Source organism: Puccinia triticina, chromosome 9A (assembly GCF_026914185.1).
Source record: "Puccinia triticina chromosome 9A, complete sequence".
Lineage (NCBI taxonomy): Eukaryota > Fungi > Basidiomycota > Pucciniomycetes > Pucciniales > Pucciniaceae > Puccinia > Puccinia triticina.
The window spans coordinates 3162376-3233322 of NC_070566.1; the positions used below are offsets into that span (position 1 = coordinate 3162376).

At 48.3% G+C, this 70947-nt stretch overlaps 7 protein-coding genes across 7 annotated transcripts; all 7 read right to left on the reverse strand.

Moving 5' to 3' along the window:
- Nucleotides 1-391: 391 nt before the first annotated feature.
- Nucleotides 392-1254, reverse strand: PtA15_9A319 (uncharacterized protein; the record flags this gene model as incomplete). The annotated part of the gene is made up of 2 exons (XM_053172515.1): nucleotides 392-708; nucleotides 792-1254. 2 exons carry the CDS (start codon nucleotides 1252-1254, stop codon nucleotides 392-394), a joined length of 780 nt encoding a protein of 259 aa, XP_053023748.1.
- Nucleotides 1255-7896: 6642 nt separating this feature from the next.
- Nucleotides 7897-8509, reverse strand: PtA15_9A320 (uncharacterized protein; the record flags this gene model as incomplete). Its single annotated transcript, XM_053172517.1, has 3 exons — nucleotides 7897-7942; nucleotides 8009-8189; nucleotides 8272-8509. The coding sequence occupies 3 exons, from the start codon at nucleotides 8507-8509 to the stop codon at nucleotides 7897-7899; spliced, it is 465 nt and encodes a 154-aa protein (XP_053023749.1).
- Nucleotides 8510-9794: 1285 nt separating this feature from the next.
- PtA15_9A321 (uncharacterized protein) lies at nucleotides 9795-10324 on the reverse strand (the record flags this gene model as incomplete). The annotated part of the gene is made up of 3 exons (XM_053172518.1): nucleotides 9795-9877; nucleotides 10029-10154; nucleotides 10210-10324. The coding sequence occupies 3 exons, from the start codon at nucleotides 10322-10324 to the stop codon at nucleotides 9795-9797; spliced, it is 324 nt and encodes a 107-aa protein (XP_053023750.1).
- A 7709-nt stretch (nucleotides 10325-18033) lies between these two features.
- Nucleotides 18034-21542, reverse strand: PtA15_9A322 (uncharacterized protein; the record flags this gene model as incomplete). The annotated part of the gene is made up of 9 exons (XM_053172519.1): nucleotides 18034-18228; nucleotides 18331-18591; nucleotides 18685-18924; nucleotides 18993-19667; nucleotides 19729-19828; nucleotides 19904-20316; nucleotides 20392-20527; nucleotides 20595-20708; nucleotides 20776-21542. 9 exons carry the CDS (start codon nucleotides 21540-21542, stop codon nucleotides 18034-18036), a joined length of 2901 nt encoding a protein of 966 aa, XP_053023751.1.
- Nucleotides 21543-22077: 535 nt separating this feature from the next.
- Nucleotides 22078-24341, reverse strand: PtA15_9A323 (uncharacterized protein; the record flags this gene model as incomplete). Its single annotated transcript, XM_053172520.1, has 3 exons — nucleotides 22078-22961; nucleotides 23024-23230; nucleotides 23348-24341. 3 exons carry the CDS (start codon nucleotides 24339-24341, stop codon nucleotides 22078-22080), a joined length of 2085 nt encoding a protein of 694 aa, XP_053023752.1.
- Nucleotides 24342-24757: 416 nt separating this feature from the next.
- On the reverse strand, nucleotides 24758-25359 carry PtA15_9A324 (uncharacterized protein; the record flags this gene model as incomplete). Its single annotated transcript, XM_053172521.1, has 3 exons — nucleotides 24758-25085; nucleotides 25161-25206; nucleotides 25314-25359. The coding sequence occupies 3 exons, from the start codon at nucleotides 25357-25359 to the stop codon at nucleotides 24758-24760; spliced, it is 420 nt and encodes a 139-aa protein (XP_053023753.1).
- Nucleotides 25360-32885: 7526 nt separating this feature from the next.
- On the reverse strand, nucleotides 32886-33787 carry PtA15_9A325 (uncharacterized protein; the record flags this gene model as incomplete). The annotated part of the gene is made up of 4 exons (XM_053172522.1): nucleotides 32886-33044; nucleotides 33113-33202; nucleotides 33278-33634; nucleotides 33701-33787. 4 exons carry the CDS (start codon nucleotides 33785-33787, stop codon nucleotides 32886-32888), a joined length of 693 nt encoding a protein of 230 aa, XP_053023754.1.
- Between the last annotated feature and the right edge of the window lie 37160 nt (nucleotides 33788-70947).

Sequence of the window (70947 nt, forward strand, 5' to 3'; positions counted from 1 at the left end):
AGCATACCATGTAAAAGTGTACGCTTGGGAACACAACCGTAAAAATTACAAGCTAATGCTTTACGTTGTAAAGCCATGTAAAATTAAGCAATGTAAAAGTTGAAAATCGAGACCAATCAATTAAAATTACAAGCTTCGGCCTTACAAGGCACCCCCACCGTAAAGAAGATACCGTGCAAAATTAACAAAAATGGTCTCCACATGCAATTTCACATGATAACCGCTTGACATTGTGGGAAGGGAAAGATAGCAATTGTCAAGAAATAGAGACAAAAATACCAACAGTTAACCACGCCTCGACTCTTGACTCGACTCGAGAGACAACAAAAAAGCAGGCAGGCAGGAAAGGAGCGCAGGCAAGGAAAACGAATGGCTATGGCTAGATTAAGAATCAAGCCTTCCCACGATTCTTCCTACCCGCCCGCTTTGCTTTGACATTGGCAGCAGGAGCCTGACTGTTCTTCCAATAGGCAACGACCTTGCTTGCTACTGTGGAGCCCAAGAGCAGCTTGCTTGCTGCTGTGGAGCCCAAGAGCAGCTCCTCGTGGGCTGCCGAGTCCTGGTTTGCAGAGTCCTGGTTTGCAGTCGATGGCTCGGTTGGCCGTCTCTTGATCGGCCGGAAACACTTGTCTTGAAGAGTAGGTGCAGGTGGAGGAGGAGCGGCCGGCCGAGTCGGATTTGGCGTCAAACCAGGCCCACCGCCTTTGTCTTGCAAGTGAAACAAAGAGAAAAAGACAGAAAAATCAGTAAAGCAAGCCCCGCCGATTGCTTCTCAACAAAATTCCCTTTACCTGTACAATGGTCTTTCCAGTAGGCCTGAGACCGTGCTTGGGTACGCTCCCAATCAGCACTGTTCAAAGGTTCCGGACGAAAAGTGTATGAGGTGTTCACTTGTGCGGCCTTCTTGGGACGGCCAACCTTTCGTTTCGCTGGGAGAATACCAACAAGCGAAGCCTGGGCAACAGGTTGGGATGCGGCCTCAACCTTATTGGGACGGATGCGCTTGGCTGGGGGATTATCAAATGTCGCAGCAGGGGCATCCGATGAGGATATAGCCTCACTGGGACGGGCACGCTTCGCTGGGGCGAACTGCACCGCCGGAGCCAGGGACGAAGCGGATATGTCCAATGACGCAGCGGGGACCTTGCGAGGGGGACGGCCACGCTTTTCTGGGGCGAACCGCACCGCCGGAGCCGGGTTGGAAGCAGAAAACTCATCTGGGGCTGGAGCCAATGTTAATTGAACTCCCTTCATCGGTGAAATCTCAGCCGCTGGAGCCGTGGTAGCAGGCCGTCGAATCCTAATCTTCAATGATTGGACAGGGCCCTGCGCATCGGGACCACCCGGATCGTTCCTAGCCAACTCATCTAATGTTCCGGGGAGTAAGCAAGCGGTGCAAGAGTTCAGCCTGGGGCAATTGGGGGGAGGGGGGGGAATTTGAGCAACTTGAACACTTACCTCAAGGGGCGGCCCCAGCTGATGGGTTATGAGCCAGCTCGCCATTATAGGCAACCGTCAAAATCGAGTGCATCCTTGTAAAAGGGATGTTGTTAGGGAACTGTGGGTTGTCCTTCAAGATTTGACCGGTACCCTTGTTGACAAAGGCAGCCTCCTCCGGGGTCCAGCAACGCGAGTAGATGAGCCAGCTGGTGTCGTCTTGAGCTCCACTGATACTCCCAGGAATGGGGTCAAGCATATATGCCCTTCCCGCGTTCAGTTGGTCATCATGCCTCCAAACCCCCATTAGACCGTTAGCGTAACGTAGAACCTTGCCCCAATAATGTGAATAGCCGAAAAATCCGCGAGATATTAAGGTATATTCCTCGCCAAAGACTGTGATCTTGAAAGGCCAGTTCATCTCGCTCATGAACTTCTTCTGGTCTTCTTCTTCAAGCAATGTAGCTGTCTCGATGTGGAAATGTAGATGCGCGGGTGGTTTAGCGTCCTCCGGAGTTCGAATGACTGACAATTGTTCCAAAGTCTGAGGTTCTACTAAGGATTCGGGTTCAATCTTCTTTGTTTTCCGAGTTCTTTTCTTCTTTGGTTCAGCAAGGCAATCTCGACAGTGTAGGCCACTCTGCCCGGTGAGACCATTGGTTGACCAAAGTGTAATGAGTTCCGCGGGGTTGGTACGACTGATTGAATTCGAGTCAAACATCAAATTTGTTATTCTCAGAACAGTCAACAATTGGTTACCTCTGGAGTGATCGACTTGGCTATGGTGGAGAGCACAGGTAAATACACGATGCTCATTGACCGAGAAGAGGGTTCGCAGGACTCTGCATTTATTCTTGCTCGGATCCAGCACACTTTCAATGAATAGATCGCAAGAGGCGAACCTTCCGGGTTTGAACGAATTTGGACGAAGCTCCTCGATGGCGTCAAATAAACTCTTCGATCCAGCAGTAAGTACCTTACCCAATGATGTGCTTTCTTTCATCTCGTGAGTGGACCGCGTCGAAAAGTGATTGACAACCAAGTTGAATATATCGGTTGGTTTTCCCCCCGATTCTGCCAGCCACAGCGGACTGAAGACGGCGTACAGAGACTCAAGGGCGGCTGACAGCCAACACCGGTTGGATAGCTGTTTTACCTTGGAGGCAGCATAGGATGCGTATGTGGTGTGACGGTTTCAATCGATGTTGACGGAGTTTGGTGGTCGCCCGGTATTGGATTTTTTGGCCCTGCCCTGAGATTCGCCGAGGAGCAAATCGGTGGTGTCTGGCGGCCGACCATCGTTCTTAGCTTGGTTTTCTTTGGTAGCGGCTCGTTGTCGCTTGGTAGGTTTGGTCCAGCCGAGAGATTGGGAGACATCGACCTGTTTCTTGAGCTGCGAACCATACCGGATGGGAATCCCCCGCATCGTCAATGCATAGTCACGTTCCAAGGCCTTGAGGAAAGCATACAGCTGTACCATGCCCTTCAGCATGGTTTTCTTCCCCGGGCTGTAGAAATAAGATGTTCATTTATGTCAGACTAATCAAAACAGAAGAGAAATTTTAAAAAATAGGCCTCACCTGAACATGTAGTATACGCGATGTAAGCTTTCTTGGGCATTTGTCGAGCTGGGAAGGCCGTCGTCTCCATCCGGATGATCTTCCAACATTGCTCGGCGGCTCGGGAAAAGCAGGGCCTCGACATCGGCCATTGTCCACCAGTCCAACCATCGTCTAGTCTTGGGAAACCGGCGTCGCAGTTCATCAATTTTGTCCTCGTGGGTTGGGCCGGGGGGGATTGTTGGCTCCAGGAGACCAATGCAGAGAGATTGAAATGCTCCCTTTCACGAGAAAAATACGCCGAATATTAATCAAAATGAAAATTTGAAAAAAGGAAACGGTGACACACCTCTTCATCAACCCTTATTATTGCACGATTGCGCTTAACCCGTGTGACCGATTGTCGGAAGTGTTCTCGGCAACCCTTGAGCTTCTTCATCGCCTCATTTGCATCAGTTTTTCCAAAGACGTTCATGTAAGCTGCAACAAACCCTTTCTGCTGGGCCTTGGAGAAATCTACAATACTTGTGGCCAGCTTTTCGCGTTCTTCGGGCAAGATGGAATGGAGGAGAAACTGTTGGAAAAGAACAGTGAAATGGATTGTGTAATAATCTTCTGATAATCCTCGAATCCAGCTTAATTGTACGGGAATCCATCGCTGGATAGCATCACAGTACATTGAGGTGGTCAGCAGGTAGCCGGATTCGAAGAATCAATAAGTGACATCAGATATTAGACCACCCGAGTAGAGTTTGTTGCCGTCCTCGGACCGGTCCAACAGCCGCTCTGACATCCATGGCGATTGGAAGGTAAAATGTTCCCGCCCTCGCCGAAAACTACACGAGATGACCTCTAGGCCCTTCCTGTATATTGTAGAAAGACAGCTCATGTCAGTAGATGAGTCGAAATCTCACCGGGGAAAGAATTTGTCTTGACTTAACTGATCCCATTGGAACATGTCATTCAGAAACTTATCCCCACCACCACCTTTCTTGTCCTCAACCTCGTCAATTTCTTTGAGGATTTCTCGCCTGTAGTAACGTGCTCGATCGGAGTTGCCCAGTGATTCGTGAATGTCTGTGATTGTATCTAATTGCTTATCTGGCCCCGTTGCTTGACCAATCTGCAAAGTGAAACGATGTAAGACGTGCATTAATTGCTATTGACTAACTGGGGGTGTTTAATCATAAGGTGTTGACCTTACCTTGAGCTGGAGGGCAGTGGCCTGGGGATTCTTCTTGATTGCATCGGCCAAATCCGCTAGGGCCAAGGGATCCGGCTTTTTTGGATGAGGCCAGGGATGATTGTGGAACCCTTCGTGTCGGAGAAGGCCCCAGCCGGTCTTGTGAATATCCAAGCGGCACCTAGTACCCTCGCATTCCTGCCAGTAAACCTTCCCCGGACATTGATTGGCGAGGCCTGGGCATACTGGGTTCCTGTGGTTGGGTAGGGCAAGAGGTACGGCAAGAGCTGATCAATTTCCGTATGATCCAACGGTGCGCAAGGCCCCAACGATGAAGATCATAACATGACTACTTACGTGCTGAGGAGTTCTGCAATTTTGCTGGGTTCAGTGGGAGGTGGGCCAGCATATTCGCAATCGTCCCGGTCGCAAAGTAAGACACCGAGGCATTTGACAGTTATTACTTTCCATAGATCGTGGGAACGTTTGTCAACGTTGACGGTCTGGGAGTACCCAATTTTGGGGAAGTTGATAAAGCTGGAGTCGGCCGGTATTACGAATTTAGTCGCTCTGTTAGGGTAGAGGGGATAACCCTGTCAGTCGAGTTTACAGCCGTGATCAATGAACGTTGTGAACCCGCGATCCATGGCGACTGGCAAATGCCACTTCTTGGGTTTTGTAGAGCCTGAGGGTGGTGGTGTTGCGGCTTGATATGGCGTCCGGTTGGTTGGAGCTGGAGGTTTACGGGTACGGGGCATTGTGGATTTCGGGCAAGGTGGTTGTAGTGTGTAGTGGGTGTGAGTACCGGGTGGTGGAATGGGAGTTAAAGGAATGGAATGATTAGGTTCAAGGAAGGTGGTGAGTGTTGAGTTGCGGATTGAAGGAATGGGATTGGAAAGGAAGGAAGGGAGTGGGTGAAATGGAGGATGGATCATGCGGAGGTCTTGAGGAACGTACATACCTTCGTTTGGGTGGAGGGAAGGTGGAGACCATCGACGGAGGCGGTTATCCACGGGCGGTAGGATGAACGCTGCGGCGGTTTTAGGTGTTCTTGAGAGATATCCATTGGGTGGATGTTCCGAAATGGGGTATGTGTATGCGACCTGATCTCTGAAAATCTACAAGAACGTAAGAAATACTATGTAAATTTAGTTTCTGCCGCAGTGATCAGCGAATTTGCATGCCCTGTAAAGGGCGATGCAAACTCTCAGGGTGTGAAAGTGGCCCTGCGGCGCCGCCGAATACGCTTTTACGGTGTGTGCGTTACATGGCACCAGTTTACATTGGGTGGTTTTGCACGCACCCAAGGTAAATTTAGTTTAGCACGCAGCCCGCTGCAATTTTACATCTTTGCGTTTTACATTGCCAAACGCATGTAAAATGCAAGATGTAAAATTACTCCACCCCATTTCGAATCACAGCTCTCGAGCTGGAGCAGTTCGAATGCCTGTGCGGAAGGTATCAGCAACTCCTAGACAACGAGAAATGTCCTTTTACCTGCCACAACTGAAGATCAACGAGATGAACGGACTAGAGCCTCAGCTCAACGACGTTCAAGCGCGAGTTCTACCCGCATTTCGACATTTCAACAGCAACTCTGCGACCAGACGTATCTGATTCAAAAAAAAAAAAAAGAATCAAAGCCTAACCTTCTCAATACCCTCGAGATCTTCCCAAGAATTGATCCGACATTTGATGCAATCGATCCCTTCGTCCACACCATCGCTTGGATGGCTCCGGAGACACTCCCTATCAAAAAACCCGGAAACAATTTAGGTCGAAGCTTCTTCCAAATAGACAAGCTGCTAGAAGACCATGCTTTGGCTTTTTTTTCCCAACGCTACATAGTACGTTTTTGATCCTATCCGAGCCCAATCGATTCAGCTTGGAGAATCAAGTGGAGCTAGCTTACGGCAAGGAGACAATGCTTGAGACGTTGGCACAGTCCGTCGAGCTCATTAATCCCACCATCCTTGCATCCAAGGGATCTGACTGCCATTTTCTTCAACGCTATTCTCAAGAGTGTCTTGCTACTCTCACAGGCCGGATTGACATTCTCTATTTGGCTCATATCGAGAGCTCATCTTAACCCATCAAACTACGACCACTCACCGTAGAGCTTGTCAAGTTGGTGTTGTCACTCTTCAAATTAATCGGGCTCTTTCTCAGCAAATTTACCAGGAACACCGCTAACAAGCCACCATTCACAATCAAACATATAATGATTTCAGTGAGTTTGACGAATTTGCATTCAACATCAATTTCGTGTATCAATGCAGCACCTCCCGTGGGGTTTTGTGCAGCCACCGTAACATTAGTGGAGTTCTTCCGCGCGATTTCGCAAACCTCAGGTAGTCAATCCAGCTGCTTTTCCGGGACGTTTTTATTGTTGAGCATTTTGCAATCTCCATCACTCCTCTGCCTGATGATTTTTCCTCCGAAAGTCCCATCAAATCATGGTTTTCTGTATTGATCAATCTTGTCGATCTGGCGGTTCCCAAGTTCACAGATGCCGTTACCGGGGTTGAAAGAGCTATTGAAGAGTTGTCAAACTAATCTTTAAAGTTTTTCTTCTCATCATACCCATACGTAATCCATACACTGTTCAATGGCTCGCAACATGAGCTTCCAAAAAGACACCATATCACTGCCTGCCTGATAAGATACACATTTGGATGTATCCGAGGTACCTGCGTGGGGATTCCGGCCTAACACCACGGATGGATCACGTCCCTCAAACTTGACCCAACATAGTAATCTGTTCTGGTCTTTGTGAATCACATTCTTCCATTCAGCCGGGGTTTATCCCAAAATGTTTGGATGAATTTACTTTGTCACTCCAACAGGGGAAACACAGCAGACAACAAGCCACCCTTGAGCGAGGCTACACATGTCATCATTGAGTTACTGTCCCAGGCAGACTGAGATATGAAGTCTTTCCTGCTGGTAGTAGAAATGTTGAGGAGAATGGCGCAATGGATTGCATGCTTGTAGGAATTGGCCAGACTGTTGGCTGCATTGCAGGATTTACAAGTCTTTTTGTGCGCCTGAAAAACCAATGCGGGTTGAGATGTCTCGCCATCAGGAGGTAGGGCTGGAGTGTTCTCGGTAGGCTTAGCTTAATTGGTTGTCCGGGGATGGCACCCTGTTGCTTCTGGGCAGGCGCTGCGAAGTACCCGCTGGAAGTTTGGCATTCGATTTTTGTTGTCTAGTTCTCGGAAGTTGAAGCCCAAGCCCTGTCCTCAAATGTGGCTTGGGCAGCGCCGGTCCCGCCAGCCGGACTCGCCGAGTTTGATGCCGATGGATCTAGGCGGCTGCGCGACTGCGCGGGGCGCGAACTTCAACACTCCAAACAATTATCTCCGTAACGTTATGCGTACATGATCTAATGGCAGGTATTTTGAAGGAGAGACGGCTGACTGCATAAGGCTGTCTTCCGTCTCGACAGAGGCTCAGCCTCACTTTGTATACATACACTCATCTTCTCTATTGGATGTCTGGAGCCCAGGAAGCGGAGAGGGAAAGAAGGGCCTTGCGCTCTTGCGCGTTTGAGTTGCAAAGTGATTGAAATTCCTTGCTACTAATGATCAATGGAGATACAAATTGAGAACGATTGTACATTAAAAGTTGATACAAGGAAAAGATACAAGAAAAGAATGCCAGCAGCTCTGATTCAACCGGAGAGTCCCGAGTCCGATGGAAGCGTTCATAGTTGGACTACAACGCGACAAAAGGGGCATGTTGATTCCCGCTCCATCCAGACCTACACCAAAAAAGAATTCGAGTGAGTCATTGATTACGAAGATCAAGAGGAAAAAGATGTGCTTACTTGGATGCAGTCTTGGTGGAAAAGGTGGGAAGGATGGCATGGGAGCTCGACGACAGTTCGGCCAACTTGAAAGAGTTCATCTTGACAGATTGTGCAGCTCTCAGCTTCGCCATCTTGGCTCGGTGTCGCAGTGGCGGCGGTCGGGTGGGGAAGAGCGTCCAGTCCCCGCTGAACATGCCTCCTTCGCTGTTCCAAGGCAGCTTGCTCGGGAGGTAAAATCAGAATCAGCCGTGAAAACAACACAGGATTTAAGCGTGGCCTACCTGATCCACTTAGACGGTTCATGACCTCCTCGGCTACCTCCGGAGAGATCTCACCTGATTCCACTAGGCGGTCCATGGCCTCCGCGATTTGCTCCATAGAAAAGGCGCTGAAATCGAAGTTGTCCAGGAGAGCGGGCGTAGCCCATTCGTAGTGGTCGTCTGCCAACACCTGAGCCGGGCCTTCGGCCGCGAACTCCAACCATTCCTCTTCGTCCAAAGCAAACATGTCTTGGTCCATAATAAGTATTTATTAAAGACTAAGAGTTTCTGGAGTAGCTGCTAGGGTCTGGGAGGGGAGGGGATGGGATGGAGGTGGCGAAATTGATTGTGAGTTGGGGGAGATGACTGGTAGGAGTACGGCTGGGACCGTACGCCTACTTATACCTTACATCAATGCTGAGCCCAAATTCAGCAGCACGTAGGGGAGACCTCACAATTGAATTGGATGACTGAGAACTGGTGCTGCTTGAATAGAGCGCGAGGCTCAGCTTGCTCAACAAAGGCACCTATGTGAAGCCTGGTTTCTAGACCATCTACGAGTTGCTCTGCCTTTCTCCGCTTTCAAGCCGCCTGCTTTGAACAAGAATTCCAGTTTCCCTTTGTGCTCAGCAGACTGAGTGAAATTGTATTTCTGATAAATCCCCAAAGCTATAGATCTTAAGGCTTTGATTTCTCTTATCCGTTACGGGCGGGCGGTAGCTGCAAAACTGCCTCATTTTCTACAAATGTAATTGAGACTTTATATTTCCTGGAATCGTCTGCAGAGTCTGGCCAATCCTTTCCTCGGATGGCAAGGCCGGCGCTGAAGGCAAAGTCACCGGAGGAGGCACTCATTTACCTGACTTCCGATGAGGGACATGTGTGCCAAGTTAAAAAGAATAAGTCTTCATTCTGGCATGAGCGGGCAGAACTTTGCACGCATCCTTCTGAGCATGATACGGACTTCGGTGTTCCGCCGCGCCCATGAAGCTTTTTCATGTTGCTTGAAAAGATGTCTGTTCCCAGTTCTTGGCCATGATATGTGTACAGATCATTCTTAGACGCCGCTATCCACACTCCGTGAATTTGGTGTGAGACGATTTTGGGTTGGAAAGACTGTTTACCCAAGCGCAGTTGGTATTCAACTCTGATTCCGCAAGAGCAATCTAATAAATTGGGAGGGAATGCTGTTGAGGGTATATTTCAACATTTATTCACGTTTGAATATGTGCAACGTGATCTAATGACAAAAAGATTTCAGGAGAGAGATCTCGTCTTCAACACACAAGGCCTCTTCCCTCTCGACAAAGGCACAGCCTAATTTCATAATCATCTTCTCCATGTTGGCATTGGATATGCCTAGACCGCAGGAAGCGGATCAAGTCAAATGAGTGCCTTGCGCTGTTGATTGATTTCAGCCCAAGGCAATATGCATTCCTTGCTACTATTGTAAGAATCTATTTAAACACAAATAAGAAAGTATTGTACACTAAAATTCCGTACTAGAAAGAGATACAAAAGAAGAATGCCGCTCCCCAATTTAACTAGAGGGTTCCGAGTTCGACGGAGGTGGCAGTTGCAATACAACTCGGCAAATAGGGCAGCTTGTGTTCTGTTCTAGCCAGGGCTAAAGCAGAAAAGTATTGAAATTAGTAATGGACTATGGAGGCTAGGGCTAAAAGAGTTGCTTACTTGAATGCAGTCTCGGTGAAAAAAATGGGATGGATGACATGGGAGCTGAACAACTGTTTGTCCAACTTGGGAGAGCTCTTCCTTACAGATTGTGCATTCCGGAGCTGTGCCGTCGTTGCCCAAGGTCAAAGTGGCGGCGGCCGTGTTGGGAAAAGAGTTCAGTAGCTCTTGAACCTGCTTTTTTCGCTCTGCGAAGGCGGTGGCCCGAGCTTCTTCCAGAGGTAAAATCAGAATCTTCCATAGAATTTGGAAAAAAACACAGCTTACCTGATTCCATTAGATGGCGCAAGGCCTCTCCAAACTCCTCCGGAGAACCAAATGCATCCGCATGCGCAAGGTCGGACGAAACCTCTTCGGTTGACTCTAATATCTCTTGGTTCATATTTTGTATTTATCAAACGCTAAAGTTTTTTTGGAGAAACTGCTAGAGCCTAGGAGGATGTGGGATGGGAGGGGGTATATTGATACAGAGTTTGGGGAGGCGATTGGTAGTAGCACGGCTGGAACCGTACGCTTACTTATACTTTTCATCAATGCTGAGCCCGACTTTGGCAGCGCTGCTGGGAGGCTTCGCGGTTAAAGTACTGAGGATTTGTGCTGCTTGCATACGGCGCGAGGTTCAGCTTCTACGCTGAACAAAGGGTCACGTTTCCCTTTGTGCTCTGCAGATTGGAAGAAGTTATGTATCCAGGCTTCCCTCTCTGATCGATCCGTAAACCTTAAAGAATTGAAGGATGCCGTTTTTCTTATTCGTTATAAGCGGATGGCAGCTACCAAACTGTGTCAGTGTTTACCCAAGAAATTGAGACTCCATATCCCCTGGAATTGTCTGGCAAACCCGGCAGAGCCTGGCCAATCCTTTCCGGCAGGACCTCGAAGTCCGCCTCTGGAGGGGATGAAGCTCCCAGCAAGAAGCCCTGTTAATTTTTCTCTCTTCCTCCGAGTCTGATTGTGAGCTCCGACATCTCATATTTTCCAATACGCTTTTCTGTGCTACGATGCAAAATGCTGGAGGCCCCTGAATCACACTGTCACCAGCAGGGAAAGATTCGCACACATCTTTCGGGGAACACTTGCTATTAATAGGGATTTCGCGACTACGTCGCGCCCATGGCCCCGTTTCTTGTTACTTGCAAAGCTGCTTGTTCCCAGCTTTGCGCCGTAATTTCAGCGCAGCTCAAATCATAGACTGTAAAGATATGGAGTAGATTACTTTATTGAAACAGTTATAAATAAGAACTCAATAAAAGTAATACACTTGTTGAAAGAATAAATATAACAATGGTTAGTTCAGCTAGCTGATAGAAGAATAAAGAATATTTGTAAAGAAAAAATACCTCGAAGAATGAACCGCAGACAAATGGAAATCTTGACACAAACACAACAACGGCGACGAGTAAACAGCAGGAATGATCACAATGAAAGCAGCCTAGAGATCATGAAGAAAAACAATAACGGTCAATAACGTAAATCGGTAATGTTGATTATGAACGTTCAAACAACTACCTGCCCGGAGACTGTTTCTAGCTCCTCCTGGATGATTAAAGTCGGCGAGTGTTGTTATTGAGTCTTCGATTTTAGATTTGAAACTGGGGACGAAGGAGAAAGACTTCGAGTCTTAATCGGATCAATGAGTTGTTAATCGAGGATAAAACAGCGAGTAAGAATAGGGAAGAATAGAGTTGTCGGCGGATAAGAAAGGAATAGAGTTTTGTCGGAGATGCGGGGAAGATGTGCGGAAGAAATTGATTGACACGATGCCCGATGTACACGTCATATGCATAAGGTAATGCATACACATAAACAGAGAATTGAATAATGTCCGAGTTTAAACGCGACACTCCTCCTAAACACGCACATTAAATAAATGTAACTGTTTAAAAGCCAGAAGAAGTTTAATCTTCCCGAGAGGTTTGGTCAAAACATCGGCAATCATGTCGGTTGTTGAAACTTGCAAAACGCGAAGGACCTTCATCGTAATCAACTGTTGGACGTATTGAAAACGAATTTCGATATGTTTGGTGTTGGGGGTAAGCTGTGCTTCTTTGCTTATGATCACCGCACCCGAGTTGTCGTTAAAAAGCGTCGGAGGACCTACAGCGATGTTCAGCGAGGTGACTAGGTTGGACATCCAGCGAAGTTGCTTCGCGCATTTATTCATAGCGATGAACTCAGCTTCGGTTGTTGATTGAGCGACAACAGATTGCTTCTTTGTAGTCCAGGATATTGGATTACCGTAGAAAGTGATAACGTATCCAGACATAGATTTTTTAGTGACCAAAGAAGTACCGTAATCCGCGTCAGCCCACCCGCATAAAGCATCAGTTTGTTGGCCTTTTTGAAAGTGAATGCCAACATCGGCTGTGCCTCGTAGATATTGGAGAAGGTGTTTGATCAAAGACCATTGACACAAGGAAGGGGAAGATGAAAACTGCGCCAGAACGTTGACTGTGAACGCAATATCTGGTCGAGTGTGTAACGCCAGATAGTTCAACATGCCAATTGCTTTCTGCATCGTCTTAACATCAAAAGGTGGAGAGCTTTCGGCGATTAGTCGATGAAAATTCATTGGAGACGGCGCCTTTACCGAGGTTGCGTTAGACATGCCGAATTCATCAATGATTTTACACGCGAAATCTGATTGATGAACAACAAGAGAACCGTCTTTTCGCCAATCAAGAGTGTAACCGAGATGTTGCGTAGGTTGTTCCTTCACTTTGAGCTTATACGATCTCTTCAAAGCGTCTAGAAAGCGAAGAATCTGTTGCCAATCATTACCAACAATAAAACCATCGTCGACATGCATATGTAGCAAAATAGAATTGTCAACATTGTGAAACAACGCATCATCTAACAGAGATGCCTCAAAGCCGATTGCCTTCAGTGTTGAAACTAGATGAGTTTTCCACATTCGCGGCGCTTGTTTCGTGCCGTACAAAAGCCGATTGCCTTCAGTGTTGAAACTAGATGAGTTTTCCACATTCGCGGCGCTTGTTTCGTGCCGTACAATGATTTGTTAAGCTTCCAGACCCAACCTTTCTTCTTGGGATCCGGGTCCTCAAAGCCAAGAACTTGCGAAACATATATCGATGCGTCAATGTTACTGTAAAGAAAAGCTGTTTCGACGTCGAATTGAAAAACAAATAGTCCCTTGTTGACTGCAAGGGAAAGCATCATTTTAAAAGATTCGTTTCTTGCGACGGAAGAGTAGGTTTCTAAAAAATGAATCATGTGTTCTTGATGATTTCCAAACACCACCCAACGCGCCTTGTGACGAACAACTTCCTTGAACTCGTTGAGTTTCTTCGTCAACAACCACATGCCACCGATTGTTTTGTCATCAGATGGAGGTGGCACGAGAGTTCCGGTATTTTGCGATTGAAGGGAGTTGAATGCGGCGGACAGAGCCGATTCCCATTGTGGCAAGGCGGGCAAGTCGTTCATGGCCTCATTGATCGACACCGATACCGTCAAGTTTAAATCCGGGAATTCAGTTATTGAAGCAAAATTTAAATCCGGTAGGTTTTGATTTAAACGGCGGGAACCTTCGATGATGTTCGCGGGAGTTACTGAAGAATTGATGTCTCTAGGGGCGATTTGATTTTGAGAACCCCATTCATAGGTGAAGTACTTCGTCGACTGTTGTGAATTTGCAGAAGGCGTTAAATCAGATTCATGAGTAACAGCCGGCGATGGTGAGGGATCAGGCGGGAGAAATGGAGGAGTAGACGACGGAATAGGTGGAGGTGGAGACGACGGAAGTGGAGGTGGTGAAACGGGGGGAGAATGTTCAACAGGTTGAGATATTTGTTTTGAGCGGAGTTTTTTGCTTGATACGTCAATAGCAACATGTTCATCCTGTGAAGTCAAGTCTGCAAGTGATGTGGGCAAAGTTGAAGATAACTTCATCATTGCAGACTTAGAATTATACGGAAACGATAGAATAGAAGGGGTGTAATCTCGGCTTATCACCGTGCGGCAAGAAATTGGGTCAAAGAAGCGCATTGCATCTGACCTGGACTCATAGCCAAGAAATAGAAACGGTTTGGAAGGAGGTAGAATTTTTGACAATGGTGACTGTGTGTGAACGTAAACTTTGAGACCAAACGGCAGAAGTGTATGAACTTGTCTTACTTGTTCTATACACGAGTGATTGTCGACTAAAACCGAATTTGGGGAATTCCAGTCGAGAGCTGAGGAAGGGAGCATGTTGATTAAAGATGAGGCGAATTTTGCTGCTTCATCCCAGTAGTTTAGGGGAACAGAGGACTGAGCCAACATACATCACATTTTCATAAGCAACGTTTGATTGAAACGTTCCGCTAAACCGTTTGTCTGTGGAGAGTTTGCCGGTCCTTGCTTGAGAGATATTCCGCGCTGCGACAAGAAAGATTTGAATACGACCAAACCAAATTCACCGCCACGATCGGTATGAAGAATTGACGGTGTCACATCCAAAACATTTTTTAATTCGTTCAGATATGACATAATTTTCGTCTCTGATTCTGATTTCTTCTGCATAAGAAAAATCCGATTAAATCGTGAGAAGTCATCGATGAGAACCAGAATATATCGAAAGGAATTCCGAGAGTTGGGTGACACCTGTAACACATCCATGTGAATCATTTTGAATGGGCTAGAAGCGGAAGGAAGGGGATTGCTATGTGAAGAACGCTTCATTTTAGCCATTCTACACACCTTGCAATTAATCGAAGACCCGGTTTTTTCGTTCGGCGAAATTTTCATCAATTCGAAGAATTTTTTCACATATACATCCGACGGGTGACCCAAAATAATGTGCCAATCTCTATGCACATTCTTCTCCTTCATTGAAAAAAGAGCTTTTGTCGTGACCACGCTTGAACCGGATGATACATACAAATCGCCTGTTCGTGGGAATCGTTCAATAACTGTTGAGCCCATGTAAACTAGGAACAACTTGTTCTTATGAATACAGCAAAAACCGTGATCTTCAAGTTGGGAAACAGAAATGAGGTTGCATTTTCCAGATGGGGCCAAATATACCGGAAAGATGTCGTATTTTCCGAAGCGCATCGAACCCATGTGAGTTATTTCCACAGATCCTGAGTACGTCCTCATTTTCTTGTTGACGATTTGAAGATTAGATAACAGACGCTCATCGGATACAGTTGATTTGGATGCACCGGTGTCAAGAACCAGCCGAATTTTTTCGTTATCAATCGGTCCCACGTGAAAGGTGCTTTTGTCTTCGACAAAAAATCCGGTATCCTCCAAATTGTTGTCTTCAATCAGTTCAGACACAGCATCGACAGTTTCTTCTTTTTCTGATTCTTCAATAGAATGTAAACGTTGACTTCGAAGTTTAGATAACGACTCAATTAGTTGATTGAGCTCCTGGTCACTCATTTTGATTTTTGATGATGAGGAAGGAGGTAAAGTGATTCGATTTTTTGTTGGAATCACATTTCTGAACTTCTTTTCGACTGCCTTGAACTTGTCCTTATTTGGTCGAGTAAAAGGTTTTGATGAAACGGCATTAATTGTGCCAGAAAGTTCATTCCAACTGTGCTCGATACTCATTCGGGTCGCAAGTTTTTCAAAGGTGAACGGATTGGTGTCAAACAGGTTTTGAATCAGAGAAGCAAGAGAATCGTCATGTCAAAAGCTTTTCAGGAAAAACATTCCTGCCATTGCGGTATCGACTTGCATGTGCTTTGTGACGAGTTGAGCGGATTTGAGAGAAGTGTACATAGACTGAAATTTACTAATGTGAGCAGCAATCGATGTTCCAGGAACATAATCGAGATGAATGAGTGTGTAGAGCTTGTCTCCAAGCTTTATTAGAGATTGTTCACCGCATGCTTCAGCTAAATCCGTCATAGCCTTGGAGAAAGAATCGGCTGCCTGAACGACGGAATATAAATCGGCAGATACACATAATTCGAGAAGCGTATATGCGTTGGCGGTCTTCTTTCGGAACTTCTTCTCTTTTTTGTGAGCTTCGCACCATGCCTTGTCAAAGACTTCTTCATCACCGCGTCCAATAATAAGATTCTTGAATGATTTCTTCCATTCAGGATAATTATCACGACGGAGCTTAGTAATTCGAATCTTATCGCCTCGATGGTCATTATCGCTTGACGAGGATTCATCAATGTTTGGATTGATGACCGGAAATTCTGCCATCTCGTTCGTTTTGATCTAGAAGTGATTCTTATTTTGAGTTCTTTAACTGTCAAGTAATACTCTCGCTACCATGTAAAGATATGGAGTAGATTACTTTATTGAAACAGTTATAAATAAGAACTCAATAAAAGTAATACACTTGTTGAAAGAATAAATATAACAATGGTTAGTTCAGCTAGCTGATAGAAGAATAAAGAATATTTGTAAAGAAAAAATACCTCGAAGAATGAACCGCAGACAAATGGAAATCTTGACACAAACACAACAACGGCGACGAGTAAACAGCAGGAATGATCACAATGAAAGCAGCCTAGAGATCATGAAGAAAAACAATAACGGTCAATAACGTAAATCGGTAATGTTGATTATGAACGTTCAAACAACTACCTGCCCGGAGACTGTTTCTAGCTCCTCCTGGATGATTAAAGTCGGCGAGTGTTGTTATTGAGTCTTCGATTTTAGATTTGAAACTGGGGACGAAGGAGAAAGACTTCGAGTCTTAATCGGATCAATGAGTTGTTAATCGAGGATAAAACAGCGAGTAAGAATAGGGAAGAATAGAGTTGTCGGCGGATAAGAAAGGAATAGAGTTTTGTCGGAGATGCGGGGAAGATGTGCGGAAGAAATTGATTGACACGATGCCCGATGTACACGTCATATGCATAAGGTAATGCATACACATAAACAGAGAATTGAATAATGTCCGAGTTTAAACGCGACATAGACGCCTAGCCACACCCGTGGAATTTGGTGCAAGATAAAATCTGAAAAGATAGTTCGCCCAGGCGCACTTGGTAGCTGCGACACCTAGATTTAGAAGATTAATGAAATGGATCGGGAGGAAATGCTGCTGAGGGTACATTTGAAGTTGTGGATGCACAAAACACTGATTGCAATGTTGTCTTATCCTGGGTGATCATGATACAAAGGCCTGGACATCCGATATAATATTAAGAGCTTATGTAGACAGAGTAAGGACTCTCGACGCCATGAAGTAGCAAAGTATATTCGCTACATGTAGGGAGATGTCTCTTATCTTGCCTTTTTTTTTCTTCTTTGAGCATGCTAGCCTGCACTCCTCGGTCCCATCGAAATCTGAGGAGGGTGTCTGTCTCGATACAAACTCGTGTGCAATTTTCTGGATAACAGGGCTTTAAGGGAGTTCTGTGCTAACTTAGCTAAGTCCCTCCTCGGGGGAGCGAACGGAGGTTGCGCTTCGCGCCAGCCCAGGCTGTACCAGGGCCCTCCGAAGTGGGGGACTTGCGTTAAGGGACTTGCGTTAAGTTAGAGTTCTGTGGACCATCGCCGGTTGCGTCTGAAGCAAGCTGGCCGACAATGACGAATGTCACTTGGTCAACACTGACTGGCCTCGAACTTAACACAAGTCCCTCCCGTGCTCGCGGGAGACGCTTCGCGCCTCCTCGGATAAGCTCGGACTGGCCTGTGGTACCAAAACTACAGCCAGTGGAGCCTGGTTTAAATATTTACTCGTGAATAGTTTTGCATTTTTCTTGGTTGGTTTTAGAGTTTCAAGTTCTAACTGTGCTCATCTGCTTTGGCATAAGGAGGGCCTGATCTCCCTCCAAAAAAACAACAACGCGATCTGTGCTCTTTCAACCCAAGACCAAGTACATATCTCATTCCTAAACCACACACTTCCCTCTTCCTGCCAAGCCGCAATGCCAACGCCCATGTTAGAAAAAAGGACCCGGGATGAAATACATAGGGTGTATACAATTACACGCTTGGTGGCTTGATGTACATATAACAACATGCAGAAATACAAACAGCAAGCCTCACGAGTTCAAGAGTAAGCAGCAACACCTCACCATTTACTTCTCTTGGACCACCACCCCTCCGCGGCTGGAAATGAAAGGAAGAAAGATGCAGAGCAGCGATGAGAGGATCCTGTGGGGTGATACGTCAAGTAGGTTGTTGGAACGGATCGTCTTCGTCCACGGGCGCAGCGCCGGAAGAGGGAAGATGATGATGATCATCGGTTGGTGGGGGGTGAGGGGGGGTCGGGACTGGTGGCTGAGCAGGAGGATGGTTAGTGAGAGCAGGGGCGAGGAGGGAGGGGTCTTCCTCGTCGATAGCTTCGACGCCCATCATCCCCGTCTTAGTCGGCGCCCTTCTCGATGGACCAGCAGCAACAGGAGGAGGCGCATTGGAGAAGGAGGAAGAGGAGGAGGTCGAGATGGGCGGGTGGAGGCCACGGACGGAAGGCGTGGTGGTCGGGCCAAGCGAGGCCGGTCGACTGGCCCGGCTGCGGAGGCCTATCTGGGACGGCCGGGAGTTCAGGAAGGAGTGGCTGGCAGGACCGGACATGCTTTCGCCGACGAGGAGCGAGTGTTGGCCGGCGAGATGGGAGCGTGCTCCGGTAGGCGCTACGAAATAGCCGTTCCTATGCTGTGGGTGTTGTTGCAAGTAGTGGCTGTTGCCGACGGAAGGCACGAGGCGGTGGCGGACGGGCGAGCCGGCCTGGGAGCCCATCTGATGTGGATGGTAGTGCTGCTGCTGATTGGGATGGTAGGGCAGATGGGCTTGGTGGTGATGGTAAGCGGAATCGCCGACGACGGTCGAGAAGCCAATCGCTTTCGAGAGATACAGCGACGCGGTCTGGTTCGAGGGCTCCCAGTTCGGATGGTGTGCGACAAAACTCAGGAGCGATCGCTCCATCTTGTTGATGTCGTTCTGCTGGACACCCGCTGTCGTCCCTGGCTGATGCCGCTGCTGCCGCTCTTGTTGCCCCGCCGGATGGCCGGGAGGACGTACGTCTGTTGGATGTCGGGGCTGATTGTTGCTTGGACCAGGCTGATAAATACAAGATCAGCCTCTCTGTTCGGCATTTTATGAAAAGAGTGCCTCAAGAAAGAACTTACTGAACCGCCGAGCTCAAACTTGTTAAAATCAAAGACTGAGAAAGAACAGACGTAACCGATCCCATCAACATGGATTGTGAATTCTCTAAAGAACTCGATGATCCGTTGGCAGCGGTCGAGGTCGAAGTTGTACCAGAGAATGAAAGGGGTGAGCAAGATACTCATGAGTTCGTTCAAGAAGTTGACGATTCTCAGCTGGAAGAGCTGTCCAAAGTCGTTGTAGACATCCAGTCCATGCAATTTACCGTACCAATGAGGAGGTAAATAGTGGGTTAGGCCTACGATCCGTTCCATCAGTTCTCCCGGTCGCTCGATCTTCTCCTCGTACTCCTGTTTGATCATTCCTCGTGAGATGGCCAGGATTGAGCCAAACAAGCCGATGTAGAACAACACGCTTCGCTCCGGCGTGATCTCGAAGTGCAAGAATGCGTCGGGATCGTAGAGCGATAGGACGATCAAGACGCCCGCAAACGAGCCCGCAATAAAGCTCACAAACTTCGCCAGGATAGTCGTCTTCGTCTTCGGAAATTGGTCGATATATTTTTTCGAGAGACAATAACTGCTCACCAATCTCTCCTGAAACAGATGAGGAAGTTCGTTATATTCTCGGAACTTCCATTGAGCCAATCTGGTAAAACTTCTCGAGCCAATCGACGATGGATTTTTGTGGTATTCCTATGATATTATGTCGTCAGTTTGATTTGTTCTTTCACAGTGGGTCAAACCATCAACTGACTTCGAAGTATCGAAAAAATGAGTAGATCAGAACGTATATGACGATGAAAGGACCAAAGATTAAGTTGATAACCGCCATCAATCTGAATCGTCGCTGTAAACTAAGAGGGGGGGGGGGGGGGTCAAAAATGAGTATCGATAAAAAAAGAAAAATGGGTTAGTGATCAAACACGAACCCGAGAGCCATGGAAGGGTCGAGTCTGGAGGAGACTAGAAACTCGGGCTTGACCTGACCGCGGCGATCGAGCAAAAAGCCGCGGAGGGAGAAGAGAAGATTCCATTCGAGTGAGGTGGTTAGATGTTTCTCGGCGATGAGCAAGTTGCCGACCATCCAGCCGGGCAGAGGCGGCCTGAGGTCCAAGATATCCCTGTTGAACAGCGCGATCAGATAATTCTGTTCGCGCATGATCTGGTTGGCTACGTCGTGGGCATCCAGCTTCCTCTGTAAAACTGATTGGATGTGAGGAGGTGTGCCGATGGCACGGCGTCGGCCTTCGCTCTCTCCCGTAGCTATCGTCGCTGGATGTTGGTCTTTTAACCGAGACAGCTGTTCTACTAGTCGGTACCACGGAATCGTTTGGATATCTGCCTGTGTTTTGTGGGAAACAGGTTTGAATATTCAGTTTTTGGTATCGCTGTAGATTATAACAACAGATATGCGTACCTCTGAAACTTCTAGTAATTCAGTGAAGAATTCATGCATCTTCCAGAGGTTTGAAATCTCCTGACCAAACTTCAAGACTCTCCAGGAGTAATATCCGGAGAAGGCCAAGACCAAGAGCAAGCTGAGACCTGAGAATCTATTGGTTGTTTGAGAGAGATAGAGTGAGCAGAGTCCAAAGATAATCACATACAGACATAACAGACCTTGAGACACATTGAGGGACGATAACCTCGTGGAGATGGTGGCTAGATCTGAGGATGGAGTAGTCGATACAGCCGAAGAGGAAGATGGAGAAGCCGATGACGAACCCGACTGTCCTAAAGCAAAACACAGGTTATAAGAAACTCGAGTTTTTATGTTAAATTTTGTGAAGGGGGTGTGAACATTAGGTTGGATAATCTGGATAGGCCGATCGCCCAGATGCCGTTTCCGACGTAGTAGCTGTAGACGTCCTGGAGGAACTCGTCGAGGTCGTCGACGTTGACCCATCTCCAGAGGGCCATCTCCTTTGGGCCGAGTGGCTGGTGGCCAGCGGGGTGGTTTCGGTTTTGCTGCTGCTGGTCTGGGTGGTTGCTGTGTTGATTGTGGTGAGAGAATGAGTTGAGTTCGCTGTTGTTGCTGGTTGAGGAGAGGTATCGGTCGCGTTCTTGGTTCCAGATCTGTTTGAGCCTCGAGAGCAGTCCGGATCCGAAAGGATTGCTGGAGGGTGTCTGGTTTGGTTCTTCGAGGGTGCTCCTGTGGTGGTTTGGGGGTAGGAGTAGTGAGCTAGGTCGATGGTCGTGTAGGATGGAGCGAGAGGGGTGCTCCTGTTCCGGTTCTTGTTCCAGTTCCTGTTCTGGGTGCCTGGTGAGTGAGGGTGATGGTGATGATGAGTTCTCGGTGTGGTAGTCTTCATCTTGGGCTGTTTTCTTGTTTCTGATCTGCTGCTGTTGTTGGCAGTCGATGTCGATCATGATACTCTGAGCTGGTCCGCCATCCTGGTTGTGTTGGAGTGGGTGGGTGGCTGTGAGGATGTGTTGGTTGTTGCTGTTGGGGGTGAGGATGGATAGGATGGAGTGTTCGTTGAGTGGGTGGCTGTCGAGCTGGGTGATGGTGGATGATGATCTGAGTTCGTCGAATGGGTTTCGTTCATCTTCTGGGTTGCCATCCATCCTGTCGCTCCTCCCTGGCTCTCGTTTCCCTTGTTGGCCGTGTTCTTTCCTTGTTGACCGTGTTCCTTCCTTGTTGATCGTGTTCCTGTTTCTGTTGGTGAGCTTGTTGACCGTGTTCTTGTTGGTTTGAGCTCAGGAGTCTCCCAGCTGTCCCAAGCCAATCACAGCTTTTTTGGTCACCCGCGATCAGCATTACATAAGCACAGATTTGCCCCTGGATGTGCTGGTAGCCCTGTTCACAATTGGCAACTTCATGAATCTACTTGAATGATAAACAGGTTCATGGATAAAATTTGATAAACCAATTTCACATCATGATATGGGTGTTTTGCAGGTTTCTGAACAGGTTGAAAATCTTATCTAGACTTTATGCTAAGTGTCCTTATAAACTTATAATTGAACTTCCCAATGTGAACAGGGCTAATTGGTTTTCTTACAAGGCTGAACTCTTGTGGATAATTGGGTCTATCTAACAACATATTATGAAGATCTTGAAAAGAAACAAAAACAACTTGATAAAATATTTGGTACAATTTTACCCAGTTGAATTATTCGAACCAGAAACATGTAGGATCCTGAGAAGACCGCCCAAGAAAGATTCTTCGAGGGTCAGCCCAGGAGAAGGGAAGCAATAGTCGAAGCAATCAGCCGGGCCTCGGGGATGGCCGTGAGCAGCCGAGAGCGTCGAACTGCCCACCAAGCCCGTCCTCCACACACTAGCCTGCGACTCGAGGTCGAGAAACGGGATCCCGAACGCCGGGCCCAGCTTGCTCATCAGGCGGTTTTGGAAGATGGTCTGGAGGTTGTGGAAGACCAGCCGAGGACTATCGAGCTGGAGATCGGCGGCTTTCCAACCAGAGGACGCCCTCTTCTCGCTCCCGTTCTCGGTGGCTGGAGAAGTAGCCGGTCGGCTCGGAAAGAGGAGCGAGAAAAGCCCGGGTGGGCGTGGATGGGGCCGATGTCCATCCCCCGAGGTCGAAGGCTGCCCATCCCACCAGCGCTCCCAATCAAATCCGGTTTCGCTCCTCGCCCGATCAGCAACTCCAGCGCCGACACAATCCCCATGGACGCGCCATTCGCCGCGCCAGACGATCAATCTCTCTGCCCGGCCATGACTCTTCTGGAGCTGACTCAACGTGAACAGCACCTCCGGAAGCCAGATCTCTAGCACCATCTTGATTGCCATCCCGATCAGCGAGACTGCAGCCGCCACCCCGTCCGAGCCTTCCTTCGCTATAAACTCCCGCCCCGTCCCCCAAACCTCCGTGCTCCGTGAATGCTTGCGCAGATACTCCAAGTGGTGCGAGGGTAAGTGCTTGTTATGGACAAAGGCCCGGCTCATCTGCGAGCGGCGTGGCAGGCCTAATGGACGTCTCGAGAGGATGATCAAATCTGACTTGCGCACATCTCCATACCAAACTAAATATGTATGCGCAATCAGGGTACATTGTATATCAGAGGTGATGCACTCAAATCCTCACAATTGTTGATATCTCGGATTCCATTGTTTGGATGCAACCATATCGGTTGGAATCGCGCATCTGTTGGGCTCGAGGAACCCCATAATGAATCTGAGCGTCTGTAGCGTAGAAAAGTATGACTTCCAGTGGGGTACGTGGGTGGTGATACGATGGGCGGCGGACGAGGATCCCCAAGTAGAAGAGTCTTATTGCTGATGAAATTATCAGCTAACCAAGGAAAAGAAAGAATCAGTGGGATAGATCGGAGAAGAAATGCACGAGAAAGCAGGATGGAAGAAGAAGAAGAAATGAATGGATGAAGGTCGCAAGAAATTCCCGACAAACTTTGGTGGAAGGGTTGAGGGGGGATCTTGAAGTAAACATGAGCATCGAGTTCGCCAGCCTCCAATTGGGTCGAATTACCGGCCCACCGCGAGTCCAAGTAATCGGAACAGATGGGATGGATTTTGCAGTACAAGTTCCCAGCACAGGAGGCCTGTTTGGTGCTGGTCCAATCGAGCAACAGGTCGTGCAAGCCGTACTGGGAGACATCGCCGACGAGCAACGTGTTTTTGTGGGCCAACGCACCACATAAGGCTCGTCGAGAGAGTCGCGGGTTCGTGGCCAGCTTTCTGGGCCGGAGAGCCTCGCAGCGCGAGGAGGGATGCCAGCCGAACTTCAGGGAAGGCCGGACATCCCAGCCATCCCTCGACCGGTTCCCGGCATCTCGTCGCTCGTAGAACGCCCGCTCACACTTGGCTTCGAGTGGCCCCTGCTTGTGCACCGTCATCGCCCGCGGCTCGGGCCCCTCATGGGTCGGCTGCCATCGCCATTCGCCCTCGCCGGACGTGCAATCCAGCCATGCCTGCAGAGCGCGGCGTTCGTCGTTACTGCGGATCGCCGTGCCCGGCACGCCCTTCGTGCCCGCCTTGAATTCCGGGGTGCTGAAGATCGGATCCTGGTGGGTCAGAGAGAATACGGAGAGCTCGATATCCTTGAGTGCGTTCCTGTACGCCTTAGAGATCGCGTGGCCAGGCCCGATTCCTCGATCGACTCGCGGGGGACGATCGGAGGCAGAGAGCTTGATGGGAGGCGGAGAGAGGTGGGCATGGGCGAGGTCGCCCGATAAGCTCGAAGAGTCACCCGGCGGGCTCCGCAACCATCCCAGAATCGTGCTCGCGTAAGCTGCTTGGTGGTGGCCATCGAGGGACTGCTTGTTGAAAGTGCGGAGGAGCAGCGGCAGATCCAGCGGAGGCTCGCCAAAGTATAGGAGATAGAGGAGGAGAGCAGTGAGAAAGACTGGCAAGACTATTCTCAAGACTTTCATCGATCGAACCATTTTCAACTGTTCCGTTGAGGAGAGTGATGTGGGCTTTTAGTTGGGCCTTTTTAATTTTAATTCTTCCATTCTTCAGGCTCAGGCTCAGGCTAATTAATCCAACGGCTGGCCTGAAGTTGGCCCCAAACATCCCATATCCTCGAGCGGATTGTAAGTGGAACAGAAAATTTCATCAAGCAGGCACCAACAAAACAATCATATCAAGAATTTAAGCAGAGTGCGTCTTTCCACTCGAACGGTGTGATTCCGCATGGTTACAGGCTTCTCAAACTTCTTATATAGACAGCACTTGAAGAAACAAACCCCGAAATGTGGCTACATCAAAAAGCCAACGACAAAGGAAGGGGCAGAAGATGACGTGGAGTGTACCACTAGATGTAGATGCCCGGCACAACGCTTGACAAACTCGAGAGATCCTATTCTGCAGAAGACTGTTCTCGCTTCACGATCCGCTTAACGTGGTTGGCCCGGATTTTAAGTGCCTTGGTCGTGAACGTGGTGTAGTCTCGAGAAACATGCAAGTGATCAGATGCCGAAGTCCTCTTCAGAAAACGGTCGTACCGAGTCGATACTCTCCTCTTGTCATGATCCTTCGAAAATTTCCATTTGAAACTGCCGGAAACGTGTCCATCGCCTTCGACTTTCGTATTTCCATCGCTCCCCTTTCCTTGATCCTTGGAAAAAATGGATTTCAAACGTCCAGCAAAGTGTGCAGCTGCATCGAATTTGCCTTCCCCCTCGTTACTTTAGCGTGGGACAGATTGGATCGCTTCAGCCATGAGGGTCATGAGTTCACACAGAGATGGATATTTGGCTTACTCTCGAGGCATCAAACCCGGGGTTGATAAGGCGAACTGTAACAAAGCTTGACAAGTTGAAGGGGGAAAGATTGAGATTATTAGCCTTCATCGATATGCGAGAGGACTTGCTCCCCCGAAGTGCGAGAAACCCCTGTTAGGAAATGGCACTCACCAAAGAGAACAAGGACATAGGAAGTATGAACGGTAGCGAAGTGCATGCCGGACGTTGAACGGAATCAAAGAGGGAGAATGAGAAGGGAAACTACGTATCGACAGGCACTTTCAAATACCGTAAGTAGGTTGATAGGTTGAAAGGAAGACGAAAGGTTGCCGGAGTGGTGAAGGTAATGGGGAATGGATTCTTCGGAAAAGCGGTTCTATTTTATGACTCAGAGCTGAGCCTCCAAGACACCTCTACCAGGTGTGATTTCTGGGTGTTTATTATCTGTTGTCACTGTGGCTCTCGTGGATAGCGCAGGTCACAATTCTGGGTCGTCATCCGTTGAGACTGTGGCTCTCTTTTTAGGGGAAAATCAATCAACGCGTTCATCGGAACAATGATAGATCATCAAAGCAAACCCGCCGAGACAGGCCGAGACCGAAAGCCGGCGGCACTTGAGATCGGACTATGTAGTTTAAAAAGAAACATTCCCTGCTTAATCGAAATATAACTGCTCAAGCTGGAGCAATGCACAGAGCGAACTTCACACAAGTGTTGTAACCCCACTGGGTTACACGTAGAGGGTCTCATCTAGACCCCTTTTTCACATTCTTTTCATGTATATAAACCTGCCTATGTACATACATGAAAATCATCATTCCTAGCGTGAACCACTTCTGAGGTTCCTTTAACAAGTCCCACCCGCTTCGCGCCTTCTCTAAGCTCGGGTACACAGCCGGCTGGAGGTCCCAAATGAGAGATTAATTGTCAGGAGGGGGAAATTGTCAAGGATGTTGCAAGTACACCCGGGGAGTACCTCCACGCGGGACTGACTCGGAAATGATGAGGAATCCACGGCTGACCCTCGCGGGGGGCGGACCAGCGGCTGTCAGTCCACACGCCCACGTGCTCACCACTAAGTTGATCCGGGGGGGTATCCACGGCATCATCTCGTGGATCCCACACAAGCCCCGGGCATTCCGTGGAGGCGGCGAGGTCCCCTCGTCTTACAAACAACACTATAGGGGCCGTGGATGCCCCTCTTCTGACTGGAGATCGGCTCCACGTGGGCCCTTGGTGCAACCCACAACAGATGGTTGCTTCCGTCGTATCCTCCCGTGGAGGTCAGGTTGCCTCAGACCGGGTTTTAACCGTCGGATCAGATATAGGGACTAGTGGCGCCGCCGGGGTAGCCATACATTGCACACTCTTGGGAGGGGAGACAGGAGACTATCATGACAGAAAAGGGGACAGAGGAATCGCGGAAGATAAATGGAGGAAGAGGAGGAGGAACAGACAGGGAATACAAGTAGTAAAAATATGAGAGATAGATTCCTACTTTAAGGGAGTAATCTTCAGAAGATTGAACCTGGAGCAACATCTTCCTCATTGGCGGTCGGCGGCGCTTGGCGTCTCCTGAGCATCATCTCATGCACCTCGTCGTCAGACGGGAGCGTGACCGCAACGCCGGAGATGTCAGCCGCAGTAGCTGTACCATCAAATAAGTGGGAATTGTAACTGATCACTAGACGCACCACCCCCAAAAGCAAGGCAATGTGGGCTCATTGCCATGATTAAAACATTGATATTAGCTAAGAATCACTTGTATGATAGCCTTGAGTTGCACTGATATCACTACATTTGAATTCTGTTGATATGTTCAGTGTAGCACAAGGTTACAATCCATCAATGTGTTCTTGAAATTCCACTGCTTATTTTGAGCACTAAAGAATAATTTTTAGAAAAGTAAATTGTTGCCCTTACTCTATAAACTGGTAGATTATGTAGGCAAAGTAGACATGCCTTAAGGCTTGAATTCCCTTTATTTTTTTTTTGTAAATACATATTGATTTACTACAATACAAAAATTTGAAGCCAAGTGATGGTGTAAATCAAATTGACATGAACAAGCAAAAAAATGACAATCCAATCCAATCCAATCCAATCAATGATTGACTGGCCTAAAATGCTGGGACTTCTAGGTGAATATATCATCAAGACAGCCTGCTTCCAAAACATAAATAACACATAGAAGACATTCTCACAAAAAAGCAAAACATAACAATGAAAAAAGAATAAATAGTAAAATAAGTAATAAAATAAATAATACAATGAAACAAAATAATAATGACAATGACAAAATGGAATATATAGACTATCAAATAAATTATAAGATAGTTGAAGTAAAAAAAATTACAAGCAGGAAGGAATTAATGAAACCAAGAAACTCAACAAAATCAGCTAAAATCACAAATGATATCAACTTCTCAAAAAGTACACGTTACCTTCAAAAAATAAAACTTTCAAGTATCCCTCAGCAATTAGCAATTGATCTGAGGGGATATATGTATATATATCAATCAATTTCTTTAATTGTAAACATTGAGTGCAAAGTTATCATTTTCCAAATTAAAGTAATCACTTGTTTTAATTGCTCAGATTTTAAAAAAAAAGTATAAATAAATAAATACAGAGGATGTGTTATTTGACTTAGAATCCTGGAGGACTAATGGATGAATACAAGAGCAGATCAAAGACTCGACTCCTCTTCCCATTGAATTCAACTGGGGATTTTGGTGCGGAACCCACAAGACACTGTGTGGGTGACAGAGATGCAGCAAGATGAATGTCTTTGATCTTCCTTTTTTTCAAAGTCGAGATAAGAGAGGGATAAATTTGAGTTACATCTAAACTTCTCAAGCATAATGCACTACTGAATCTGGATGTCGAAGTTGAGGGAGGATTGCAACAAGCTTTCCTAGATTGGGTCAGTGTTTAGTTTGTACCTAGCGGTCTTTTTCAAGCAAATGTACAAAGTGTATGCATATACTTTCAAGTTCATGAGAATGCTTGACTTGTTTACTCTGGGAGTACATGCTGAGCTCACACACACAAGTAAGGGTCGAGATTGATTCAGCCAAGCAAAAAGATCCAAGCATCAATTTTCAACACAAATCTACAAGACTACGCTCAACCAAAGTTCAGTGCCCTTCCGAGACAGCCGATCCAAATGCTTGATGCCACTTGCCACACAGCCAATGCATAAACTTGATTTGGATTGCCAGACAGTAGAGGTAAGTATATATCCGCTGTGCTTTGCTACACTCTTGTCATCTATGTATCCGTTATAATTACTAAACAGTAACCTTTTCCACTTTCTTCTTGAAACAAATGAACCCAGAGCAAGACACCCAACACACCAACTCGCAAAACCTCGAATGCCTTGGCACGATATCCGGTAATTGCATCATGGTTGATCGCCTTTGAGGATCCATCAAATACCCCAGCAGAACACAAGCGCTCCTTCAAAAAGGACCAGAAACCATCAAAGTTTTTACCTGGCCTGGCGCAGAGGTCAGTCATGTCAGCCGACCACTATCGGACGTTTTGAACAAGTTGCTTGTGGGCCCTACCGGCACGGTTTCAATGGAGCTGAATACCTTTTTAGGTCTTGAGAACCCCCCGAAGACATCGTACCCCACAGTCATTATGGATGCCACCGTTTTCGCTTCTCCCTCACCGACACCAACTCTGACCGTAATGTTGATGCTGTTCTCAGCTTCTGAACACTCCGCCGAGGTACTCCGGACATTTGAAGAGAGCGATCTGAAAGTCAAAATCATCAAAAGTTACTGCCCCGAAAAATGCTTAGGGGTTCCCCATGCTTTGCATGCCGAGGTTGGGCAACGTGCGGCACCTGGGAAATCGGTACCTGGCTGCAAAACACGGCTCTTGATGCACCAGCTACAAGCCATGGAGTTCATTCTGAAGTTGGAATCCCCCGAATCAACAACACTGTCGACGTTTTGGCGTTCATCGACCTGTCAGTGGCTGAGGCAAGCATTTCACCATACAGCGACTACCGGGAGAACGACCAAGCAAATTAATCACAACAGTCAAGGATCAATCCTTGCTGACGATATGGGGCTTGGAAAGACTTTAACTTCCCTAGCGCTAATTTTAACATCGAAGAATGCCGCCGAATCCTTTGCTACGACAAAAGAGCGCAACACAAGGGCGACTTTAGTGATATGCCCATTATCAACGTTACCCAATTGGGATGCGGAGATCCGCAAGCACCTTGACCTGAGTTTCACGAAATACGCGGTGTATCATGGAGAGGAGCGAAAAAAGTGGACAGCTCCAAACCTGTGGGCCAACGATATCGTTCTAGTCACTTATGACACTGTAGCAAATCTTTATGATTCCAGGTGTGAGGCGTTGTTTGAAGTGACCTGGTTTCGCACCATATTGGACGAGGCCCAGTGAGTTAATTCTGATCCTTGGAATTTTATGGAAGACACTGCTGATTGTTTTTTACTTCCTAGTCTGATACGTGACGCAGCAACCAAGCGAAGCCGAGCCATTATAGCTTTGGAAGCGCAAAGAACACTCTGCTTGACCGGAACACCCTTGCAGAATCACTTGAGTGACCTGTACACCTTACTAAAATTCATACGAGTGGACCCGTGGTCGAGGGAAGAAGTGTGGCAGACATTTATCGAACCAAACATACAACGTAATTCTGCAAAGGCCATCGAGTTGCTTCAACAGCTACTGGCCACTGTGTCGTTGAGGAGACTGAAAACAGAAGTTCTCCACCTCCTGCCTAAAGTCGAAGAATATGTAGGCCTTCCACTCCCGGAACCTTGGCAAGAAGACTACCACAACCGATATCACGATTTTGCCGCCAAATTCGGAGTGGACAGAGGCGGTGGAAGCTGGGATTCATCTGAGTTTTTTCAAGAATTAATGATGCTGCGACTATATTGTGATCACCCAGGGTTGATTGATGGACGGCAATACGATCTACCAAAGAAGGAGACAACGTGGCGTGACAGTCCAAAAATTTTACATTTGATGACGGATCTGAAGAGGCACTTATACTCGGAGCAAGGTGGCGAAGTTCCCAGGGCGGTTGTTTTCTCTCAGTGGACATCCTTCCTGCAGATGTGAGTTGACTGATGTGAACATTTTACCTGATTATAGAAATATGTCTATGTTGCTGAGGATTCTTTCCAGTGTGGGCAATGCACTTGGTGCAGAAAAGATTGCCTTTGAACAACTAGATGGGAGCCGCTCATTACAGCAGAGGAAAAAGAGCTTAGACAGAATTAGGCATGAGCCTAATGTTCAAGTGCTTTTGGCCACCATTGGGGCAGGTGGAGTGGGGATTGACCTGACGTGTACGCAGAAGGTTTACTTGATGGTGAGTCCAGGATACAAAGCAAAGGCCATTGGCACACTTATATTGACGCCTACACGGCTGCAGGACCCCTGCTGGAATCCAAGTGTGGAAGACCAGGCAACAGATCGCGCCTATCGGCTAGGCCAACACCACACTACACAGATTGTTTGTTACTACATAAAGGGAAGCATTGAAGCAAATATGATTGAGGTGCGCTATATACATGACTCTTCACATCTTAGGTTCAAAATGATTGAATGAATATGTACTTGTCAACATTTGTAGATACAGAAAAGGAAAAAGGAGCTAGCACAGTAAGACATTTCTTTTTACATATGGGCAAACACATCTCAAACTGATGAGAGCGGACAAACAGCTTAGCGTTGGATCAAGCAGGTGAGAGCACAAAGAAGGCGGTCAGGATCATGATGGAATCCATTCATCTACAACAACAGAAACAGCATCAGATAGCAGGAAATTCACAAGGTTGATTGTCTGTGTGCAAGACTTTGTGGGAAACCTGGCCTCGGGATTGGAGGAAGATGGGAGCGTAGCAATTTTGCGGGAGACTGATAGGTACTGGGAAGACTTTGGGTATGTGGATAGGATCGCGTCGACGCAGTTCAAGTAATTTGGCCCTTTGTACGTATTGAACGCCTTTTTCCTTGCGCAAACGATCCACCGTGGCCTTGTCCAACTTGTGAGCAAATTGAGTCATTTCTTGAGAGCGCCACGGCACGTGCATGCGATGGAGGTTCCCTGCTTCATCTTCTTCCGTGTCAGATGTGCAAGCGGGGTCCATGAAGATCCGGGTTAAAGTTGCTGGGAGAGCCAATGCCACACAAGTGTCCACGCGATGATCACTTAACTGCAAAGATGCGCGAGTGACAACAAAAGAGATTAGCAGTCAGAAAGATTGCGGCTGTTGTGAGAAACCTAGATTTGAGACAGACCTGCTTCTTCCTTTTGCTACGTTTTTCACGGGCGGCCTTGAGTTGACGCCAGTTGACGTTTTGAGTCAATTGTCGAAGATCAGCTTGACGCCCGTGAATCCAACGGAACAGAACCTTTTGACCGTGAGCAGCTGTGTCGTCGTTGGGTGAGATGGCGTATTTGTACAAGAGGCCGGTATTCTTTGCAAAAGTCCAATGCTTCAATATCATACTGGCGAACCACGCGTTAAAAGGCGAATCTGGCGATTGATCCCATGCAAAGCTAACATGTTGAACATTGAAGTGGGCCATATCTTGCACGAAAAATTGGCGACAAACTATAGGGATACACTTGATTCTCCCTCCAACTTCGAGGTCTGCAACATTGTGTTCTGAGAGGTATGAACGGAAGCGGGCAAGGATAACACTACTAGCGGATGCCTCGTTTGATGGAGTCTTGAAAGTCAAAAGTTGTGATTGTGGTGGCGCAGGAGGAAGGTCACTCTTGGCAGCTTCAACCCCAAGGACAACCCTGGTGAAGTCGTGGATGGACCGAGTGAATGCGGAATTGCCAGTTGGAATGCCGCTTGTGCGCAGTTTTGAACGGAGGTTAGAGACAGTCGTTGGCATCGAGCCATTCTGGAGGCCAGTCAGGTTGGCCATATCGGAGGGTGTGACAAGTCGGAGTAATATTTACTGTAATGGGGAACTCGGCGGGGGCAGCAGAGGACAAATACTGTTGCGGTGGGCAATGTGTGCCGGCTGGCGGCGGTGGCCTGACCAGACAATGGGTAGTTTGGAAAGTGGTTTTCCATTGATGCGTGAAGATCCCCATTGATTCTGTAGGCACCTCCAAAATGCACCATGCCCGATTGGATGTGGGAGGCTGGCATGTTTGCGGAAATCAAGACATTATTGTCACTTGGACGATCGTCCAAGTCTTCCAGCAGCTATAGGGGGCAATTTTAATCCCTACGCCTTACAGAACTACATTTTGTGTGTTTTGTGGCAGCAACATTGGTAGTAGGAGCGTCTTGGCTCTGCCTACGTCTCTGATGGACTTGGACGATCGTCCAAGTTCACAAGGTAACTCGACTCAACAGGATGTGTCGAGTGATGGTAGGTGACGTGAGGATAGGTAACATCAGATGGCTGGGAAGACAAACCAACAGATTATTGTTTGCCGGAGATACTGGGATGTACATCACAATGGTTCTTTCTGAAGTAAGACCCGAAGAGGAGCGTTTGACTGGGACGTGTGAAACACATCAGTTGGACGATCGTCCAAGTGAGAAAAAACTTCCAGATTCATTCCACATTGATACAAAGGGGAAAAGTACATGGGAAAAGTGTAGGAAACAAGCAACTGGTCGGAGCCACTTTCAAACTCGCGCATCTGGTGATGGTCCTAAGTTACGCTGGGTAGATCTGAAACGGTGAGATAAAGAAATGAACCTCTGAATACTACTGGGAGGCTGATAATTCGGCCTGAAGTCCTTCGATCAAGAATGATGCGCATGCGGCTGTAGATTTTGAGATTTCGTCTGCAGGGGCCTCCGCGATTATGCAAGCAGTTTCAATGTGTCGATGTTTGCCAATGGCATCCTTGAGCAAGACATAAACCTGGACAGAATGATGGCATTAGAGGCGGAGGGGAACATGGCACATTGGTCGTGTGGTTGACTACTCACTAGAGGGCTCATTCCAGCTCTTGAGACGCAATCTGCAAATTCAACGGGAATGGGATCCCCCGCAGAGACCTCCATTTGCTCTGTTATGGTCTGGCAAAGTATGTGGCTGATTAGAGGCTTGGGTCTGTTGATTACGTGAATGATCCATGGAAAGCAGCCACTTACCTTCCACATCTGACAAAGATGAGTGTATTGACCCTTCATCTCCACGATTTGAACAAACCCATTGAGTTGTGGGTATGCTTGCAAGACGTCTGCAAAGTTGGCGGAGTAGGTGGCCTTCACAAGGAATGCGGAGGATTTCTTGACGAGCTCCTGGTGTCTCAAAAACCAATCGGCAAAGAACTTAACCAGATCAACGCACAAGCGCTCGTTCCAAAAGATCGTACGGCGGCAGAACGTAGAAGGAGGCCCATCAGTACCAGACTGGCGGTTTTCCAAAAGTACAGTTCTGTTGTAAACTACGGTGGCTGAACTGCGCGGATGGTCTCCTGGAAGAGTTGGTTGACGAGGCGAGGAATTCTGCCGTAAGGCACAAGTCACCAAGCATTAGTCTGATTTCTAGAGAACTGTTCCCCAACCACTTACAACATGATCTTCCGCCAAGGCCATTGGTGGTAGTATCTCTAAGATCCATTTGGTATCAGAAGACGGATGGCCAGAATCGAAGTCCATGATGTTGATTGGATGGTTTGCTGGTCGGGTTCTTGGCAGTGTACGTGTGTGAGGTATTTGTCGAGGGCCCGGCTGGGCCGGGGTAATTTGGGGCCAATGTATGCTGACTAACCCACACTCAAATTCGCACAAAGTGCTTGTGCAGCCTGACTGCCCAGAATATTTGCAGTATATCTCCGGAAAACTTTGAACGCCATTGGCCAAGTCAACCACAGAATGAAAACGACACCACCGCTCGTAAGTATACCCACATCTCCCCTTAGCTGAAATGCGCGTGGTAAGAATGCTGACTGTTTGCATCCTAGTCAATGAGGGTGTGTAGCTGCGAAGAATTGGGGTGCCGGCAAAAGGTTTACCGGGACCAAAGTGGTGTTGAACAAATGGGGGTCCCGTTGTCGGACGTGTCTTTTCGAAAGCACCAAAGAATTGCAGAATTGAACGTCTTACTTAGAACGAGACCTGCCGATAACCAAGATCCTACCCCACAGCGCAGGTCCCTGGTCGTCAAACCTGAAATGTGTTCAACAGGATCAGGAAATCCACAACACCAAGCTGCCGTCACACAGGATAACCGCCCAATGGGACTGAACACTAACGACGTGGCTGCTATATTGCAATCCACCACTGCTGGTCCGAGCCGCGGCCTTCACCCTACCGACAATAATCCCCCCGCGGTGCAAAGTGGAGATCTAGACAAGGAGTTTTGCTTCCTCGATCAACATGTTCTGCATGTTTTGCTTCAAGCCTGCCGGTTCCACTTCGAGGATTACGTGAGCGAAGCGGCTTGTGAGAGATTCCTGGCAGACGAGAAGCAGAAGTTAACACGGCTGGGGAACAGGTTTGGTTTTCAAACGGCAATCATGCTGAAGAACATACCGGCCAAAACAAGAACGGTCACATGGCGTCTGGGGCTAGATTGTAGTTTTCAAGAGCATGCAGCTTGCCCAAAATGTTGGACGCTATACGAAGCAATTCCAGATACCAAAAGTTGGGCCAAACAAAAGATCCACCTTACCGTGACAACTCATTGTACGGCTCAATTCTTCACAACCGCAAGGAGCCTATTGACATCAAATGAGCAAATCAGGAAGTGTGAAGAGCCGGTTTTCAAGGAATTCACAGCGTCTGGGAAACCTGCTTGGCGGCCGATTAAGGGTTTCTGCTACCAGAACCTGAAAGATTGGCTGCAGAGGAAGCTTATCTGCCCCAACTTTGAGGACCTGATCGATGCACCGTTGCGTTACGCACAGCAAGATGGTGTAATGAGGGATCTTTGGGATGGCAGCGTATGGACTACTCTCCGATTCCCCAGCACCGATTCGGAACCGTACGCAAGCAAATCCGGCAACCTCGTATTCAGTCTGTACGTCGACTGGTTCAACCCTCACGGCAACAAGATAGGTGGCAAGTGCTTGGAGGCCGGCGCTATAACCCTGGTGTGTCTAAACTTGCCTCCAGGCGAACGCTATCTAGAGGAAAACATTTTTCTGTTTGGGATTACTCCAGGCCAGCCCCCAGCCGATCACATATACAATGTCCTGCAACCGCTTGTGGACGAGTTCTTGGCATTTTCTACTGGGGTACACTTCGATGAAACATCACAATTTCCCACTGGACGAACCATACGCGCGATTATGCTACCCCTGATCGCTGATCTCCCAGCACTGCGTAAGGTGGCCGGATTTGCTTCTCATTCAGCAACCTTATTTTGCTCTTTCTGTAAGCTCCTTCGGTCGAAGATCGACATCGTAGATCCACAGCAGTTTCCTCCACGAAAGCATGAAGATCACATTGAATGGGCCAAAAAATGGCTGGATAGCCCAGACCGTACACGCAAGACGGCCATAGTCAAGGAACAAGGTGTCCGCTATAGCCCATTGAACAAACTTCCGTATTGGAAGCCCTTAGAACACTCAACTATTGATGTTATGCATGCCCTAATGCTAGGCGTGCTGAAAGACCATTCCCTGTCCTACTTCGGATTAGCTGTCACAGGCAAGAAACTTGAGGCCGATCTGAAGAAGCTTGCAAACAAACAGCCAAGCGCCAAAGCCACCGTGTTTGAGGTGTTACTAGAGAGGAAAACTGCGAGCAAGAAACGTCCTGCCGAGGAGGACGAACACCCTGCAAAGCGCCGATTGACTACAGCAAATCTTCAAGCGTTGGCCGCCACATCTCAGCAGGAGGCGATTTCAGCCGATGCACGACAAGCAAATTCATCGCGAGGATCGCGAGCGTCCGTGGCAACAGTGCATCAATGCAGTCTAAGAGCTCGCCTAAGTAACCAAAATAACAGTCAGTCAAGTAAAGCAACAGCCCATCCGCGCAGAGCACGAAGCCAAGGATCCAGACAATCTCAAAGCATGGCGAGCGAAGCGGAAACCAACGACAAGGAGGACAGTGTTGCGGACCGGGATTTAGATGATCTGATGCCTAGTCTACTCCCGGAGGAGCTTCTCAGTGTGCGGAGGGCGATTGAGCAAACCTCACTACCATCTTGGGTGGACCGTCTACCTCACCAGTTAGGCGCCGCCAGTGCAGGCTCCCTTAAAGCAGCCGAATGGGGGATCTTGTACGCCGTTTTCTACCCACTTGTATTATTGCCTTTGTGGAACCTGTGCAATGCAAACAAGGATCACAAGATATTATCAGACAACTTGGTAAAACTAGTTCACATCGTCCATATGTTGAGCCATCGTACAATAACGAACAAAAATGTCAGCTCAATTAGTGAGGCAATCCAACGATACAGGGGACACACTCTCGCCAACTGGCCAAACGTGAAATCTAAACCCAATATCCATATCCTACAGCACTTCCCGGGGGTAATTGAACGCTTTGGCCCGCCTGCTTCCTTTGAAGCTTGGGCTCAAGAATGTTTAAACGGCCTCCTTGGCAAAGCTAAAACAAACAATCACCCCGGTGAGCTCTATCTCTTCTAACCTGTGATTTAAACTGTTAGGCAATCAATCAACTTACTGTAAGCTCCCTGCAGAAACTCTGAGCAAGACAATCTTTCAACGATGGATCAAGCGGGCTACATTGAAGCGTCTGAGTGGTCTGACGGATGATGTGAATCTTGACAAGGGCGCGCAGGGGACACAGCCAACAAAGTCTCTAACTCCGCTTCAGGCGGGAATATACGACGAATGGCTAGATCACCTCAACACATGCCCCCCGTACTCTTCAACCAAATGGGTACGTGATACTCTGGGAGTTGATCAGTCGGATTCTACAATTGTAAAACCTATGGCGTTTTTCCAGCCGTATTTCAAGGATGCACAAAAGAAGAATTACACCGTCGAGACAGGCCATGCTGGAAACTCGTACATCCACTTTACCTTGGGAGGCAAGGACTTCTTTGGAAGTATACAAACGATCTTTGCCACTGAGCAGATTCCTGGCGCCATATTTGCACAAGTAGGCCTTTTTGCGGACCTTGACCAGCAGGGCTCTCGAGTCAACCCTTACCGCGAGATTTCTAGCCTCCATTACTGATTACTCACAAGACCAAAGCCCCCCAAAAAAATTGTGATATGCATCAAAAATGTCATTGGACATGTGGCGGTGTTGGCGAATGTTTCAGGAGTTTTTGGAATAGATATTGAAACAGTTTCGGTGGCCATAGTTCACCATCTAGTAAGTGAACCACCCTCTCTCGCTTCCCTGTTTCCCTATGCTTCACCTGAGCTCACCGCCTCGTCCCCAGGGTATCACACGGGCGAATCAGTCATTGCATGACCATCCGCCAGGACAGATGGCAACTCCTCCAACATCTGCACCCCTCTTGTCAAGTGTTTTGGACGATCGTCCAAGTCTTGATTAACCCCCCGAATGCTGTACCTGCGATTTATCTCAATCCGTCGATTTCAAGCCACTCTTCACTTTGGACGATATGGAACTCTGGCCGGTGCTAGGCCGGCAGCAGTTCGGGGAGGGGAAAAGAAAAATGAAAATCTGAGATATGTATGCCCTCCGGTTATGATTGGCCGTAAAAGAGCGCGGTGAGTCGTGTAGCGTTGAGTAGGGATTGATTTTACGACGGCTGGAGTTGCGCGTCGGCGGTGTTTGTGTTGAGAGGGGGCCGGGGATACTGCCGGCGGGATGAGGGATGTGATCTAAACCAGTAATGTGGAGGAGATCGGCGTTTTGCGGGGTAAAGAACTTAAAGACGTGAGATTCGGGCAGACAAGTGCCAAGACGTGAACTTTGAATTTTGATGGTTTGACTGAAATTCTATGGTTCAGAGTGGGTCCATGCCGCTCCAAAGCCTGAGTTCAAACTGAACTCAAACCTTGGAGTTGGTGACATGTAGCAGACATCTCATCACAACCTAGCGCGCACGCGCGCGCAACAACAACACGAGACAAAAGACAGAAACAAAACCAAACAAAACAGAAACAAAACAAACCAACCCTCCTCATACAAAACCTATCCAACGCGCGCAATGTGAAAGAGGAAATAACAAAACATGATGAAAGATAAACTTAAAAGAAAACAGGACCAAGAAAGCCAAAACACAAGGAAGAGGGGGGGGGGAAGAAGACCTGAAACGCCTTGAGGATGCGCGCCACGCCGCGCCGTTGAACTTGAGGAGGCCTTGAGGGCTGAAAGCTGAATCTTGATGTCTTGAGTCTTGACGTCCTCTGGCGCGCGCCGTGCGCGGCAAAAAGCTTGATTCCTCCGCGTGTACCAGATTGCCCACCACAACGATTGTCCAAATCACTGTTGCAATCAATTGCCGCACCAGTGTTTCTATGCTCCTCTTGGAAGAGCACAGCAGGACCCGACCAATCAGCCTTGTCCTTTGACTTATCTCTCCTAATGTCTTCCGAGTTTTTTAAACATACTTACATAGTGAATGTTGTGTCTAGAAGTCTAACTAACTTGAAATAGCCACTCTACACCCCTCCACCCGGGGTTGCACTGATCGGTCTTGCGCCCAGGCCCCCCGGGACCGTGCCATTACTTTCCCTTACCTACCGGAACTGCATGTGGCTCTTCCGCTTGTGGGTCTGTTTTGCGCACGTCAGTGTTGCTCATGCGGGCCAATCACTTGAAATATTGAATACCACGGGGTGTGGGATCTAATCTTGGCCATGAACCCTAGAAGAATAAATGTAGCCCTTGCCGCGTTGTCATAAACTTCAGGGTACTTTGCAATTGATAATCTAATCACAAGGGTGGCCAGAGCTTACGGCTTCCCAACAAATCCACACGCCCAAGCATGCCTCATTCCCACCACAATGACCTCATGTCTCATGACAATGGTGTGACCCAGGCCTAACGAGTTCCCCCCGGGACGCTTTGTGAGTCCTGAAACATCTGTAAAATTTGCAAGCTTTTTGGACGATCGTCCAAGTCTCAAATCCCCAGGCTTCTGCCTGGAAAGTGTGACTGTTGTTGTCCCCATCTACACTCACATTTTCCCGTTTGGACGATCGTCCAAATCCATGTATAATGAAACCTGCACTTGATGAGTGTTCTTCAGCCGTGTCAGAAGAGCACAGCAGGACCTTAAACCTGTATGCACTTTCCCTTATCTTTCCTAACTCACAGGTTTTGCGAGTTTTGCACACATACCTCCGTACTTAGAGAGCTTGGACGCTATACTAAGTATGGTGACCAGTAGGCAACGACTCCCACCCCGCACCCTTCCGCCCCCGGCTCGACCAGTCTGCATGCGGAGAGCTAGGTCCAGGACCGGCCAATCCTTTTCCCTCACCAAGATGGGCCACTGCATGCAGCAGCTTACATTAATCCATTTGGTGTAGGTCAGCTTGGTGTAGGTCAGCGTGGTGTAGGTCAGCGTGGTGTAGGTCAGCGTGGTGTAGGTCAGCTTGGTGTAGGTCAGTTTCACTCACGCTAGCCAATCAATAGAAAGATTGGATAGCAGAACCACGTGTCTGGGTGGGCCTGAATTGCGCCGGCTGGTTTTGAGTTCTACCACACGAGTGCCGCGGTTGCCAAGGTCCAACGTGCTTGATCTACAGGCCGCCAGATCAAACAATTCCTTGATCTGGCTCACCACCTGCACCATAGTGTTGGCAGTGGGTGATTTACAAGTGGAGCCCTCCATGTATCATTGATGGTAATTGATGGTGTGTTGTTCTTCTGCCCCTGTCAGTGTCTCAACCCTAGCCCACCGCACCGGGTAACCCAAATCACTATCTCCAATCATGCCCACCTATCATACACACGTGTTTCTTTTGGATTTGCCTCCCAGCAATCCCCCAATGGGGTGACCTGCCCCTGCTTCCCTTGAAGCACGTTTCAAGATGCTTCATCTGGCAGTGGGGACGACGGTGGCCCCTTCCCCCTGCCGCCTGGGAGAGCCTCCTCATATATGAGCCCTAGCCCATCCATTGTTGGTTCTTGTGGCGCGTGCAGAATTTGTAGCTCAATCACCTACCTCACATTTGACCACACTCATCAATGGATCATACAATCCCGGCGCCACAAGGCAGTGCCGGCTCCAAGATTCTCACTGTTGCCCAGAAGGCATGGTTGGACGGGGTAGTTGCATCCATGCAGAATCGAATCAACACGGAACTCAAACCAGCCCACGACTCCAGAACCCCCCTCGAGAAGGTCTTGGCTGATGATCACGTCCTGAAGAACATGCATTATTATTACGACGGTGTAATGCAGGAGGCCAAATTCATGCAGTTGGGCAGCTCACAAATGCCCAACTTTTATGCCCTTTGGGTTGCCCGCCGTGCCCAGCTCCGCAGAGGTTAGTATTTGTCCCCACATGCACGGCGGCTCCATGTACATATGACTAACCATTTGTTTCCGAAAAGGACCGCCTCTCAAAAAGGAACAAACCACCGCATACAAGTCGGCGATTGCTACAGGAGAAATCCCCGCCAGCTACAAAGGTGATTCACCAAAGTGAAATGTTGTCCTGTTATAACTCCTCCACCTCCACCGGATACATTCCATGAATCGCCCAGACTTATTTATATCCATCAAACATCCCATAGGATAGCACCGTGTGAAACTCTATATACATGTATATAGAGATAAGATCTTTCCACTACTTACAGTATATATAAGTCGCCATTCCAACCGACGGAGCTTACATGTTTCTATAAACTGAATTCCTAGCCAGATTTTATTTGGTGGCAATTCCGCCTTATGAGTAAAAAAATCAAGACAACAATCCACAAATCCCGCTTGCCATAAAAGAAGGTTCCAATGTCCAAATGTTCCAAGTAGCCCTTCCCTGTCACCGCCTACTAGGCCGCCGACGCTAGAACACACCCCAATTCAAGATTTCTAATCAGTTTTGAGAAAATATATCAACCTTATCAATTTCACGCACATTTATTCTGACATTTGCACCTCAGAACCAGAGGGCCCCGCCGTATTGCTGGAAGCCGGGGCGGGATGCTGTTGCGTTCTTGCATGAGTCTCTGGCAGAGCTGGCCCAGTTTGACCAGATGAGCCATTAACCGCGGGCAAGCCAGATCCAGCGCCAAATGCTTTCCTAACCATCTTGTTCCCAAGATTCTCTATATCCATCGGTTCGGTGGTGAGATGGTCTGCTTAGAATTCTCCCTCTTCGAGTAGATAGTTGGCGTTGTATGCATCTCGGGGGAAGTGGGCAGGGACATGTTGGTCGTTTTGCTCTTCCGCAGTCGGCGCCCAGACGTCCTTTCGGTCCAGAAGGCCTCTCACAGACATTTTTTTTTGGGTGGTTTTGGCGCGCTTCAATGCGACGCGGTCAAGAGACCGAACAATCTTTTCCATGCCGGGGCTGCGCCAATGTGCACTCACTCGTCGTGGCATGGTGTTCGCATCGTCTTCCTTGAAGTCAGAGACTGCATCCGGGTCACGAAGTAAGTGTCCCAGAATCTTCTTATCTGGGTAGACTGCCAGAAAAGTGTCCGCACGCAGAGAGGCAATATGAAATAAGTAAAACAAGGTATTATCTTGGTCAATCGGTGGTGATCAAGTCGGATGCAACATAGTTTTGGTACGTCATCTTACCTTCCTCTTCGTAGATCTCACGTACTGTGTGTGTTTCCTCTGCGCGGCAACTTTGACGGGGGTGAGTTGTACCTTTGCCCTGGTCAACCCTTGATTGGTGATCCACTGGAAAAAACAAGATTTAATGCCCGGGATCGATGATTTGGCAACATCAACATGGGTGCGCTTCGCCCACGGGAGCCAATTCCGGACCGTAATGTCCACCGCGACCGTGTTCCACAAGACATCGTGCGCAAACGCAGCATCCCAATTAAATGTGAAACAGTGAAATCCATGCTTGGCTAAGTCAGCTTCCATTTCCCTCTTCACGTGTAAGGAGACTGCCGAGCTGGCGGCAAAGGGAGCAGCGTGGAAGGTGACTGGCACAAGACGACTTTTGAGCTGGTCAATCACAGTTTTACGGATGTGTTTGATTTCCTGCTCATTCGCCTCCGGGTGTTTATCGGTCGCTTCTTTCAAATGCTGACTGAACGCATCCTTGCGGCGCTCCCTCCACGAGTCCCAAGAGGCGAGTTCCTCTGCCGATACCGTTGCTGGAAGTTCTTGTGGCTTAGCATGAGGTGATAGGCCCATCATAGCCCGAGTAAAGGTCTGAAGACTACGCAAGACTCTCTCACGGTGATGAGGCTTCTCGTCTGCTGCCTGCGTTATAATGTTGGATAAATTTTGAGCTGTTTGTCGCTGCTGAGTGCGATTTTTGGCGGTCGTTCGGCGACGGTTGCTGCCCTCTGCTAGGGTTGCCAGTGGGACCTCTGCAAAGATAACATTGAAGCAAGCAATCCAATGGGTGTCAGATTGTTGAGTACACATTATAGTCGGAGAAAATGAGTTGATCACCTCCAGCGCGTCTTTCAGTGTGATCACCATTGTTCGCCTCATCCGTGAAGAAAACTTCATCAATATTCATGGTGAATTATCCCGAGGCCCCTCACCTGACGCTGGCTCAGGGATCAAACTATGGGTGGGTAGAATAGTGAAGGGTGCCCGCTCGAGAAGCCTAGAAGGTGTTCAGAGTAGATGAACGATTCCAGGGGGTATGTAGATGGATACTACAAGACAAACGAACATACAAATCAATGGGGGCCAACTGTTACTATGAAACCGCACAGGTTTGTAATACCTGATCGTCTGCCACAAAGGCGGGCTCACTGAAAATGGACACAATGCGGCGAAAGACAATCCGATGGGGTATCTTGGAGGCCATAGTTGTACACAAGTATGTAATGTGTACTGTATCGCTGGAGTTAGCCTCTCTACATAATCTTCTTCCTCATGTGGTTGCGCACATATTATGTACTTTAAAGTTGTCAGTGTCAAATCGCGGTCTTGTCATTCGCAAAACCGCGCTATTTTGAAGTGTTACAAATGGAGCCTTTGCCTCCACAGTGTACTAATGAATGTGAACGCCTGAGGCCTCCATCTGTGTCCGAGAGATTCGCGACTAGGGTTCCAACATTTTAATTCATTTCCGCCATTTAGACAAGAAAACTTGCCCGATGTAACTTGTTTTTGTAGAGCAGGGCATGGGAAATGAGCCACCGAGCGATCGAGGTCATAGCCAATCTCTGGTGCCACCAAGCATACTACATATTTATTTACATATTTACATAGATGGCTGTCTCCAAAGAGGTAGGGCGCTGATCGTACAAATGTTGACCCAGGCGCCCTTTGAGTGCCGTACCAACTTTTGTAACCCACACTCCTTTTGCAAGAAGTAAACACAAACGCAACGCAAAAGTACACCCCTGCTGCGAATTCCCACTTTGGAAAATCGTCCAACACAAGAACAGAGGCATCACGGTCCTCAGATTTGAATGGTCTTGGAATACGTACTCCGTCAATTTTGGCACCGCTTAACCGTGCCATCCACCTCTTAGCCCGCATTGGTGTGGCGAACGGTAGAAATTGGCTTATTTTACCAAGTTGCAACCCCACATGATGCTAAGGCTTCCCTGTTGCTGATCTGTTTAGTTGTACTGAGCAAGAGAAACTCGACTTGGACGATCGTCCAAATGCAACAAGGGTCTTGAATGCCGGTCACGGGTATGGTGATTGCCACGGCGGGATCTCATACGGCACTCGGACCGCTATACCTGGCTTTCTTATGTGCAAGCTCCCTTCAAAGTATCAGTTACGTACATTCTCACCCGACTGATGGGCCCTGAATATGCATATACATATATCCGTGCCCAACATGGCACCGCGCCACGTTGACTGACCAAATCGTCGCCAATGATCTGGCGCCGGGATGATTGTTGACTGCCAGTCTAAAGTGTGTTGACCATTGCTTTCCCCCCGGAGTAAGTCTGCTGCACTTCGAAATCCTCAGATCCAATCACCTCACCTCTTGCCCTCGTTTTGGACCGCTAACCTTGGAGTTTCTTATTTTCACAGCTTGGCAACACACAGCATGAGGTATTCATGTCGATTATCAGCCGGTGGTCCCTGCCCCATCCCTTTTACCCATGGCTCACCGATTACCTTTGCTCTTGCAACATGTTTATGCATGTATATTTTCCTTTCAGACTTTCAATTTTGTGGATTTATCATCCCTTTGAGCTGAACTCTTTTCCTTTGCTTCGTGTGCTAGCTCGGTAGATAGAATGATGATTGGATCATCATCTCGGCTACTTTTGTACTTTCTTAGGCGCACAGCTTCCTTTCACACAAAGTTTCCTGCTTGCTGCCCCCACGCCATCGTGACCATGGCGTTAAGACAATCATCATCTGTGAGTAGATTATCTTCGCGGCGACTTGTAATCTGCATTGGCTGCTGCAATCTCTCCCTCACCACTACCCAGTCCACAGTCCACAGGTATATCAAAGGCTTAACCCTCTGTCCGTCTCGACTCCGCTCCCCCCCCTCATACGATCTTCCCTAGCCTTCAACCTATCCCTCACTCAAAATCCCCTTGGCAATCTCCCATTTTTCGTCTACTTGCCATCCGTCAACATATTCTTGCGACTCAATGGACACAGCTCCTTTCCCGACCCGTCATTCCCACCAAACCCATCCCTCCCGCCAAAGGAAAGTGCTCCGGATGCCCAACCAGACACCGGGAATGTCCAAGGCACTTCTGGTACGTATCTATCATACTGGCCTACCCCCTCCGATACGCCGTGCTCATTGTTGGTTTTGTTCTTGTGCAGCTTTAGATACGCTCAAAGGACCAGCCCCTTCTCTTGAAGCCTACGCGAACTTCAATTCAAGCGCGCCACCTACGCTCCTCCGCAGTGAGAGAAGGCAAGCCGGCAAACAGGAGTATGTTACCAGCTGCTCCAAGCTCGAGGAAATACTGCAGCAGGTGTTGGGTCTTTCGGAATCTATTCCGGTCCCACCAGCAACAATCATTTCCGGCCTTCGAAATATGCATGAGGAGTGCCGAAAAAGAAAGCAAGGTGAATCAAATCTTCTACTGACTCATTCCAGCTCATTCCCCACTGATTGTCTAGTGCTTACTTCACAACTTCTTCCAGACGTGAGCGAGGGGAAGCCAATCCCTCCTGAGGATTTAATAGACCTGACCAACAAGCCTGACGACGAAAACAACATGGAAAAATTTGTTCAAAGATCCTCTGTGTCTAAACCATCCCAAAAACGAAGGCGCAAGGAGGACAACAAATTATTGGACAAAGACAACCTTTCCAATCAAATTCCCACCAAACCTTCTGATCCTTACTCGGAATTAGGCGAGCACAGTCAGAATGACCTTCGTGCTGGAAAAGATGTAGTCCCGCCTACCCAACATTGTAAGTTTTTCAATCATTGCTCTGCGTCATGCTCCAAGGTTCTAACAGGTCCTTTTGTCTCCACATCTTTTTTTAGCACCTCCAGATACTCAAGATACCGCTGGAGTCCCTCCTAGTCCTAATCCTGCGGGCTCATCGACCTCCACCAGCCTCGCCTTGACTGCGCCACACGTCCCTAGCACTCGATCATCAGTCATCTCGGCTAGTCAGGAGGCGGACCCGGGCACGTTCATACCCAGCTCAGCTGCACCCGAAATTCCAATCAATCCAGCCGCCCCAACTTCAACTGCAGATCTTCCCCCAAGCTCAATTGCCCAGCCCGGTTCTAACTCGACTGGGCCGGTCGGGGTTACGAATCAACCTAACCTACCACCACCCCCCCCCCATGATCATTCTGAAGTCTGCCTCATCCAAGGACCCAAATACCGATGTTGCTGCTCCTTTGGATCCAAACCCTAAGCAACCCATAACTCCACCGGCCCCCAATACTCCTAGTTTCATCTTAGATGACGACACAAGGGCCGAAGTCCATGCGATCTTGACCACTTTCCAGGGTAATCTCAACCGTCAAAAGTTCAAGCAAGCCCACCTTGCCGTCCACGCATTCATCGATTGCCGAGCCAAATCTATGCACAAGCGGACCCCACCACCTGAATTACCTCAGTTTGCCTTGGTTCAGTCGGAATCCTCTCACGCTGCATGGCTGAAGGATATTCAAAAATATTGTAAGTCTTTCTCACACTTTGTCTGATGGTCCTTTTTCTTCACAGTCCAATCAGCTCATGTCTTCTTTTTTGACCCTAGTGGAAACTATATTATTACCGGTACATGATGAGCCTTGGTATGCGCCTCTCTTGATCAGCACCTCGAAGCTCAAGTCACTCAAACTGGCAGAGTTGAAAATACAAGGCCATGTCAAATATCCCCTCGCCCTGTTACTCCTTGAAATCCAAAAACCATCAAAGTTTATCTTGTCTCGATGGTCCAACTGCATTGCATCTGCCATCCAGTTGACTGCACAGGAACTTGCAGTTAAACCGGCCTCATTAAGCAACTTGAACCACGACAACCTGGACTCCCATCAGCGCATTCTCGAGTATCTCAATAGCTGCAAGACTTCCGCATCAACTTCAAATTCAGAAGACGGAAAGCTGTGCAATGACATGACACTTAAGCCATTGTATCAGTTACACGACTCGATAATCGACATTTTCATCACCTACTCAATCATTCGAGGGTCTGCGGTCGCCAACGTTGAACCGGACGCAACTTCCCCTGAAAGTCAAGCATTGGTCTTGCAAAAGAAGGAGCTGGACAAACATCGCTATACTCCTTTCTGCCTTTACCTCGTGGCCGGCGTGCGTGGTCTCATCTTGGCTCCCAACAACAGGCAGTTTGCCTCCGGTGCATCGGCTTTAGGTTTCTTGAGCGCGGTGGAACACATTTTCACCAAAAATTTTCCTTGACCTGAGGGTTTGGAACCAGTTTGGAAAAGGCTTGGCGCGTACATTGACAAACTTTTTATGGATTCTTTCCTCACCCCCAACTGCCTCTTTAATTTCCGCCAGCCCCAAATAATGCCACTCGCCCAAGCTATCACTTCCGACTTCCTTGCGTGTGTTGAAACCCAATTCCCGGCGCGTAACTTTAAGCTTCCTCGGGCTCTCACTGCTAAATGAGCAGTTTATTTGTGTATTTTTCCAACATATTGCCCCTGTCGAGAGCGCTCCATTTTTACCTGCGCTATCCCTTTGCCAAAATTATTACTTGCTGCTACAAATTGCTTGTATATATCGTGTTGCTCACTTGTGCCTACTGATATCTGAAATGTGTTGACTTTGCCTGACTGATGGTCTATTAGAAATACTACCCTATTTTTAATTCTAAATTTTCAAGTGGACCTGGATTGGCTGGCAAAGTCCTGGCCAAGTCCTTCTGCCTGTCTAAAAGGCTAGGTTAGTCTGAATGGGCAAGACTTCATTAGTTTTGACTATCAATAATATTTCTTACATTTTTGATGTACAGGCTCCGCACAGATGTACATAGCCAATTGTTTGCAGCTCCACAGATAGAACTTGAAGTCATGGAGAATGGTGGAAAACTTGCTCCAAAGGATGAACATGAAAATTGGAAACCTAAAACATGGTTCTGAAGTACGCAAGGCCTAATAGCAATAAAATCAGATGAAAAAAACAGTTAAATCATTCTTTCAGAAAAGCATCAAAGCCACAAATTATAGGGAACTGAAATGAATGATACAAAGTAAAGATTAACAAAAAATAACTTATGGGTAATTCATGAAGGTGATCAAAGACTTGAAGTTATAAGGCTTGGTGGAAAACAGACTCGAAAGGATGAATTTGAGAAAAGAAACACAAAAAAAAATCATAAGAGTGTGTAAAAACTAAAAGGTAAAAATTAAAATCAACTCTTTTGCAAGATTTAATTCTGTGTTTCAGTGGAAAGTAAATCCATAGAAAGCAAGAATATAGTAAAAGCGTGGTTATGAATGAGAAAAAATTGAATCTTGGTGGATGAGCAGTCTGCAGTCAGAATGGGGAGATCACAGTGGAAGAATGTCATATTTACTGATAAATGATACACTCAACTGCCTTTGTGGACTTGAAAACAAGTGGTGAAGTACCTCTGCAAGGAGAAAGTAAATTCAAGGATGATAACACAGCTAAAAAAATACTTAACAATTAGGCCAGAAGCTAGAAAAATAGTTGATGTGATGTTGAATTTACATCTTTATGGGGATTGAAATGAACAGCCCTCCCATCATTCATTGACAGCTAGTGCTGTGATGTATTTCAAAGAGGAAGCTGGTGAGATGCCATAGCCGGAATCAAAATTAATAATATCCCCACAACACACAAGATTCTATACACAAAACAGGTGAAATTTTCAGTGACACAGCTGTCTTTTGAGGGGTTATGCAGGGTAAAGGTTATAAATATTCATACAAGCTCTTGTAAGTCAAAATTTAGGAGGATATAAAAAACATAGAGGAAGCATATTCACCAGTTGTTCCAGTTTTGTTTGTTGTGTATACAAGTAGTTTTACATAGATGTTTGAGAATGGCAATGAGCCCACATTGCCTTGCTTTTGGGGGTGGTGACGGGCAAAACTGATATTAAAGGGTCAGCAGACCTCATTCAAAGATATAAAAAAAAGGCCGGTAACTTACGCTACTTTGTAGTTGGCCGGCTTGGATCGCATGGCTTCCATGTGTTGATCAATCGCCTCCCAAGGTGAGTGAGGCTGGGTGGTGGTTCGATCGGCCTGGCGCTGAACATACATGTGGAGGCGAAGGTATGCCATCCGGATTCTCATGCTCAGTTGGAGAGCGTTAAGTATGTCGGCCCGAGTCATCAGTTCGTGCTGCGGTGACAATGAGCGTAAAACCTGTTGATACATGCATCAGTGACTTGAAATACTACTCATTCATGATTTGACTTACCTTGACTGTCAGATCATCAATTCTGGGGATTGGCTCTGGATTTGCCCGACAACCTGGCCTAGCTCCAGTCAAAATCTAATGATTAAATTGTGAGTCATCAATCTCCAGTTCTCGCGGAAGATCAGTTTCTTTTTGACTCACCAACTTGGCCAGCGCGCTCTTTTCATACTTCAGAAGCTCTCGGATTAGGTTGCGGACTCGTGTGATTGCTTCATTTTCCGGAACAAGGTAACCAGGGGGCATGTACTGTGCCTTCCATTCGGCGGTCATTGCATCAATACTGGCCTGGAGTAAGGGCCGTTAGATTACCAATTTCCGTTTGTATGTAGTCAGATAGAAACTTCTTACCTTGACCAGCACCGGCAGAGTTCTTGGGATCAGTGCGCGGTTGGCCACGGTGACCGTTCGACCGTAGGCCTGGAGATCTGACATAATGAGGTTTTCTCGAATCTTGATGCAAATGAAATCCTGTATTGATTGTTTCAGTAATACAAGTGTCCAGAAATCATTGAGGAAAGAGACACTTACTCGGACATCTGGGTGAAATGCAAAGCGCCTGGAAACTTGAGGTATTGGTCCTACCTCGGTGGGGCCGATGGATCCGGTCTGCTCGAGGCGGTATTGTATCCATTCAAGATACATCAGAGTAGCGAGCCAATGATCTTTCCCAACAAGCTGGAAAGTAGGCTGTTAGTTCGCTGGCAGATCCTGATTTCCTGATAATTAGTACTCACCGTCGCCGTGCGTTGAATATTTTCGATCTGGATTTCTGAGAGTCGGAGGTACTGGCCAAGTTGTTGAATGGTGGCAGCATCCTCTCCCGCATGTGCGGGAGGTGGCGGCGGAGGTAACACTCGCAAGGGGGTTGCAGGCTCTTCTTGCTCTTCGTCAGTAAGAGCAGGATTAATACTACCGGAGTTGCTGGATCAATCCTCGATTTGAGGCGAGCTGGATGCTTGGGCAAGTTGGGCCGCTGCCACTCCTTCCAAGTCAGGATGGATTGACATCTCCGGGCGAGTTGGTTCGGGAGCTGGGTCTCCAGCCCGATTGGCTGCTTCAGAAGCCACAGTGGCTCGATCTGGTCCGTTGGCCACCTCTGCAGAGCCATTGCCGCGGTTCAATTCAGCGGAGGCTGCATCTGGGACAGATGGTTCCGCGGGTTGATTGGGTTGGCTGGCTGGGTACGGGGCTGCAGCCCCTCGGGCTGAAGTAATTGTTTGAGATTGGCGGACAGGACCTGGCAGGAAGTCATATAATAGGATTAGTATAAGGGGCCATGTCCGATGTTACAGGTGATGAGGAAATGAGGAGTATAGCCTACCTGCGGTTGATCAAGGTGCAAACCGGGGCAGAAATCGTTTGGCGGGGCTGGCAGACATGATTTTGTGATATCGGAATGGTTTGGAGGGATTCAGGAGAGTACTGACGTTAGGATGATGGATGTGATGGAGCTGAGGGGATAGCTGAGCAAGAAGATGCCGGAACGAGCCGTTTATATCGTGGTGCATGTTTGGTTGGAGCAGTCGTGATTTCTGAATCTCGAGATGTTTGATCGGGCCAGGGTGGAGACAACTGATCGTGCTGGGGGGAGTGGCCGGGTGAAAATCTCTGCTTGTGTCTTACAATATGTAGTTCATTGATCCGTGGATGCGACGCTGGACGGATCTCGATCATATCCACGGATCACACACCGTCGCTCTTTCCCCGTGGACTCGACTGATCTTTGGTTCAGTCAATTCCACCCGGCCCTTCAACGCACTCACCCAGCACTCACTTCATGGCACCAATTGTCAACAGGCTCCTCACTGATTGGATTTTTTTTTATTAATACAATTAAATATAGCATTTATTTGTTTCCCACACCCATAGATTCATATAAAATAACAAACCCAATTATTGTATGGGCCCAATTCCCCATACAATATTTGATTGGATTTTGTCAATTGTTGTCACTTTGAGCCCAAGCAAAATACATTCACTCCATAACCAATTCATAACAAATTTAGACAAAAAATTATTGGTTTATCTTGACTAAATAACTGGGCCATATTAATTATTTTAACCTGTGTCTGTGACTGTCATCAAATGGCGGAATTACCTGGTCAGTCTTGATGGTCATTTTGGAGTATGTTGGTGCTGATTTAATCCAAGTTTATTAAAGACACAGTTTTATCTGAATTGTAAAAAACAGGATCAAGGGTTCTCCCTATAAAATAACAAAAGAGAGAAAAAAAAAATCAAGGGTTTCCCCTTATGTAAAACTTCCAAAAAATGACCGCACTAATCTCCATACAATAATCATTCAAAAAAAAATATCTCAACCTAGCCCCCCAACAACAGCAGAGCTGTGTACTCAGGCTCACCCCCCAGCCCGCGTCTAGCGCGCGGGTCAAAAGGGATGGACATGAAGGCCCCCGGCCAGCAGCTAAGGCTACGGACCCGTGGGGGGCCCACTCTTTGCCCCTCAGACTGCGCATGTGCAACAGCGGAGGGGTTGAGGGCGATGGATAGCTGGAAGTGCAGCATCTCCAATCACCCTGGGGGATCGATAGTCTCAAACACTGCCTCTCTTTTAAGCAGTTTGTTCCTTGCTGCGTTGCTAGACTTGCCGCCACCATTTTCTCAACTCCCTCTGAATCAAATTCACCGTTACCCTTGCCATGACATTGTACATATCCACCGTCGCTATCTGCAACCCACCAACACATCACCCTATCATCACTGTGCACTAACAAACCACCGTGGCGCAACCTGACTCAGACTTGTACGTCACATCTGCCGTTCCTTTGCCTCACATTCCTTTCCCCTGTCAATGCTTCCCCATTTTTCCGCTGAAATTCTTCTGAAGCTCCATATTCGCCCCGCTTGACCAGCTCCTTCCAAAACCAAAACTGAAACGGGCCGCGCAAGTCAATCAGCTTTGGCTTGACCAAAGGGTCCAAGGGTAGCGGAAGTTCGCATTACCTTGGTAGTAACATGGGTGGCGAGATGGCTCGTTGTTGGATCAGCTCGGCATCGAATCAGAGCCTCTCTAGCAGAGGGCTACACGAGACACAGATGAGGATGTCTCAAGCTACCACCTCTTCGCCGAGGCAGATGACGACGGATCGGACGATCAAACCGCCTAAATTGCCGGCCCAAGAGGGCAGTTCAAATTTGGAGTCCGCCAAGTCTGAACCCCTCAAGCCTTCTCACCTGCCCTCCCAGACTTCTCCTCCAAAGCCACCAAAGGAGAAAAAGAAGTTGTGTTGAACTAATTTTTGCTCTGTGCAGGGACTTGGAAGAACGGACTGAATTCAGCTCCTAGACAGCTCTGCAACGCACAAGGGCCAACCGACGCCCTTGACACCCGCGTCCACCCCGCCGATCTCGCGCACATTCAGCTGTATGTCACTCGACGCGCGAGCCGACCAGTCCGCCGCCGACCCGCTCTCGCATCGCTCTCTTGTCTCGACCTTTAACAAGCTCCCTCCCACCCACAACGCATCCTTTGGCTGTGAATGTGTCGCACCCAACAACAATATCTGGAAAATTTTGCTTGCCTGTCCCCATCACCCTTTCCCACTCACCCCCTCCACTTGAAGATGTTGCTTGAGAAAAGTGCTGCTCTTGAAGTAGTGCTCAAGTGAGCCAAGCCAGTTGATCAAAAATTGTTTTTTGATTGTTTCTTTCTGCATTCTCATGATTATTTTGTTTTGCAGCCACAAATTTATGAGAGGTCAGCAATTAGGTAGATGGTAAACAAAAGAAATAAAGAACATACACCAAAACCAACTGCCTGTGAGACAGCAAAAGAATGTCTTTTGTTTTTCAGTTGTATCCAGGATCATACATGTTCCTGGAGAGGTTAGCTGTGCACAGTAGCAAGCATGAATTCTAAAGGTACCAGCCAAACTTTATCTCCAGTCATAATATCCATATACAATCATCTTAGGGAACCTAAGGACACCTACATACAATTGAGCCCTCCTGCTATACCACCATGGCTGGGACACAAGTGCTCAAAGCTAAGAGATTCTGGGCTATAAGCAGGTCCTAGAAAATTTGGAATGATTAAAAAAATTCATGCTTGGGAAGGAATTATTTTTGGTGAAAATTTTCTATAATTAATGGATGGTTGTAATAGAGGGGGGCCAGCCTTGCAAGGAAAACCTGATGTGTCTCAGGGATATTGGATATATTTGTATGAAGTTACACTTGGAGGCTAAATGGGGGGGGCATGAGATTTGAATGCCGGGGAGACAAGGAGAGTAAATAGAGAAGGTGAGTCAACTGAAGCTAAATTTTGCAGCGGCAAAGCTGCCTTGACCTCTATAATTCTGAATACCAAATTTGTTTCATAAAAATTTGATCATACAAATCAGTGAGAGTTGAATTCAAATCACAAAATCATGTAATCATGACACTTTTGAGTGATAAATTTTTATGTACAATTCTGGAACTTTGCTCTGTTTTGAGTTTTTGGTTGGAACCTATTTTTTCAGCTTAAATATGATTTTACGCAAGGCAACTTTGAACACCCTCTAATTAGGAAACTAATGTTAAATTTACCAATGTAAAAAGGGATAATGGTGAACTGTGTAATTAATTTGTAGAGGCCTAACACTGAATTTGCAGCGGCGGAGCCGCCTTGGTCTCTAGTACTTTGAATTGGCAGGTTTCACAAGGAGTGTAGATGCTTTTGGTAACTCTCGTTACCAATGTGTTTACTGCCAAGGCCGCACAATGACTCATGTCACAGAGCACCTGAGGTCAGCTTCACACTTGAATGCAGTCAGGCATCATTCAGTGTATACGGTGAGGAACTCTGGCCGGTGCTAGGCCGGCAGCAGTTCGGGGAGGGGAAAAAGAAAAGCTGAGATTTATCTACGTATGCCCTCCGGGATGATTGGCCGAAAAAGAGCGCTGAGATTCGTGTAAGCGTGAAGGGGGTTTGATTTTACGACGGCGGGAGATGCGCGTCGGCGATTTTTGTTTGAGAGAGGAGCCGGGGATACTGCCGGCGGGGGTGATCTAAACCAGGAAGTTGGAGAGGATCGACGTTGAGGGGAAAAGAACCTTGAAGGCGTGAGAAAACTCAGAAATACGGGCGGAAGACGCCAGGAGTAATAAACTTTAGATTTTGATGGAAGACTGAAATTATGGTTCAGAGTAGGTCCATGCCGCTCCAAAGCCTGAGTTCAAACTGAACTCAAACCTTGGAGTTGGTGACATGTAGCAGACATCTCATCACAACCTAGCGCGCACGCGCGCGCTACAACAAACAAAACAGCAGACACAAAACAAAACAAAAGGAAACAAGACAAAAACCAACCCTCCTCATCCAAACCCTATCCAACGCGCGCAGAATGAAAGAGGAAAATAACAAAACATGATGAAAGTGAAATAGAAAGGGAACAAAGACATAAAAAACAGAAACAAAAAGAAAGAAGGAAAAGAAAACCTGAAACGTCTTGAGGATGCGCGCCACGCCGCGCCGCTGAATCTGGAGGAAGCCTTGATGTCTTGAATCCTGACGTCCTCCGGCGCGCGCCGTGCGCGGCAAAAGGCTTGACTCCTCCGCGTGTACCAGATTGTCCACCACATCCACCCATGACTTGCAGTCTGTCCCTAGACTGCTCGTCCAATACCGTGCCTAAAAGAACTCCAAGTCCTAGAGAAAGAAAGGGAAACAAACCAGGGGCCTCCGCGGTGCTCACGAGCGTGGCATAGAGTAGGGTTTTGACGATACGCGGTAGTAACTACCCGGGAGATGCATACTTGGAGAGGAACTTACTTCTGGTCAAGAATGTCCTCCCGGGAAAGAAACCTCTTCACTTGATCCGCGGCGAAGCGCCGCTTGAGCTCCGTGCCATCGAGTTCCGCCAAGATGTAAGAACCGCCTTGAACTTGCTCCACAACGCGGTACGGGCCGTTCCACCGATGCGCAAACAACTGGCCCCACTGTACTTCCAGTGACCGGTTGTATGCGAGGACCTGATCGCCAGGCTTGAGTGGTTCGCGAATCTTTGAGCCTTGTTTCTCCTCCCAATAACGAACCGACTCGCCCCGGGCATCCATCATCTTCTTGAAAGCAATGCCTCGAGTCTCTTCACTGCGCTCCAGCTGACGAGAGCGGGCAACCAAAAGATCCTCGGTAGTCTTGACGGAATCCCAATCGACGCCCAAGTAGGACTCGATTTCCAGATCCAAGGGAAGCACAGCCCGCTGACCGAAAACAAGCTCGTAGGGCGAGTAGCCTGTCGTCCGTTTTGTTGAGATTCGGTCGGCGAACAAAACCAACGGCAAAAACTTCCGGCAATTCTTGCCGCTCTCGCCAGCCATTTTCACCAGAGCCGCCTTAAGAGGTCCATGGCCACGCTCTACCATTCCCTGCCCTTCGGGGTAGTAAGGAGTAGATACACGATGCTGGCCAGGCAGGGCCCGCAACATTGCGGCAAGCGCGCCACCGAATTCTGAGCCGCTGTCCGTCGAGTAAGCTTGAGCCAATCCGTACCGCATAGTCCAGTGTTCTTGCAAGAACGCGGCCACCGCTTCCGAGGTCAGATTGTTCAGGATCTTGGCTTCAACCCATCCCGAGAAGTCGTCCCGTGCCACTATCAAATACTTAGCACCGCTGGCTTTAAGATGCACGGCGTCCATGGAGACCCGGCCGAAAACAGTAGACTCGCCGGTTGGGTACCGCAGCTCTTGCGGCCGTCGAAGGTCTTTCTTTTGACACGCCTCGCAACTCTGACACCACTCGACCACAGATTTCTTCAATGAAGGCCACCAAAAACGTTCGGACACGCGTCGGTAAGTTTCCGTTGAGCCGCGGTGACCTAAGTCTTCGTGAAGCTTGCCGAGAATCTCCGCCTGTTTTAATGGGATAGTCACGGCAATCCTAGGTAGGGGACTTCCCCTTTTCATGAGGCGCCCAGCTTGCAGAAAGAAGTCGACCGATCGCCGCTTCAAGGCACGAAACTCTTTCGATTGCATCCCGACCGGCTTAAGCAGCGTAGCCAGAAAGTGCTCAAGATCTCGCCAGTAGCCTTGCTGATATCCAGTGTAAGAGTCCTCCGCGCTCATAGCGTATGAGTGCCGTGCGCGAATGTGCGGAGCTTCTTCGTCAAAGTCAGAGGGGGGATCCGATTCGTCGTCTCCTTGCGGGCGTCGGGAAAGTCCATCAGGCATCGTAAAAGTCTTTCCTGGCCGGTGCACGATGTCGAATGAAAACAGCTGAATAAAAGCTACCCAACGCGTCATCGGTGCGTTGGGAAGACTTGGGGCATTAATCATTTCGATCAGGGAGTGGGCGTCGACCTGCAACTCGAAATGCTGGCCCCACAGGATCGTCTGCAATTTCTTGAGAATGCGCGCCACGCCGCAAAGCTCGAGCTTAGGCTGGGAGTAGCGGGACTCGACGTCAGAGAACAGAAGTGACTCATAGAGCGCCGGCCGGTCAAGTCCGTTCGAATCTTCTTGTGTAAGGACCGCGCCCGCTGCATGGAAGCTCGAGTCTACTGCCAGCTTAAGCTTGCCAGCTCCCTTCCCATATTGGATTTTAGACAGTACAATATTGTAGCCCACTGTAACTTTCAACCTTTGAAACGCGTCCTCGCACTCCGCCGACCATAGCCAGTCAGTATCCTTCCGCGTCAACCGTCGCAAAGGTAGACATATCTCAGACAAACCCGGTATAAAAATTCGGACGTAAACCACTACCCCCAAAAAACCACGAAGTTCCGTCGCGTTGGCCGGGGTGGGCCAGGAGAGAATCTTGTTGACCTTCGCTTTCGCCATTCGACGGCCTTCCTTGCAAACGACATGGCCTACGATATCCAGAGCGGGAACACATGCTGCGAGCTTTGACGCAGAGACCGTAAGACCGCTCTCCTCGATCCTGAAGAGGACCCTCTCTAGCGTCGTTGCGTACTCCCAAATGAAACAACGGATCCCGGCATGCCACGGAAGAAGCTCGTTATTGTAATCAGAAACGGGGCCCTTTATACCTCCGTCGTCTATGAAAATGCCGGCATGGTCCGGGATTTCCTCCTGTAAGATCCATACCATCTGTGCCTGATAAACGGCCACCGAGTTGGTGGCGCCTTGCGGAAGGCGCGTGAGTTGGAAGCGCCCTAAAGTTGTGTCGAAAGTCGTAAGGGGTCTCGAAATGGGGTCCAAGGCGCGCTCATCATAGCCGCCCATAATGTCGCCAAGGCCGTAGCATGCTCTTCCTGCGAAGGATTCGACGAAGTCCTCCGTAGCCGGCGGTACTCCCGCGTCCTTGACAGTCACCTTGTTCAAGGGCTGAAGGTCGTGAACCACCCGAAGTTTTCCGTTGCTCTTTAAGACGCAAAAGACCGGTGATGAGTAACTTGAAGTAGATTGCTCGTACAACCCGTTCTTCACGCGCTCTCGGATGATCTGAATATATTCGTCCACTTTCGCCGCCGGTATTGGAATCTTTTTCTTTTGCCAGGGCTCGTGCTCTACCACGGGGATAATGTATGGGAGTCCGTAAGAATCCTTGAGCAAGCCGCGCTCCTCAGGTACAAAGGCGATGGCGACATTACGCTCGGCTAGCACGTTCTTGATGAGGTTGAGCTCGTCCGGCCACAGCCAACCATCCGGTCCGAAATTCACCACCGACAGTCTTTCTTCCGTCACCCGTCCCTTAGGCTGAAAAGGACCCGCCAATGATCGCGACAGGCCCTGATAGGGATCCCTGGAGAGCGGCGGCCGTCGAAGCGGGGGGTTGAGTCCTTGAGGCATTGGACAGTTCACCGGCTTGACCTTCTTAGACACCGGCTTGTACTTTGCGGCGAAAGACAACCAGGATCCGTCCCACCACGATTCAACCAGTGATAACTGAGTCCGCATACTGAGTCCACATTCCAGCAATCGCCACGTCCGGTGCTCGGCGAAATCCTCAAACGCTGCCTTCTCTGCAAGGGTGGAAAGAAACGCCGACGCTTTGCTCACGAGTGTGGCACGAGGTAGGGTTTTTGACGTTGACGTGGCATCTTGCCCGGAGGTGCACAATTGGGAGGAACTTACTTTTGGTTCTCCCAATCCCTCCGTCGTCCCAAAATACACAAATCCTCCTTCCGCTGCCATTCGCAATTCCGCTAGTTTCACCTCATCGCGGAGGGTCATTAGTTTTACCTCGTCGCGGAGGCTCGGGAGTTTAGGCTCATCGCGGAGCTGAACTAGTTTTATCTCATTGCGGAGGACGTCAGGAGACGTATCTAGTTTATTCTCATCACGGAGAGAAGATTCATGACATAGTTTATTCTCTTTGCGGAGACGGGTACGAGTTGGAACTGACACTAGTTTTTCCTCATTGCGGAGGCGGATTGTTGAGGAGTCATCTGCAATAGAAAGACAGAGAGGATGGCCGATGGGGCTCACATATGTGGCACGCGGTAGAGCTTTTGACAAAAAGGTGGCATCTTGCCCGGAGGTGCACAATTGGGAGGAACTTACTTCTACTCCTCCCATCCTCCGCAGAGACCCATTATCCTCCTTTTCACCCTTCACTAATAAACCTTCGCCGAAAGTGGCCGCCCTTGCGGAGAAACTGGAACTAGAAACTTGAAGAGACTTGAGGGAAACTGAGCCGATGGAAGAAACTGAGCGAAATGGTGGAAACATTTTTTCGGAATTTTGAGAATTTTCTGACTGTTTTTCGGATTTTTGAGATTGTTTTTCAAGATGGCCGTGAGAAGATAGAGAGAAATAGCAACCATGAGACCCTAGATGAACAGTTGATCCAGCGGCGAGATGTCGGGACCCTAAATTAGATCTGCCGCCTCCCGGATCAACCGCATTTACAAAAAATGACGACCCTCCGACGGGTCGTCGCGTGCCTTCCCCTTGTGAGAAAGGACCGCCTTGCGTCCGTGCCCCGGAAACTCGCGCTCCCAGCGCCCGGAATCCACTGAGCACAGAGAGACCTCAATCTTGCGGCCCGTCGAGTCCGGCAGCAGGATCCGCTCCCCTACTTGATTGTCGAAATTCAAGGTAGCGTTGAAATCCATAAGAAAGGGTCTACCGAAAATGAGGGGTCCGTCCATACGCGTGATCCAGAAATGACAAGACCCGACAATCGTCTTGCCCACACGAATTGGAACATCCTCCGCCACGCCGACAAGCTCGCACGCTTGATTTCCAATGCCATAAACAGCTGAACTAAAATTTACCCGCGGGCTAATGTTGAATTTGTTAGCCATCGAGTCCGAGATCAAATTCAGCTGGGATCCAGAGTCTATTAAAGAAAGGGCGTTACTCTCCTCGTCGCCAACCAAGCAGGGCATATACCCCAACGGACAGGAGTAAAGCTTCATGCCGTCAATCCGGCCGTCTCCCTCCGAGTCCTCTGCCAAAGTCCCTGATGACACCTTCATCTCGTCCGCCCCAACCTCGACTCGCCGCCTCGAAACCCATCTCTTCATTCCCTCAGCTACTGACGGGGCCACCGCTAGCAATTCGGACACAGTGATGTTGGGAACCGTGACATCGAACATCTTCTTGAGCATCACGTCCGTGGCGTTGGGGTGATCCTTTGCGATGCCGCGCTCGAAGCGCACCTTAGGAGACGATGAGATTGCCTTGGGCGTCACCGGTGCGACTGGAGCGTCCTTAGACGTATCTTCCATGGAGGGAGCCGCCGGCACCCGCTCAAACAACTCGGAATTGGCATCCATTTCGTCCGTGTCTGATCCGGATCTGGGAGCTGGGTCCTTGCGCGCCGGTCGACGCGCCGCAGAAGGGGGAACGACCGGAGCCTTGAAAGGCTTAGGAGCCTCGTGTTTCTTGCGCGCAGGGTCGGCCTCATAGGTTCCAGAGAAAGATTGAGAAGAGATCGAGGGTGGGCGCCAGGGGTCTAAAGATCCACAAGTGGCCCGAAACTCCGCCTCCGGCACGCTAGCCGTTGCTGCCTTTGGGTTGTAGGAGGCTACTACATGCCTAATGGGCCTCGAGTTGTCCACTGGAATAAGCGCGCCGTTTGGAAGAAAGAAACTGCCGCCGCGCTGTTCCACTAGTTTGGCCTCCTTGTCCTTCTGCAGCTCCGCGCATCTGCCGAGCCCATGCCCCTCCCTGTGACAATAATAGCATACCATTGGTCCTCGAGGCGCCGCGGGCCGCGCCTGAGCCGCAAACTTCTGCTCCAACCGCTGCTCAAATGACTGGAGCATGCGTTCGATGTCGTCCATAGTAGCGGGAGATCTAGCCTGCGAAGGCGCCTCCTTCGGACGGCGGTCGGACTCGATCTTCTGCATGACCTCGTTAGACTGTTTGAAAAGCCCTGCGGGAACCGGAACTTCAGCGCGAGAATCTTCGAACGTGAGAGCCGTCTGGTTCCTCATAACTTCCTCCACGGCCGTCTTCAAAATCTCAAACGTAGGTAGTTTGAACCGGTTATCTTGAGTAGTTATCATAGTCTTGTCCTTGATCAGTTGATCCCTGATACGCTCCTGTAGCCCTAGCGAGAATGACTGATAATAGAGTCTCTTGATTTCCTCCACAGAATCGATGTGGTCCTTGCGCAAAAGATACGACTGGATAGGTTGCCAAGACTTGCGAAAGTCCTGAAAGTCCACCACCGACTGCACTCCTCCTTTATCCTTCCATGCCTGAACCAGCTCCTCCAGATGCCGAGTGGTAAAGCGAGCTGTATCGATTTTTCCCCAATGCGAGAGCATAGCCGCTTTCAAGAGAGTCCAATTCGGAGGTTTGAAACCGTCCAAAGTCTCGACCACATCCTTGACTTCAGCCGTGCGAATGAAAAACCGCACCTGCTGAGCCATGTCGGCCTCAGAAGCGCCATCGAGCCTTGCAGCCAACTGGTAATCGGCCAGGAATCTCTCTACATTAGAGCCATCGAAGCCCAGGGACTTATCCTGCGGCTTAATCTTGACCATCCGAGCACCAGATGCTCCGGCCACCGGTTCTGCCATCGCGCTAGCCGATTTGATTGATAGCCTAAAAAAAACGAGGCGAAATCGGGCGGCTCACGAAGTGGCAATGTAATGCTTGACAAACTTGTAGCAGAAAAAAAACCCTCGGAGGTGCACAACTGGGAGGACTTACTTCTAGTCTCCTGTGCCTCCGCCGCTGAACCCTAAAACAAAAGAAAACGAAAAGAAACTTTCACTGAGAACAAAGACCGCCAAGCGTCTCGAAACCGTCCAAATCGGCGAGACTGTAAATCTTGAGGTCGCTGGTTCGATCCCGGCTCGGGGGACCAAATGAGGAACTCTGGCCGGTGCTAGGCCGGCAGCAGTTCGGGGAGGGGAAAAAGAAAAGCTGAGATTTATCTACGTATGCCCTCCGGGATGATTGGCCGAAAAAGAGCGCTGAGATTCGTGTAAGCGTGAAGGGGGTTTGATTTTACGACGGCGGGAGATGCGCGTCGGCGATTTTTGTTTGAGAGAGGAGCCGGGGATACTGCCGGCGGGGGTGATCTAAACCAGGAAGTTGGAGAGGATCGACGTTGAGGGGAAAAGAACCTTGAAGGCGTGAGAAAACTCAGAAATACGGGCGGAAGACGCCAGGAGTAATAAACTTTAGATTTTGATGGAAGACTGAAATTATGGTTCAGAGTAGGTCCATGCCGCTCCAAAGCCTGAGTTCAAACTGAACTCAAACCTTGGAGTTGGTGACATGTAGCAGACATCTCATCACAACCTAGCGCGCACGCGCGCGCTACAACAAACAAAACAGCAGACACAAAACAAAACAAAAGGAAACAAGACAAAAACCAACCCTCCTCATCCAAACCCTATCCAACGCGCGCAGAATGAAAGAGGAAAATAACAAAACATGATGAAAGTGAAATAGAAAGGGAACAAAGACATAAAAAACAGAAACAAAAAGAAAGAAGGAAAAGAAAACCTGAAACGTCTTGAGGATGCGCGCCACGCCGCGCCGCTGAATCTGGAGGAAGCCTTGATGTCTTGAATCCTGACGTCCTCCGGCGCGCGCCGTGCGCGGCAAAAGGCTTGACTCCTCCGCGTGTACCAGATTGTCCACCACAATGGTTCAATTAGAACAGCGGCAGCCAGCTCATGGGCCATCACATATGGATTGGGAAAACACTCATCAAGATACCTTAGACACTGATATGCAGAACCCAGTGGTAAACCAGCCTTATGTTATCCAAGATGATGATGATGTTGGATTTGCTTCAGATTCGACAGGTGTTCATCCGCCACCTTCAGACCATTCAGATGAATTTGACGCATGGGAGATATTAGGTGATCCAATGGAAGCAATTAATGTACAACCTCAAAATACCAGTCAAGCAGGTATCAATGCTCAAGATGATTGGCAGCCATTCTGGAAACAAGAGGTAAATTTCTGCCTATATATAATGTACAGTGGGTCATCTAATGTTTTTGGCACTAAATTTTTCTGCAATGAACAATGCAGTGCCAAAAACATTAGATGACCCACTGTATCAATGTGCATAGTGATTCTCATTTGGTGTTTGGTGTTTGAAACCTATTGAATTTCCAGGAGTTCATGGCATGTCTTATTCTCATTGTGCCTGGCGGGAGAAGTTTCGAAGCTGCTTCAAAATGTATGACAGAGCAATACTCCAACTTCCAGAATTGGAAAAAACATTTGGCTCTTCCAAAAAAAAAATGGATGAAAAAAGGGCTGCCAGGAATAAAAATGTATGAATTAAAAAGATATTCAATGATACCTGAAATCCATATGCCATCATAGGATATGGGAAACAGGCCCCAATGAATTACAAGATAAAATAAATCTGTACAAGTTGGTTTTTACCACTGAATTCAATGCATGCAACCACATTGCAGCCGCCACTGCTCTAAAAATGGGAATTCTTCCAGATTTAGCCTGTATTATACAGTTTTTAAATAGGTGAAAGCACTGCAAATCAGTGCACCAGTCCATTTTATTCTTATTTAGTGTGTTGAATCATTGCAGTTGTGAAATGTAAATTTTATATCATGAATGCTTGATAAAGTCAAACAAGAAATAAGAGCAGTCCAATCATACAGAGAAAAAGATTGATTGGCTTTGGTGCAATCAGAGAAAAAGATTGATTGGCTTTGGTGAGGCAATCAGAGAAAAAGGTTGATTGGCTTTGGTGAGGCAATGTATAAGAAAAAAACTAGACATTATTTTTGCAAAGGGCAGTGGCCTTCATCACACCTCTCAATATCAACTGAGCTGGACCCCACTTCAGGCCCAGTGATTCCAACTTCTCACCACTGGTGCCCTCAAAAGCAGTCCAGTGGAAGATATCATGCTTGGAAATGAAATCTTGGACAGGTATATAATCAGGAGGAATGTGACAAAGTGAAAGAAAATGTTCCATTGATGATGGCAATGCCAACATACTAGCTAGGCTTCCCACGACTTCTTGACGATTTGGATGGGGGAGAAGATCTGCGGCAAGTAATCGTTTTTGGGTCAAATGGGCTTGATGGGGATGCGGGTCGGGATAATCCTGTGCAGACAGATTCCAGGATCAGTACAGCTTTGGGCGCTGCAAGAAGCATGAATAAGCAGAAAGAAGACATAACATCTCGACATACTCTTTGCCCGGCTTGATAGGCTTCTGGGAAGGAGGGAGAAGCATTTGCGTCGGAATAATCCTGTGCACACAAATCATGCGGTCAGCGGACAGGAGAGACAAACATAACTAAGGAAATCAACTTACAACCATGGTTAATAAAGCGGTGGGCTCAAAGGTGCAGATGTCCTCTGGCATCTCAATGAAAATTGAAACCCTTGCATCAGGGGATGAGTTCTCCGCGGTGCTGACGAACTTGTCAAACACGCCGTTGGGTTCATTGAAAGAAAACTCGGGTTGGATGATTGAACCAGGGGTGAGGTGATTATAGTCCGCCAACTCGAGTATAATCCAAGACCAATACACCGCATCGTATCGCTCTGCTTGTCCCACCACAAGGTCGATGGGGTAGACATTCTCTGACTCGGTCCGCAGGTGCTCCTTGACATGTGACTTGAATGTGGAGAACATCATGTCTGTCAGGTGCAGTTCCAATGGTGGGACGTCACCTTCCGACGAGGAGATCCGCCGGCGTCTCACGGGACCTTGACCGCCCTTCTGTACCATTGCGTAGAGGCTGCAATGGATTCGAATGGGGATGGAGGAGTTAGGACCTCGGGAGACGGTCTCCCTCCCCGCATCATCGGAATCTGGGGTCTCATCGGAACCTCGGGCCAATCCGACCGTTTGTAAAGAGGAGGGGTGGTCAAACTCGACGCGTGGCGATTGTGTTTGCAGGTCTGTGGGAGCGGAGCGTTGGTCGGTCATCACGGGCGTGATGTGAGAGTTTCAGCGGTGGTGAAGGTCTTGAAGGTCTGCTCTTCCAAGAAGGCAAAACTTTAAGAGGCTCTCTGACTGACCGGAGGCACAGAGCCGTGGAAACCTCATAGAAAATATTTCAGTGTGTGGTTTCGACAGCACACAATATTGGCTCCCACAGACTCCACCGGGATCAAATCTACCCGCGTGGAGCCCATCGATGTTTTCTCATCAGAGTGACGAGGATTTGACACCCCTGTGCATTTTCGACGGGGTGCCCACAATCACGGGGGGCACGGCGAAATCCACGTTGGTTTCACCAATCTGGTGCGACCTGTCGTATCCACACGGCCGCGCGGTAAGAAGTACCCCCGGCGTGTATATACAGCAGGCCCAAAAAGGCTTGCTAATTTTGCCGCGAACTTGAAACTTTTGGCCGCAGTTGCCAAACTTTGCGCAGCTGAAATTGGCCGTGCGCGCGGACCGTGCTCGGGGGCTCACGGGGGGATCTGCACCAGGCCTGAAGGCCCGCAAGCAACCACCAGCCACCAGCCACCAGCCACACAGTCAACGCTACTGCAATCGGAAACAGCCAAATCAATCCCGCCCAGGAATTGGAAAGTTCTAGTGACACATCAAAACAATCAGCTTGGAAAATCCAACCAGTCTAACATAAGTAAGTTTTCTCTTTCCCATCATCCCTCTGTGTGTATCACCACCATCAGATCAAGCTGATGGCTCTCCACCTGTCACTGTCACCGCAATTCAAACCAGTATGAATACTCAATCACATGAGCGTTCTATCTCTCCCTTGGAATACAACAAATGGTTCCATCACCCTTTGACCCCACCCTTGGAACGCCACGTGCCAACCCTCTTTGACGGAACAAGGCATTTAGTTGAACTACGAGATCGGCGCCGTGAAGCCTTTGTGAGAAGTCAGTGTAGGCAATTGGTACTGGATCCCTCTATATTTGGCCCGGCATTGCCGGCAGCAGACTGAGAACAGCGTAGACAATTGGTAATGGATCCCTCAATATTTGGTGCGGCATTGCCGGCAACAAACCAAGCAAGTGATTGGACTCAGTCTCAACCAGCATGTACTCAGTCTCATCAAAGCCAGCCTACCAACTCTCAGCAAAGCCTGGCAGCTTCACATTCAAATTTGGACAGCCATGAGTTCCAATTGGTATTGAGTTCACCCTGTACACTCCCGTTCCCCCCCCCCCCCCCCCCCCCCGCCTCTTAGCAACCCTTGCAAGCAACAAACAACCCTTCCAAATCTTCCACTATTCAAAAAAATCAATGCAGATGTTGGAAAATTGGTTGTTAATTGGGACTCACACAACTACAACATCAACAGTTTTAAGGCGGCCACAATTTTGACGATTCAAAATGACAAAGACAAGAGTGCCAGACTCTTTGCCCAGGCGAAAGAAAATGAAGGGAATCTCACATGGAACTTGATCATCCTGCATGGGGGCCCCTTTGCAGCAGCCCAGAAGAGACAAATTGACTGTCAGGAAACCTTCACAAGATTCCTCTTGGCTGCCAAGGGCGCTTCCAAAACACACCCAATTGTTTGTTGCTTGGTTCAACAAGACCCAACTGGCTTGGCCCAGGTAAGCCGTACTTTTTTTCTTACTTTGTTTCATCAAGTATAATTTTAGCTCACTTTTTGATTCAATTTGTAGAAAGAATCAGCATACAAACACCTCAGGACAACCATGGATACCGGTTTGAGTTCTGTGGCAAATCCACCCGCCAATGGCCCATCTCAAGGAGTTCAGAATGCCGCCTTGCTGGCCAAATTGATCAGCCAGCTTGAAAGTATTCACAAAGCCGCCCCGCACCTCACTGGGAGCCATGAGGGCCACTTCTTCATCAATCCAGCCAACTCAAACGAGTATCTTAATTTGACTGTGGGTCAGGCCAGTGCATGGGCCAAAGCAATTGTGAGTCAATATTGGTCTGAGTCTGACCCAATATTTGACTCAAAGCTGACATTGCATAAATTTAAAGCAAAACAATCCTGGCAAAGTCACTCTGCTGGTTCTGCCTCAGTCAGAACAGTTCCGATTCAGGACCGTGGGGGATCTACCACCACCTCTGTTTTCAGCTCCTGTGCCTGCGGCTCCAGCCTCAGTCCTCAATCCGTTCAACTGCCCAGGGATGTTCTACAATCCCATGAACATGGGCACCCCAACAAACAAAATGAATATGGTCAGCCCAATGAACATGCCAAGCTCCTTGAACGTGCCGGCCCCCTCAGTTCCTTCCCAAGGATCAAGCTCCCTCAACGCCCCAAGGACCCCAACCCCACCAAACAATACTAGTATGATCAAAGACTTCCTCCGATTTGCACATGTTGATCCAAATTCCCCCAAAGTCCAAGATGGAATGACCGCCCTTGGGATCACACATTGGACAATGTTCAAGTGGTTCAACACGCAGGAGCTCCACAATAAAGGCATCCCCAAAGGTCCGGCCCAATCCATTGCATTCTCAGCCAAAAAGTATGCTCATCACTTGATGAGAGGGTCTAGAACCCAGTGAGTATAACAGCATTATAGTAGTTTTTCCACCAATCAAGTCTCAAGTCTCCCCTTTTTTCATTGGTATCTTTTCTTTTCATTTTCAATCATGTTTAACCCACTTTTTTTTTGTTTCCCCAAGTCATTCTTTCCTCATGTATTATTTTTATTATTTAAAGGTGAATTGGGATTACACTCATTTGCATTCTAAACCGAGTAATTTGGCACACCATGAGCAGTAATTCATGTTGGAAGGCATAAATTGAGTGACAACTTGGTGCACAAGCAACCCAGTAATTTCTCAACTTGATTGTTTAATTTTTTATTTATTTAATTTCACCGGGGAAGAGAGACAAAATACAACATGTTTTTTTATTTGATGTCATGTTGGAAAACAAGTGAGGGGAAGAGAGACAAAAATACAACTATTCCAGATGAGAGACAAGATCAAGAGGGGTAAAGTCTAAAGTTATCTTCAGTCAGTGTATCCTGAGCCTTGGAATAGGCTTTGCATGAGCTTGGGGGTGAAGGTAATCCTAGTAAAAGCCTCAATCTGCTCGCCATCTGTTTTGCTGCCTTCAAGTTTGCCATATTGTCTTAAATTGGACTTTAAGACACTGAAAGCCTTTTTGATTGGGTTCATGTTGGGTAGAGATGGCCCCGGCGAACCCGTTGCGGGTACCTGCTATCCGCTGGCGGGTACCCGCCACGGCCGGCGGGTACCCGCCAGCGGGTGCGGGTGCGGGTGCGGATGTCTGAGATTCCAGGAAAAAGTGGGCGGGTACCCGGATAATTCAACCCACACCCGCCCGCACCCGCCCACCGCTTCAACCGGAAGGCCTGATTCCTTCCGGTTGCCAAGGTTTTACAGCCTTGGCAGCCAGAAAAACCCACCTGGTCGCCGAGGACACATAACCTCATCGACCAGGAGGGATTCCTTCCGGTCACCGGGGCTTTATCTCGGCGATCAGGAGGAAAAAATCCTCCCGGTCGCAGAGGTTACAAAACCTCGGCAACCAGGAGGATACTATCTTGGTCACGAAGTTTGTAAAACCTCGGCGACCAAGAGGAAATAGTCCTGTCCGCAGAGGTTAAATAACCTCAGCGCGCGACCAGCAGGTAACCTCCTGGTCGCAGAGGTTACCTCGCCGACCAGAAGACAACCTGTTGGTCGCCGAGGTTACCTCGGCGACCAGAAGCTAACCTCCTGGTCGCTGAAGCTACCTCGGCGACCAGAAGACAACCTCCTGGTCGCTGAAGTTACCTCGGCGACCAGAAGGAAACCTCCTGGTCGTCAAAGTTACCTCGGTGAACAGAAGGAAACCTCCTGGTCGCAGAGGTCTTATTGCAACCAGAACGGCTTCCTTTTGGTCGCCGAGGTCATCCCTCTTCGACCGAAAGGGGCCCCTTCCGGTCGCCGAGATGAGTTTCAAGGAGCGGGTATCCGCGGGTATCCGCGCGGGTACCCGCCCAGGCCGGCGGGTACCCGCCAACGAGTGCGGATGCGGGTACGGATGTCAGGATCCAGTCAAAACAGGCCGCGGGTACCCGCACCCGTGCGGGTACCCGGGTGTGACGGAGCCATCTCTAATGTTGGGTGAGTAGGCGGAAAGATAGACCAGATGACAGCCACAATCCTGGACAAGCTCCTCAATTTGGCCATTGTGATGGATTTGTGAATTGTCCATCACTATTACACTACGGGGTCCTGGGAATGAGTTCATGTTGGGAAGCTTCAAAAGGAAGGTCATCAGAATGAGAGCAAGATGAGATGAGATGAGGAGGAAAAAAACTTACTAAAAAATTCTCTAAGTAATGCTCAAAATCAACTCGCTTGACAGTTTCTGACTGAATCACATTTGCAACCAGACCGCTGAGGGCCACAGCAGGAATCAAGTTGAACCAGTGTGTGGCCCGTGCCACCGGAAGTCTTGAAGTCCTCTCACCAACTGGAGCCCAACCACGGGTACGAATGACACCGTCCAGACACACCCCACTTTCATCTGTCAGGGAGAATCTTTTGTAAGCCAACAGCCAAAGCTTGGATAAAAGGTAGAGCAGAAGGAACATACCAGTGAAGACAAGGCATTCAGGGCCGTAATCGGCCATCAGGAAAATTTAATGAGCTCTCTGGATCGGGTCTTGATGAGGATTCACCTTCCTCATTGTCTTTTGACTCATGCGGAGGCAATGGTGAAGCTTTTTTGATATTGTTTGTGAAGAAACTTGAGTATTGCGTTCCTCAAGTAACACCTCCTGGATTTCTTCTGGGTAGATGGTTGGGTTGTCAGTGACCATCCCAAATAGAAATGCACGTTCTTCACCATCAAGAGCTAAGGCTCAACCAATGGTTTGATAGCTTGCCGGATTGGTGACAACAGCCCGGGTTGTTTCATATAACGCACACCAGCGTCTCAGGGAATCAGAGCTGATGTCTGATCCATTTGAGAGATTGATTTCAGCTAATGTCTTTCCCACAAGGGCGGCCCGAACCACAGTGTATTTGAAAGATGCGGTATACAGGACAAACATTGAACCTAGAGAAGACAATTACTGTCAGCAATGGGGTACTTGAGAAGATAAGATTCATCTGGTGGTGATGAAGGTGGCAGTGGAGGTGGCTCACGTGTTTTAGATAGGTCGGATTATGGGATCAATTTGATGCAGCACTGGAACGTTCTGATTGCTGGGTAGGATTGATCTGACTTATTCCAACTGCCATGGGGGGAGTGCAGTATTTCAGCAGGAGATTTGAGAGAAGCACAGAGAACCACAGAAAGAACACTTACATGTGCTGGATTGGCCGATGGGCTTGACTCAATGCTGCACTGGATGGATCATTCCAATTTTTGTCAGCCATCTGTTCCTTTTTGGAAATATCATGATGAAATTGTAACCGCAATAGCTTGCATGCTGTCCCATCCGCATATGCTTGATTGGGTCCACCATACAAGCCGTGAACAGCATAACAATTGAGTTGGGGCCAGTGTGAATTGGACTTACCAGGGGTTGAGACCCGGTTATGATTCAGAGTGAGCAAAAATGGAAGCGAGACCGGCAACCAATCGTTCCAATTGCCGGGCGGGATCAATTTTTCTGGTTCCAATCACAGCCGTGGTGGCCTTGACGTTGGTGTTGGCGGTGGTGGGTAATGGGTGTAGTGGGTAGTGGGTTGAGGGTGGTGGTCAGTGGTCGGATGGATTGGTGGCAAGCTACCCCGGGATCCCCCAAGCACAGTCCACGCGCACGGCCGATTTCAGCTGCACAAAGTTTGGCAACTGCGGCCAAAAGTTTCAAGTTTGCGGCAAAAGTAGCAAGCCTTTTTGGGCCTGCTGTACATTTGTTGTTGAGTTTTAACCTTGCACATTGAGGTGTATGCATCTAACTTAACTAAGTCCCTCTCTTTGTGGAGGGGGGACACTGTCCTGCAGGGACCCTCCAAAGGAGGGACTTATACACTAAGTGGACCCCGCGGCCTGAGAGAATCAGGAACTTGGCCTTTTTCAATCATGTGTAGCTTCATCACATCAAATTATGTGATTGAGTTGTAGGGGAACAAAAGATGCAGAACATCAAGGAGAATATTTCCACCTATTGTCCTATTTTTAGGGATATGTAATGACATTCAAATGTCTTTTTTTGCAACTTCATCTAGTTGGCTATATCCCATATCACACATGTTGCACTGTACAGAATCTGGAATCCATGATGTTACAACTCTGATTACAGCTCAACAAGAGGTGTTGAGGATGGGAAAAAATAGTAGAAAGATAGGGACAGCTTGGGCCATCCCAGAAATGTAAACAATTTCAAAATAGTGTATGCATGCGCCTATGCATATGTTTTTTGATCTACAGAATTCACGATGATCAATCTCAACCCCGCAATCTGAACCTTCAATCATTCACACTCTATTCGCCAACATCTTATTCTTCCCCTTCTGTTCCATCCATTGTCACCCTTCCATTCCATCCATTGTCACTTGTCTCCGCCTTCATAATTGATTGCCAATTCTCATTGACTCCAATACTCCTCGAAGTCTTTCTTCTTTGTACAAAAATTGATCAAATCAAAAACTCAATCTTAACTCTTGTTGACTCTAAACTCTCAGGAGAGCTAGATTCA